This window comes from Pristiophorus japonicus, chromosome X (assembly GCF_044704955.1).
Source record: "Pristiophorus japonicus isolate sPriJap1 chromosome X, sPriJap1.hap1, whole genome shotgun sequence".
NCBI lineage: Eukaryota > Metazoa > Chordata > Chondrichthyes > Pristiophoridae > Pristiophorus > Pristiophorus japonicus.
The window spans coordinates 6,918,394-6,990,482 of NC_092010.1; positions in this window are offsets into that span (position 1 = coordinate 6,918,394).

Consider the following 72,089-nt stretch of genomic DNA (forward strand, 5'->3'; position numbering starts at 1 on the left):
CATGATACTTTATCCCCTGTATTTATATCTGTGTTACTGTATCCTCTGTATTTATATCTGTGTTACTGTATCCCCTGTATTTATATCCCAGATACTGTATCCACTGTATTTATATCTGTGATACTTTATCCCCTGTATTTATAGCCCTGATACTGTATCGCATGTATTTATATCTGTGATACTGTATCCCCTGAATTTACATCCCTGATACTGTATCCCCTGTATTTATATCTGTGATACTTTATCCCCTGCATTTATAGCCCTGATTCTGCATCCCTGTATTTATATCCCTGATACAGCATCCCCTGTATTTATATCTGTGATACTTTATCCCCTGTATTTGTAGCCCTGATACTGTATCCCATGTATTTATATCTGTGATACTGTAACCCCTGTATTTATGTCCTTGATACTGTATCCCATGTATTTATATCTGTGATACTGTATCCCCTGTATTTATATCCCTGATACTGTATCCCCTGCATTTTTATCCTTGGTACTGTATCCCATGTATTTATATCTGTGATACTATATCCCCTGTAATTATATCCCTGATACTGTATCCCATGTATTTATATCTGTGATACTGTAACCCCTGTATTTATATCCTTGATACTGTATCCCATGTATTTATATCTGTGATACTGTATCCTCTGTATTTATATCCTTGATAATGTATCCCATGTATTTATATCTGTGAAACAGTATCCCCTGTATATATATAACTGATACTCTATCCCCTGTATTGATATCTGTGATACTGTATCCCCTGTATTTATATCCCTGATACTGTGTTCCCTGTATTTATATCGCTGAGATTGTGTCCCCTGTATTTTTATCGCTGAGATTGTATCCCCTGTATTTCTATCTGTGTTACTGTATCCCCTGTATTAAAATCCCTCATTCTGTATCCCCGCATTTATATCCCTGACATTGTCACCCCTGTATTTATATCTGTGATACTGTATCCCCTGTATTTATATCCCTGATACTGTATCCCCTGTATTTATATCCCTGATACAGCATCGCCTGTATTTATATCTGTGATACTTTATCCCCTGTATTTATAGCCCTGATACTGTATCCCATGTATTTATATCTGTGATACTGTAACCCTTGTATTTATATCCATGATACTGTATCCCATGAATTTATATCTGTGATACTGTATCCCCTGTATTTTTATCCTTGATACTGTATCCCCTGTATTTATATCCTTGGTACTGTATCCCATGTATTTATATCTATGATACTGTATCCCCTGTATTTATAACCCTGATACTGTATGCCATGTATTTATATCTGTGATACTGTAACCCCTGTATCTATATCCTTGATACTGTATCCCATGTATTTATATCTGTGATACTGTATCCTCTGTATTTATATCCTTGATAATGTATCTCATGTATTTATATCTGTGATGCAGTATCCCCTGTATTTATATAACTGATACTCTATCCCCTGTATTTAGATCATTGATACTGTATCCCCTGTATTTATATCCCTGTTACTGTATCCACTGTATTTTATCTGTGATACTGTATCCCATGTATTTATATCCCTGATACTGTATCCCCTGTATTTATATCTGTGATACTGTATCCCATGTATTTATATCCCTGATACTGTATCCCCTATATTTATATCCCTGATACTGTATCCCCTGTATTTATATCTGTGATTCTGTATCCCCTTTATTTATATCCCTGATACAGTATCCCCTGTATTTATATCTGTGATACAGTATTCCCTGCATTTGTATCTGTGATACTGTATCCCATGTATTTATATCCCTGATACTGTATCCCCTGTATTTATATCTGTGATACTGTATCCACGGTATTTACATCCCTGATACTATATCCCCTGTATTTATATATGTGATACTGCATCCTCTGTATTTATATCTCTGATACTGTATCCCCTGTATTTATATCTGTGATAATGTATCCCCTGTATTTATATCCCTGGTACTGTATCCCCTGTATTTATATCCCTGATACTGTATCCCGTGTATTTATATCTGTGATACTGTATCCCGTGTATTTATATCCCTGATACTGTATCCCCTGTATTTATATCTGTGATACTGTATCCCCTGTATTTATATCCATGATACTGTATCCCCTGTATTTATATCCCTTATACTGTATCCCCTGTATTTATATCCCTGATACTGTATCCCCTGTATTTATATCTGTGATACTGTATTCCATGTATTTATATCTGTGATACTGTATTCCATGTATTTATATCCCTGATAATGTATCCCCTGTATTTATATCTGTGATACTATATCCCCTGTATTGATATCCCTGATACTGTATCCCCTGTATTTATATCTGTGATACTGTATTCCATGTATTTATATCTGTGATACTGTATCCCGTGTATTTATATCCCTTATACTGTATCTCCTGTATTTATATCCCTGATACTGTATCCCCTGTATTTATATCTGTGATAATGTATCCCCTGTATTATATCCCTGGTACTGTATCCCCTGTATTTATATCCCTGATACTGTATCCCGTGTATTTATATCTGTGATACTGTATCCCGTGTATTTATATCCCTGATACTGTATCCCCTGTATTTATATCTGTGATACTGTATCCCCTGTATTTATATCCATGATACTGTATCCCCTGTATTTATATCTGTGATACTGTATTCCATGTATTTATATCTGTGATACTGTATTCCATGTATTTATATCCCTGATAATGTATCCCCTGTAATTATATCTGTGATACTGTATCCCCTGTATTTATATCCCTGATACTGTATCCCCTGTATTTATATCTGTGATACTGTATTCCATGTATTTATATCTGTGATACTGTATCCTGTGTATTTATATCCCTGATAATGTATCCCCTGTATTTATATCCCTGATACTGTATCCCCTGGATTTTAATCCTTGATAATGTCTCGCCTGTATTTATATCTGTGATACTGTATCCCCTGGATTTATATCCCGGATACTGTATCCACTGTATTTATATACCTGAAAATGCACCCCTGTATTTATATCCGTGATACTGTATCCCCTGTATTTATATCTGTGATACTGTATCCCCTTATTTATATCCGTGATACTGTATCCCATGTATTTATATCTGTGATACTGTATCCCCTGTATTTATATCCCTGATACTGTAGCCCCTGTATTTATATCTGTGATAATGTATCCCCTGTATTTATATCCCTGGTACTGTATCCCCTGTTTTTATATCCCTGATACTGTATCCCGTGTATTTATATCTGTGATACTGTATCCCGTGTATTTATATCCCTGATACTGTATCCCCTGTATTTATATCCGTGATACTGTATCCCCTGTATTTATATCCCTTATACTGTATCCCCTGTATTTATATCCCTGATACTGTATCCCCTGTATTTATATCTGTGATACTGTATTCCATGTATTTATATCTGTGATACTGTATCCCGTGTATTTATATCCCTGATAATGTATCCCATGTATTTATATCCCTGATACTGTATCCCCTGGATTTTAATCCTTGATAATGTCTCCCCTGTATTTATATCTGTGATACTGTATCCCCTGGATTTATATCCCGGATACTGTATCCACTGTATTTATATCCCTGATAATGCACCCCTGAATTTATATCTGTGATACTGTATCCCCTGTATTTATATCTGTGATACTGTATCGCCTGGATTTATATCCCTGATACTGTATCCCCTGTATTTATATCTGTGATAATGTATCCCCGGTATTCATATTTGTGATACTGTATCCCCTGTATTTATATCTGTGATACTGTATCCTCTGTAGTTACATCCCTGATACTGTATCCCCTGTATTTATATCCCTGATACTGTATCCCCTGTATTTATATCTGTGATAATGTCTCACCGGTATTTACATCCCTGATACTGTATCCCCTGTATTTATATCCCTGATACTGTATCCCCTGTATTTATATATGTGATAATGTATCCCCGGTATTTACATCCCTGATACTGTATTCCCTGTATTTCTTTCTGTGATAATGTATCCCCTGTATTTATGTCTGCGATACTGTATCCGCGGTATTTACATCCCTGACACTGTATCCCGTGTATTTATATATGTGATACTGTATCCCCTGTATTTATATCCCTGATACTGTATCCCCTGTATTTATATCCCTGATACTATATCCCGTGTATTTATATCCCTGATACTGTATCCCCTGTATTTATATCTGTGATAATGTATCCCCTGTATTTATATCCCTGATACTGTATCCCGTGTATTTATATCTGTGATACTGTATCCCGTGTATTTATATCCCTGATACTGTATGCCCTGTACTTATATCTGTGATACTGTATCCCCTGTATTTATATCCCTGATACTGTATCCCCAGTATTTATACATGTGATACTGTATCCCCTGTATTTATATCCCTTATACTGTATCCCCTGTATTTATATCTGTGATAATGTATTCCCCTGTATTTATATCTGTGATACTGTATCCCCTGTATTTATATCTGTGATAATGTATTCCCCTGTATTTATATCCCTGATACTGTATCTCCGGTATTTATATCTGTGATACGGTATCTCCTGTATTTATATCTGTGATACTGTATCCCCTGTATTTATATCCGTGAAACTGTATTTCCTGTATTTATGTCTGTAATACTGTAACCCCTGTATTTATATCCGTGATACTGATTTCCCTGCATTTGTATCTGTGATACTGTATCCCCTGTATTTATATCTGTGATACAGTATCCCCGGTATTTATATCTGTGATACTGTATCCCCTGTATTTATACCCCTGATACTTTATCCACTGGATTAATACCTGTGATACTGTATTGCCTGTATTTATATCCCGGATACTGTGTCCCCTGTATTTATATCCATGATACTTTATCCCCTGTATTTATATCTGTGTTACTGTATCCTCTGTATTTATATCTGTGTTACTGTATCCCCTGTATTTATATCCCAGATACTGTATCCACTGTATTTATATCTGTGATACTTTATCCCCTGTATTTATAGCCCTGATACTGTATCGCATGTATTTATATCTGTGATACTGTATCCCCTGAATTTACATCCCTGATACTGTATCCCCTGTATTTATATCTGTGATACTTTATCCCCTGCATTTATAGCCCTGATTCTGCATCTCTGTATTTATATCCCTGATACAGCATCCCCTGTATTTATATCTGTGATACTTTATCCCCTGTATTTGTAGCCCTGATACTGTATCCCATGTATTTATATCTGTGATACTGTAACCCCTGTATTTATGTCCTTGATACTGTATCCCATGTATTTATATCTGTGATACTGTATCCCCTGTATTTATATCCCTGATACTGTATCCCCTGCATTTTTATCCTTGGTACTGTATCCCATGTATTTATATCTGTGATACTATATCCCCTGTAATTATATCCCTGATACTGTATCCCATGTATTTATATCTGTGATACTGTATCCCCTGTATTTATATCCCTGATACTGTGTTCCCTGTATTTATATCGCTGAGATTGTGTCCCCTGTATTTTTATCGCTGAGATTGTATCCCCTGTATTTCTATCTGTGTTACTGTATCCCCTGTATTAAAATCCCTCATTCTGTATCCCCGCATTTATATCCCTGACATTGTCACCCCTGTATTTATATCTGTGATACTGTATCCCCTGTATTTATATCCCTGATACTGTATCCCCTGTATTTATATCCCTGATACAGCATCGCCTGTATTTATATCTGTGATACTTTATCCCCTGTATTTATAGCCCTGATACTGTATCCCATGTATTTATATCTGTGATACTGTAACCCTTGTATTTATATCCATGATACTGTATCCCATGAATTTATATCTGTGATACTGTATCCCCTGTATTTTTATCCTTGATACTGTATCCCCTGTATTTATATCCTTGGTACTGTATCCCATGTATTTATATCTGTGATACTGTATCCCCTGTATTTATAACCCTGATACTGTATGCCATGTATTTATATCTGTGATACTGTAACCCCTGTATCTATATCCTTGATACTGTATCCCATGTATTTATATCTGTGATACTGTATCCTCTGTATTTATATCCTTGATAATGTATCTCATGTATTTATATCTGTGATGCAGTATCCCCTGTATTTATATAACTGATACTCTATCCCCTGTATTTAGATCATTGATACTGTATCCCCTGTATTTATATCCCTGTTACTGTATCCACTGTATTTTATCTGTGATACTGTATCCCATGTATTTATATCCCTGATACTGTATCCCCTGTATTTATATCTGTGATACTGTATCCCATGTATTTATATCCCTGATACTGTATCCCCTATATTTATATCCCCGATACTGTATCCCCTGTATTTATATCTGTGATTCTGTATCCCCTTTATTTATATCCCTGATACAGTATCCCCTGTATTTATATCTGTGATACAGTATTCCCTGCATTTGTATCTGTGATACTGTATCCCATGTATTTATATCCCTGATACTGTATCCCCTGTATTTATATCTGTGATACTGTATCCACGGTATTTACATCCCTGATACTATATCCCCTGTATTTATATATGTGATACTGTATCCTCTGTATTTATATCTCTGATACTGTATCCCCTGTATTTATATCTGTGATAATGTATCCCCTGTATTTATATCCCTGGTACTGTATCCCCTGTATTTATATCCCTGATACTGTATCCCGTGTATTTATATCTGTGATACTGTATCCCGTGTATTTATATCCCTGATACTGTATCCCCTGTATTTATATCTGTGATACTGTATCCCCTGTATTTATATCCATGATACTGTATCCCCTGTATTTATATCCATTATACTGTATCCCCTGTATTTATATCTGTGATACTGTATTCCATGTATTTATATCTGTGATACTGTATTCCATGTATTTATATCCCTGATAATGTATCCCCTGTATTTATATCTGTGATACTATATCCCCTGTATTGATATCCCTGATACTGTATCCCCTGTATTTATATCTGTGATACTGTATTCCATGTATTTATATCTGTGATACTGTATCCCGTGTATTTATATCCCTTATACTGTATCTCCTGCATTTATATCCCTGATACTGTATCCCCTGTATTTATATCTGTGATAATGTATCCCCTGTATTATATCCCTGGTACTGTATCCCCTGTATTTATATCCCTGATACTGTATCCCGTGTATTTATATCTGTGATACTGTATCCCGTGTATTTATATCCCTGATACTGTATCCCCTGTATTTATATCTGTGATACTGTATCCCCTGTATTTATATCCATGATACTGTATCCCCTGTATTTATATCTGTGATACTGTATTCCATGTATTTATATCTGTGATACTGTATTCCATGTATTTATATCCCTGATAATGTATCCCCTGTAATTATATCTGTGATACTGTATCCCCTGTATTTATATCCCTGATACTGTATCCCCTGTATTTATATCTGTGATACTGTATTCCATGTATTTATATCTGTGATACTGTATCCCGTGTATTTATATCCCTGATAATGTATCCCCTGTATTTATATCCCTGATACTGTATCCCCTGGATTTTAATCCTTGATAATGTCTCTCCTGTATTTATATCTGTGATACTGTATCCCCTGGATTTATATCCCGGATACTGTATCCACTGTATTTATATACCTGAAAATGCACCCCTGTATTTATATCCGTGATACTGTATCCCCTGTATTTATATCTGTGATACTGTATCCCCTTATTTATATCCGTGATACTGTATCCCATGTATTTATATCTGTGATACTGTATCCCCTGTATTTATATCCCTGATACTGTAGCCCCTGTATTTATATCTGTGATAATGTATCCCCTGTATTTATATCCCTGGTACTGTATCCCCTGTTTTTATATCCCTGATACTGTATCCCGTGTATTTATATCTGTGATACTGTATCCCGTGTATTTATATCCCTGATACTGTATCCCCTGTATTTATATCCGTGATACTGTATCCCCTGTATTTATATCCCTTATACTGTATCCCCTGTATTTATATCCCTGATACTGTATCCCCTGTATTTATATCTGTGATACTGTATTCCATGTATTTATATCTGTGATACTGTATCCCGTGTATTTATATCCCTGATAATGTATCCCATGTATTTATATCCCTGATACTGTATCCCCTGGATTTTAATCCTTGATAATGTCTCCCCTGTATTTATATCTGTGATACTGTATCCCCTGGATTTATATCCCGGATACTGTATCCACTGTATTTATATCCCTGATAATGCACCCCTGTATTTATATCTGTGATACTGTATCCCCTGTATTTATATCTGTGATACTGTATCGCCTGGATTTATATCCCTGATACTGTATCCCCTGTATTTATATCTGTGATAATGTATCCCCGGTATTCATATTTGTGATACTGTATCCCCTGTATTTATATCTGTGATACTGTATCCTCTGTAGTTACATCCCTGATACTGTATCCCCTGTATTTATATCTGTGATACTGTATCCTCTGTAGTTACATCCCTGATACTGTATCCCCTGTATTTATATCCCTGATACTGTATCCCCTGTATTTATATATGTTATAATGTATCCCCGGTATTTACATCCCTGATACTGTATTCCCTGTATTTCTTTCTGTGATAATGTATCCCCTGTATTTATGTCTGCGATACTGTATCCGCGGTATTTACATCCCTGACACTGTATCCCGTGTATTTATATATGTGATACTGTATCCCCTGTATTTATATCCCTGATACTGTATCCCCTGTATTTATATCCCTGATACTATATCCCGTGTATTTATATCCCTGATACTGTATCCCCTGTATTTATATCTGTGATAATGTATCCCCTGTATTTATATCCCTGATACTGTATCCCGTGTATTTATATCTGTGATACTGTATCCCGTGTATTTATATCCCTGATACTGTATGCCCTGTACTTATATCTGTGATACTGTATCCCCTGTATTTATATCCCTGATACTGTATCCCCAGTATTTATACATGTGATACTGTATCCCCTGTATTTATATCCCTTATACTGTATCCCCTGTATTTATATCTGTGATAATGTATTCCCCTGTATTTATATCTGTGATACTGTATCCCCTGTATTTATATCTGTGATAATGTATTCCCCTGTATTTATATCCCTGATACTGTATCTCCGGTATTTATATCTGTGATACGGTATCTCCTGTATTTATATCTGTGATACTGTATCCCCTGTATTTATATCCGTGATACTGTATTTCCTGTATTTATGTCTGTAATACTGTAACCCCTGTATTTATATCCGTGATACTGATTTCCCTGCATTTGTATCTGTGATACAGTATCCCCGGTATTTATATCTGTGATACTGTATCCCCTGTATTTATACCCCTGATACTTTATCCACTGTATTTATACCTGTGATACTGTATTGCCTGTATTTATATCCCGGATACTGTGTCCCCTGTATTTATATCCATGATACTTTATCCCCTGTATTTATATCTGTGTTACTGTATCCTCTGTATTTATATCTGTGTTACTGTATCCCCTGTATTTATATCCCAGATACTGTATCCACTGTATGTATATCTGTGATACTTTATCCCCTGTATTTATAGCCCTGATACTGTATCGCATGTATTTATATCTGTGATACTGTATCCCCTGAATTTACATCCCTGATACTGTATCCCCTGTATTTATATCTGTGATACTTTATCCCCTGCATTTATAGCCCTGATTCTGCATCCCTGTATTTATATCCCTGATACAGCATCCCCTGTATTTATATCTGTGATACTTTATCCCCTGTATTTGTAGCCCTGATACTGTATCCCATGTATTTATATCTGTGATACTGTAACCCCTGTATTTATGTCCTTGATACTGTATCCCATGTATTTATATCTGTGATACTGTATCCCCTGTATTTATATCCCTGATACTGTATCCCCTGCATTTTTATCCTTGGTACTGTATCCCATGTATTTATATCTGTGATACTATATCCCCTGTAATTATATCCCTGATACTGTATCCCATGTATTTATATCTGTGATACTGTAACCCCTGTATTTATATCCTTGATACTGTATCCCATGTATTTATATCTGTGATACTGTATCCTCTGTATTTATATCCTTGATAATGTATCCCATGTATTTATATCTGTGAAACAGTATCCCCTGTATATATATATAACTGATACTCTATCCCCTGTATTGATATCTGTGATACTGTATCCCCTGTATTTATATCCCTGATACTGTATTCCCTGTATTTATATCGCTGAGACTGTGTCCCATGTATTTTTATCGCTGAGATTGTATCCCCTGTATTTCTATCTGTGTTACTGTATCCCCTGTATTAAAATCCCTGATACTGTATCCCCGCATTTATATCCCTGACATTGTCACCCCTGTATTTATATCTGTGATACTGTATCCCCTGTATTTATATCCCTGATACTGTATCCCCTGTATTTATATCCCTGATACAGCATCGCCTGTATTTATATCTGTGATACTTAATCCCCTGTATTTATAGCCCTGATACTGTATCCCATGTATTTATATCTGTGATACTGTAACCCTTGTATTTATATCCATGATACTGTATCCCATGAATTTATATATGTGATACTGTATCCCCTGTATTTTTATCCTTGATACTGTATCCCCTGTATTTATATCCTTGGTACTGTATCCCATGTATTTATATCTATGATACTGTATCCCCTGTATTTATAACCCTGATACTGTATGCCATGTATTTATATCTGTGATACTGTAACCCCTGTATCTATATCCTTGATACTGTATCCCATGTATTTATATCTGTGATACTGTATCCTCTGTATTTATATCCTTGATAATGTATCCCATGTATTTATATCTGTGATGCAGTATCCCCTGTATTTATATAACTGATACTCTATCCCCTGTATTTAGATCTTTGATACTGTATCCCCTGTATTTATATCCCTGTTACTGTATCCACTGTATTTTATCTGTGATACTGTATCCCATGTATTTATATCCCTGATACTGTATCCCCTGTATTTATATCTGTGATACTGTATCCACGGTATTTACATCCCTGATACTATATCCCCTGTATTTATATATGTGATACTGTATCCTCTGTATTTATATCTCTGATACTGTATCCCGTGTATTTATATCCCTGATACTGTATCCCCTGTATTTATATCTGTGATACTGTATCCCCTGTATTTATATCCATGATACTGTATCCCCTGTATTTATATCCCTTATACTGTATCCCCTGTATTTATATCCCTGATACTGTATCCCTGTATTTATATCTGTGATACTGTATTCCATGTATTTATATCTGTGATACTGTATTCCATGTATTTATATCCCTGATAATGTATCCCCTGTATTTATATCTGTGATACTATATCCCCTGTATTGATATCCCTGATACTGTATCCCCTGTATTTATATCTGTGATACTGTATTCCATGTATTTATATCTGTGATACTGTATCCCGTGTATTTATATCCCTTATACTGTATCTCCTGTATTTATATCCCTGATACTGTATCCCCTGTATTTATAGCTGTGATAATGTATCCCCTGTATTTATATCCCTGGTACTGTATCCCCTGTATTTATAGCCCTGATACTGTATCCCGTGTATTTATATCTGTGATACTGTATCCCGTGTATTTATATCCCTGATACTGTATCCCCTGTATTTATATCTGTGATACTGTATCCCCTGTATTTATATCCATGATACTGTATCCCCTGTATTTATATCTGTGATACTGTATTCCATGTATTTATATCTGTGATACTGTATTCCATGTATTTATATCCCTGATAATGTATCCCCTGTAATTATATCTGTGATACTGTATCCCCTGTATTTATATCTGTGATAATGTATTCCCCTGTATTTATATCTGTGATACTGTATCCCCTGTATTTATATCTGTGATAATGTATTCCCCTGTATTTATATCCCTGATACTGTATCTCCGGTATTTATATCTGTGATACGGTATCTCCTGTATTTATATCTGTGATACTGTATCCCCTGTATTTATATCCGTGATACTGTATTTCCTGTATTTATGTCTGTAATACTGTAACCCCTGTATTTATATCCGTGATACTGATTTCCCTGCATTTGTATCTGTGATACTGTATCCCCTGTATTTATATCTGTGATACAGTATCCCCGGTATTTATATCTGTGATACTGTATCCCCTGTATTTATACCCCTGATACTTTATCCACTGTACTTATACCTGTGATACTGTATTGCCTGTATTTATATCCCGGATACTGTGTCCCCTGTATTTATATCCATGATACTTTATCCCCTGTATTTATATCTGTGTTACTGTATCCTCTGTATTTATATCTGTGTTACTGTATCCCCTGTATTTATATCCCAGATACTGTATCCACTGTATTTATATCTGTGATACTTTATCCCCTGTATTTATAGCCCTGATACTGTATCGCATGTATTTATATCTGTGATACTGTATCCCCTGAATTTACATCCCTGATACTGTATCCCCTGTATTTATATCTGTGATACTTTATCCCCTGTATTTGTAGCCCTGATACTGTATCCCATGTATTTATATCTGTGATACTGTAACCCCTGTATTTATGTCCTTGATACTGTATCCCATGTATTTATATCTGTGATACTGTATCCCCTGTATTTATATCCCTGATACTGTATCCCCTGCATTTTTATCCTTGGTACTGTATCCCATGTATTTATATCTGTGATACTATATCCCCTGTAATTATATCCCTGATACTGTATCCCATGTATTTATATCTGTGATACTGTAACCCCTGTATTTATATCCCTGATACTGTATCCCCTGCATTTTTATCCTTGGTACTGTATCCCATGTATTTATATCTGTGATACTATATCCCCTGTAATTATATCCCTGATACTGTATCCCATGTATTTATATCTGTGATACTGTAACCCCTGTATTTACATCCCTGATACTGTATCCCCTGTATTTATATCTGTGATACTTTATCCCCTGCATTTATAGCCCTGATTCTGCATCCCTGTATTTATATCCCTGATACAGCATCCCCTGTTTTTATATCTGTGATACTTTATCCCCTGTATTTGTAGCCCTGATACTGTATCCCATGTATTTATATCTGTGATACTGTAACCCCTGTATTTATGTCCTTGATACTGTATCCCATGTATTTATATCTGTGATACTGTATCCCCTGTATTTATATCCCTGATACTGTATCCCCTGCATTTTTATCCTTGGTACTGTATCCCATGTATTTATATCTGTGATACTATATCCCCTGTAATTATATCCCTGATACTGTATCCCATGTATTTATATCTGTGATACTGTAACCCCTGTATTTATATCCTTGATACTGTATCCCATGTATTTATATCTGTGATACTGTATCCTCTGTATTTATATCCTTGATAATGTATCCCATGTATTTATATCTGTGAAACAGTATCCCCTGTATATATATAACTGATACTCTATCCCCTGTATTGATATCTGTGATACTGTATCCCCTGTATTTATATCCCTGATACTGTATTCCCTGTATTTATATCGCTGAGACTGTGTCCCCTGTATTTTTATCGCTGAGATTGTATCCCCTGTATTTCTATCTGTGTTACTGTATCCCCTGTATTAAAATCCCTGATACTGTATCCCCGCATTTATATCCCTGACATTGTCACCCCTGTATTTATATCCCTGATACTGTATCCCCTGTATTTATATCCCTGATACAGCATCGCCTGTATTTATATCTGTGATACTTTATCCCCTGTATTTATAGCCCTGATACTGTATCCCATGTATTTATATCTGTGATACTGTAACCCTTGTATTTATATCCATGATACTGTATCCCATGAATTTATATCTGTGATACTGTATCCCCTGTATTTTTATCCTTGATACTGTATCCCCTGTATTTATATCCTTGGTACTGTATCCCATGTATTTATATCTATGATACTGTATCCCCTGTATTTATAACCCTGATACTGTATGCCATGTATTTATATCTGTGATACTGTAACCCCTGTATCTATATCCTTGATACTGTATCCCATGTATTTATATCTGTGATACTGTATCCTCTGTATTTATATCCTTGATAATGTATCCCATGTATTTATATCTGTGATGCAGTATCCCCTGTATTTATATAACTGATACTCTATCCCCTGTATTTAGATCTTTGATACTGTATCCCCTGTATTTATATCCCTGTTACTGTATCCACTGTATTTTATCTGTGATACTGTATCCCATGTATTTATATCCCTGATACTGTATCCCCTGTATTTATATCTGTGATACTGTATCCACGGTATTTACATCCCTGATACTATATCCCCTGTATTTATATATGTGATACTGTATCCTCTGTATTTATATCTCTGATACTGTATCCCCTGTATTTATATCTGTGATAATGTATCCCCTGTATTTATATCCCTGGTACTGTATCCCCTGTATTTATATCCCTGATACTGTATCCCGTGTATTTATATCTGTGATACTGTATCCCGTGTATTTATATCCCTGATACTGTATCCCCTGTATTTATATCTGTGATACTGTATCCCCTGTATTTATATCCATGATACTGTATCCCCTGTATTTATATCCCTTATACTGTATCCCCTGTATTTATATCCCTGATACTGTATCCCTGTATTTATATCTGTGATACTGTATTCCATGTATTTATATCTGTGATACTGTATTCCATGTATTTATATCCCTGATAATGTATCCCCTGTATTTATATCTGTGATACTATATCCCCTGTATTGATATCCCTGATACTGTATCCCCTGTATTTATATCTGTGATACTGTATTCCATGTATTTATATCTGTGATACTGTATCCCGTGTATTTATATCCCTTATACTGTATCTCCTGTATTTATATCCCTGATACTGTATCCCCTGTATTTATATCTGTGATAATGTATCCCCTGTATTTATATCCCTGGTACTGTATCCCCTGTATTTATATCCCTGATACTGTATCCCGTGTATTTATATCTGTGATACTGTATCCCGTGTATTTATATCCCTGATACTGTATCCCCTGTATTTATATCTGTGATACTGTATCCCCTGTATTTATATCCATGATACTGTATCCCCTGTATTTATATCTGTGATACTGTATTCCATGTATTTATATCTGTGATACTGTATTCCATGTATTTATATCCCTGATAATGTATCCCCTGTAATTATATCTGTGATACTGTATCCCCTGTATTTATATCCCTGATACTGTATCCCCTGTATTTATATCTGTGATACTGTATTCCATGTATTTATATCTGTGATACTGTATCCCGTGTATTTATATCCCTGATAATGTATCCCCTGTATTTATATCCCTGATACTGTATCCCCTGGATTTTAATCCTTGATAATGTCTCTCCTGTATTTATATCTGTGATACTGTATCCCCTGGATTTATATCCCGGATACTGTATCCACTGTATTTATATCCCTGAAAATGCACCCCTGTATTTATATCCGTGATACTGTATCCCCTGTATTTATATCTGTGATACTGTATCCCCTGGATTTATATCCCAGATACTCTATCGACTGTATTTATATCACTGACAGTGCACCCCTGTATTTATATCTGTGTTACTGTATCCCCTGTATTTATATCCCGGATACTGTATTCCCTGTATTTATATCCCGGATACTGTATCCCCTGTATTTATATCCCTGATACTGTTTCCCCTGTATTTACATCCCTGATACTGTATCCCCTGTATTTATATCTGTGATAATGTATCCCCGGTATTTATATTTGTGATACTGTATCCCCTGTATTTATTTCTGTGATACTGTATCCTCTGTATTTACATCCCTGATACTGAATCCCCTGTATTTATATCCCTGATACTGTATCCCCTGTAGTTATATCTGTGATAATGTATCCCCGGTATTTACATCCCTGATACTGTATCCCCTGTATTTATATATGTGATAATGTATCCCCGGTATTTACATCCCTGATACTGTATTCCCTGTATTTATATCTGTGATAATGTATCCCCTGTATTTATATCTGCGATACTGTATCCGCGGTATTTACATCCCTGATACTGTATCCCCTGTATTTATATCCCTGATACTGTATCCCCTGTATTTATATCGCTGATACTATATCCCGTGTACTGATATCTGTGATACTGTATCCCGTGCATTTATATCCCTGATACTGTATCCCCTGTATTTATATCTGTGATAATGTATCCCCTGTATTTATATCCCTGATACTGTATCCCCTGTATTTATATCCCTGATACTATATCCCATGTATTTATATCTGTGATAATGTATCCCCTGTATTTATATCCCTGATACTGTATCCCCTGTATTTATATCCCTGATACTATATCCCATGCATTTATATCTGTGATACTGTATCCCGTGTATTTATATCCCTGATACTGTATCCCCTGTATTTATATCTGTGATACTGTATCCCCTGTATTTATATCCATGATACAGTATCCCCAGTATTTATACATGTGATACTGTATCCCCTGTATTTATATCCCTTATACTGTATCCCCTGTATTTATATCTGTGATAATGTATTCCCCTGTATTTATATCTGTGATACTGTATCCCCGGTATTTATATCTGTGATACGGTATTTCCTGTATTTATATCTGTGATACTGTATCCCCTGTATTTATATCCGTGAAACTGTATTCCCTGTATTTATGTCTGTAATACTGTAACCCCTGTATTTATATCCTTGATACTGTATCCCCTGTATTTATAGCCCTGATACTGTACCCCTGTATTTATAGCCCTGATACTGTATCCCCTGTATTTATATCTGTGATACTGTATTCCCTGTATTTATATCTGTGTTACTGTACCCCATGTATTTATAGCCCTGATACTGTATTGCCTGTATTTATATCCCTGATATTGTATCCCATGTATTTATATCTGTGATACTGTATCCCCTGTATTTATATCCCTGATACTGTATCCTCTGTATTTATATCCTTGATACTGGATCCCATGTATTTATATCTGTGATACAGTATGCCCTGTATATATATAACTGATACTCTATCCCCTGTATTTATATCCCTGATACTTTATCCCCTGTATTTCTATCCATGATACTGTATTCCCTGTATTTACATCGCTGAGAATGTATCCCCTGTATTTATATCGCTGAGACTGTATCCCCTGTATTTCTATCTGTGTTACTGTATCCCTTGTATTAAAATCTCCGATAATGTATCCCCGTATTTATATCCCTGATACTATATCCCCTGTATTTATATCTGTGATACTGTAACCCCTGTAGTTATATCCCTGATACTGTATGCCCCGGTATTTATATCTGTGATACTGTATCCCCGGTATTTACATACCTGATACTGTATCACCTGTATTTATATCCCTCATACTGTATCCTCTGTATTTATATCTGTGATACTGTATCCCCTGTATTTATATCCCTGATACTGTATCCCCTGTTTTTATATCCCTGATACTGTATCCCCTGTATTTATATCTGTGATACTGTATCCCATGTATTTATATCTGTGATACTGTATCCCGTGTATTTATATCCCTGATACTGTATCCACTGTGTTTATATCCCTGATACTGTATCCCCTGGATTTTAATCCTTGATACTGTCTCCCCTGTATTTATATCTGTGAAACTGTATCCCCTGTATTTATATCCCGGATACTGTATCCACTGTATTTATATCTGTGATACTGTATCCGCTGGATTTATATCCCAGATACTGTATCCACTGTATTTATATCCTTAATAGTGCACCCCTGTATTTATATCTGTGACACTGTATCCCCTGTATTTATATCCCGGATACTGTATCCCCTGTATTTCTATCTTTTAAACTGTATCCCCTGTATTTAGATGCTGCATACTGTATCCCTTGTATTTATATCCCTGATACTGTTTCTCCTGTATCTACATCCCTGATACTGTATCCCCTGTATTTATATCTGCGATAATGTATCCCCGATATTTATATTTGTGATACTGTATCCCCTGTATTTATATCTGTGATACTGTATCCCCTGTATTTACATCCCTGATATTGTATCCCCTGTATTTATATCCCTGATAATGTATCCCCTGTATTTATATCTGTGGTAATGTATCCCCGGTATTTACATCCCTGATACTGTATCCCCTGTATTTATATCTGTGATACTCTAACCCCTGTATTTATATCCTTGATACTGTATCCCATGTATTTATATCTGTGATACTGTATCCCGTGTATTTATATCCCTGATACTGTATCCCCTGTGTTTATATCCCTGATACTGTATACCCTGGATTTAAATCCTTGAATCTGTCTCCCCTGTATTTATATCTGTGATACTGTATCCCCTGGATTTATATCCCGGATACTGTATCCACTGTATTTATATCCCTGATAATGCACGCCTGTATTTATATCTGTGAAACTGTATCCCCTGTATTTATATCCCAGATACTGTATCCCCTGTATTTATATCTGTGATACTGTATCCCCTGGATTTATATCCCTGATAGTGCTCCCCTGTATTTATATCTGTGATATTGTATCCCCTGTATTTATATCCCGGATACTGTATCCCCTGTATTTCTATCTGTGATAATGTATCCCCGGTATTTACATCCCTGATACTGTATCCCCTGTATTTATATCTGTGATAATTTATCCCCGGTATTTATATTTGTGATACTGTATCCCCTGTATTTATATCTGTGATACTGTATCTCCTGTATTTACGTCCCTGATATTGTATCCCCTGTATTTATATCCCTGATAATGTATCCCCTGTATTTATATCTGTGATAATGTATCCCCGGTATTTACATCCCTGATACTGTATCCACTGTATTTATATCTGTGATACTCTAACCCCTGTATTTATATCCTTGATGCTGTATCCCCTGTATTTATAGCCCTGATACTGTACCCCTGTATTTATATCTGTGATAATGTATCCCCTATATTTATAGCCCTGATACTGTATCCCCTGTATTTATAGCCCTGATACTGTATCCCCTTTATTTATAGCTGTGATACTGTATTCCCTGTATTTATATCTCTGTTACTGGACCCCATGTATTTATATCCCTGATACTGTATTCCCTGTATTTATATCCCTGATATTGTATCCCATGTATTTATATCTGTGATACTGTATCCCCTGTATTTATATCCCTGATACTGTATCCTCTGTATTTATATCCTTGATACTGGATCCCATGTATTTATATCTGTGATACAGTATTCCCTGTATATATATATAACTGATACTCTATCCCCTGTATTTATATCCCTGATATTGTATCCCCTGTATTTATATCCCTGATACTGTATTCCCTGTATTTATATCGCTGTGAATGTATCCCCTGTATTTATATCGCTGAGACTGTATCCCCTGTATTTCTATCTGTGTTACTGTATCCCTTGTATTAAAATCTCCGATACTGTATCCCCGTATTTATATCCCTGATACTGTATCCCCTGTATTTATATCTGTGATACTGCAACCCCTGTAGTTATATCCCTGATATTGTATCCCCTGTATTTATATCCCTGATACTGTATCCCCTGTATTTATATCTGTGATACTGTATCCCCTGTATTTATATCCCTGATACTGTATCCCCTGTATTTATATCTGTGATACTGTAAACCCCTGTATTTATATCCCTGATACTGTATCCCCTGTATTTATATCTGTGATACTGTATCCCCTGTATGTATATCCCTGATACTGAATCCCCTGTATTTATATCTGTGATACTGTATCCTCTGTATTTATATCATTGATACTGTATCCCCTGTATTTATATCTGTAGTTCTGTATCCCCTTTATTTATATCCCTCATACTGTATCTCCTGTATTTATATCTGTGATACTGTACCCCTGTATTTATATCACTGATACTGTATCCCCTGTATGTATATCTGTGATACTGTAGCCCCTGTATTTATAACCCTGGTACTGTATCTCCTGTATTTATATCCTTGATACTGTATCCCCTGTATTTATATCTGTGATACAGTATCCCCTGTATTTATATCCCTAATAATGTATCCCCTGTATTTATATCTGTGATACTGTATCCCTTGTATTTATATCCCTGATACTGTATCCCCGTATTTATATCTGTGATGCTGTGTCCCCGGTATTTATATCCCTGATACTGTATCATCTGTATTTATATCTGTGATACTGTATCCCCTGTATTTATATCCCTTATACTGTATCCCATGTATTTAGATCCCGGATACTGTATCCCCTGTATTTATGTCCCTGATACTGTTTCCCCTGTATTTACATCCCTGATACTGTATCCCCTGTATTTATATCTGTGATAATGTATCCCCGGTATTTATATTTGTGATACTGTATCCCCTGTATTTATATCTGTGATACTGTATCCCCTGTATTTACGTCCCTGATATTGTATCCCCTGTATTTATATCCCTGATAATGTATCCCCTGTATTTATATCTGTGATAATGTATCCCCGGTATTTACATCCCTGATACTGTATCTACTGTATATATATCTGTGATACTCTAACCCCTGTATTGATATCCTTGATACTGTATCCCCTGTATTTATAGCCCTGATAATGTACCCCTGTATTTGTATCTGTGATAATGTATCCCCTATATTTACAGCCCTGATACTGTATCCCCTGTATTTATAGACATGATACTGTATCCCCTGTATTTATATCTGTGATACTGTATTCCCTGTATTTATATCTGTGTTACTGGACCCCATGTATTTATATCCCTGATACTGTATCCACTGTGTTTATATCCCTGATACTGTATCCCCTGGATTTTAATCCTTGATACTGTCTCCCCTGTATTTATATCTGTGAAACTGTATCCCCTGTATTTATATCCCGGATACTGTATCCACTGTATTTATATCTGTGATACTGTATCCGCTGGATTTATATCCCAGATACTGTATCCACTGTATTTATATCCTTAATAGTGCACCCCTGTATTTATATCTGTGACACTGTATCCCCTGTATTTATATCCCGGATACTGTATCCCCTGTATTTCTATCTTTTAAACTGTATCCCCTGTATTTAGATGCTGCATACTGTATCCCTTGTATTTATATCCCTGATACTGTTTCTCCTGTATCTACATCCCTGATACTGTATCCCCTGTATTTATATCTGCGATAATGTATCCCCGATATTTATATTTGTGATACTGTATCCCCTGTATTTATATCTGTGATACTGTATCCCCTGTATTTACATCCCTGATATTGTATCCCCTGTATTTATATCCCTGATAATGTATCCCCTGTATTTATATCTGTGGTAATGTATCCCCGGTATTTACATCCCTGATACTGTATCCCCTGTATTTATATCTGTGATACTCTAACCCCTGTATTTATATCCTTGATACTGTATCCCATGTATTTATATCTGTGATACTGTATCCCGTGTATTTATATCCCTGATACTGTATCCCCTGTGTTTATATCCCTGATACTGTATACCCTGGATTTAAATCCTTGAATCTGTCTCCCCTGTATTTATATCTGTGATACTGTATCCCCTGGATTTATATCCCGGATACTGTATCCACTGTATTTATATCCCTGATAATGCACGCCTGTATTTATATCTGTGAAACTGTATCCCCTGTATTTATATCCCAGATACTGTATCCCCTGTATTTATATCTGTGATACTGTATCCCCTGGATTTATATCCCTGATAGTGCTCCCCTGTATTTATATCTGTGATATTGTATCCCCTGTATTTATATCCCGGATACTGTATCCCCTGTATTTCTATCTGTGATAATGTATCCCCGGTATTTACATCCCTGATACTGTATCCCCTGTATTTATATCTGTGATAATTTATCCCCGGTATTTATATTTGTGATACTGTATCCCCTGTATTTATATCTGTGATACTGTATCTCCTGTATTTACGTCCCTGATATTGTATCCCCTGTATTTATATCCCTGATAATGTATCCCCTGTATTTATATCTGTGATAATGTATCCCCGGTATTTACATCCCTGATACTGTATCCACTGTATTTATATCTGTGATACTCTAACCCCTGTATTTATATCCTTGATGCTGTATCCCCTGTATTTATAGCCCTGATACTGTACCCCTGTATTTATATCTGTGATAATGTATCCCCTATATTTATAGCCCTGATACTGTATCCCCTGTATTTATAGCCCTGATACTGTATCCCCTTTATTTATAGCTGTGATACTGTATTCCCTGTATTTATATCTCTGTTACTGGACCCCATGTATTTATATCCCTGATACTGTATTCCCTGTATTTATATCCCTGATATTGTATCCCATGTATTTATATCTGTGATACTGTATCCCCTGTATTTATATCCCTGATACTGTATCCTCTGTATTTATATCCTTGATACTGGATCCCATGTATTTATATCTGTGATACAGTATTCCCTGTATATATATATAACTGATACTCTATCCCCTGTATTTATATCCCTGATATTGTATCCCCTGTATTTATATCCCTGATACTGTATTCCCTGTATTTATATCGCTGTGAATGTATCCCCTGTATTTATATCGCTGAGACTGTATCCCCTGTATTTCTATCTGTGTTACTGTATCCCTTGTATTAAAATCTCCGATACTGTATCCCCGTATTTATATCCCTGATACTGTATCCCCTGTATTTATATCTGTGATACTGCAACCCCTGTAGTTATATCCCTGATATTGTATCCCCTGTATTTATATCCCTGATACTGTATCCCCTGTATTTATATCTGTGATACTGTATCCCCTGTATTTATATCCCTGATACTGTATCCCCTGTATTTATATCTGTGATACTGTAAACCCCTGTATTTATATCCCTGATACTGTATCCCCTGTATTTATATCTGTGATACTGTATCCCCTGTATGTATATCCCTGATACTGAATCCCCTGTATTTATATCTGTGATACTGTATCCTCTGTATTTATATCATTGATACTGTATCCCCTGTATTTATATCTGTAGTTCTGTATCCCCTTTATTTATATCCCTCATACTGTATCTCCTGTATTTATATCTGTGATACTGTACCCCTGTATTTATATCACTGATACTGTATCCCCTGTATGTATATCTGTGATACTGTAGCCCCTGTATTTATAACCCTGGTACTGTATCTCCTGTATTTATATCCTTGATACTGTATCCCCTGTATTTATATCTGTGATACAGTATCCCCTGTATTTATATCCCTAATAATGTATCCCCTGTATTTATATCTGTGATACTGTATCCCTTGTATTTATATCCCTGATACTGTATCCCCGTATTTATATCTGTGATGCTGTGTCCCCGGTATTTATATCCCTGATACTGTATCATCTGTATTTATATCTGTGATACTGTATCCCCTGTATTTATATCCCTTATACTGTATCCCATGTATTTAGATCCCGGATACTGTATCCCCTGTATTTATGTCCCTGATACTGTTTCCCCTGTATTTACATCCCTGATACTGTATCCCCTGTATTTATATCTGTGATAATGTATCCCCGGTATTTATATTTGTGATACTGTATCCCCTGTATTTATATCTGTGATACTGTATCCCCTGTATTTACGTCCCTGATATTGTATCCCCTGTATTTATATCCCTGATAATGTATCCCCTGTATTTATATCTGTGATAATGTATCCCCGGTATTTACATCCCTGATACTGTATCTACTGTATATATATCTGTGATACTCTAACCCCTGTATTGATATCCTTGATACTGTATCCCCTGTATTTATAGCCCTGATAATGTACCCCTGTATTTGTATCTGTGATAATGTATCCCCTATATTTACAGCCCTGATACTGTATCCCCTGTATTTATAGACATGATACTGTATCCCCTGTATTTATATCTGTGATACTGTATTCCCTGTATTTATATCTGTGTTACTGGACCCCATGTATTTATATCCCTGATACTGTATTCCCTGTATTTATATCCCTGATATTGTATCCCATGTATTTATATCTGTGATACTGTATCCCCTGTATTTATATCCCTGATACTGTATCCTCTGTATTTATATCCTTGATACTGGATCCCATGTATTTATATCTGTGATACAGTATCCCCTGTATATATATATAACTGATACTCTATCCCCTGTATTTATATCCCTGATACTGTATCCCCTGTATTTATATCTCTGATACTGTATTCCCTGTATTTATATCGCTGAGAATGTATCCCCTGTATTTATATCGCTGAGACTGTATCCCCTGTATTTCTATCTGTGTTACTGTATCCCTTGTATTAAAATCTCCGATACTGTATCCCCGTATTTATATCCCTGATACTGTATCCCCTGTATTTATATCCCTGATACTGTATCCCCTGTATTTATATCTGTGATACTGTATCCCCTGTATTTATATCCCTGATACTGAATCCCCTGTATTTATATCTGTGATACTGTATCCCCTGTCTATATATCTGTGATACTGTAGCCCCTGTATTTATAACCCTGGTACTGTATCTCCTATATTTATATCGTTGATACTGTATCCCCTGTATTTATATCTGTGATACAGTATCCCCTGTATTTATATCGCTGATAATGTATCCCCTGTATTTATATCTGTGATACTGTATCCCCTGTATTTATATCCCTGATACTGTATCCCCGTATTTATATCTGTGATACTGTATCCCCTGTATTTATATCCCTGATACTGTATCCCCGTATTTATATCTGTGATGCTGTGTCCCCGGTATTTATATCCCTGATACTGTATCATCTGTATTTATATCTGTGATACTGTATCCCCTGTATTTATATCCCTTATACTGTATCCCATGTATTTAGATCCCGGATACTGTATCCCCTGTATTTATGTCCCTGATACTGTTTCCCCTGTATTTACATCCCTGATACTGTATCCCCTGTATTTATATCTGTGATAATGTATCCCCGGTATTTATATTTGTGATACTGTATCCCCTGTATTTATATCTGTGATACTGTATCCCCTGTAGTTACGTCCCTGATATTGTATCCCCTGTATTTATATCCCTGATAATGTATCCCCTGTATTTATATCTGTGATAATGTATCCCCGGTATTTACATCCCTGATACTGTATCTACTGTATATAAATCTGTGATACTCTAACCCCTGTATTGATATCCTTGATACTGTATCCCCTGTATTTACAGCCCTGATAATGTACCCCTGTATTTGTATCTGTGATAATGTATCCCCTATATTTACAGCCCTGATACTGTATCCCCTGTATTTATAGCCCTGATACTGTATCCCCTGTATTTATATCTGTGATACTGTATTCCCTGTATTTATATCTGTGTTACTGGACCCCATGTATTTATATCCCTGATACTGTATTCCCTGTATTTATATCCCTCATACTGTATCATCTGTATTTATATCTGTGATACTGTATCCCCTGTATTTATATCCCTGATACTGTATCCTCTGTATTTATATCCTTGATACTGGATCCCATGTATTTATATCTGTGATACAGTATCCCCTGTATATATATATAACTGATACTCTATCCCCTGTATTTATATCCCTGATACTGTATCCCCTGTATTTATATCTCTGATACTGTATTCCCTGTATTTATATCGCTGAGAATGTATCCCCTGTATTTATATCGCTGAGACTGTATCCCCTGTATTTCTATCTGTGTTACTGTATCCCTTGTATTAAAATCTCCGATACTGTATCCCCGTATTTATATCCCTGATACTGTATCCCCTGTATTTATATCCCTGATACTGTATCCCCTGTATTTATATCTGTGATACTGTATCCCCTGTATTTATATCCCTGATACTGAATCCCCTGTATTTATATCTGTGATACTGTATCCCCTGTATATATATCTGTGATACTGTAGCCCCTGTATTTATCACCCTGGTACTGTATCTCCTATATTTATATCGTTGATACTGTATCCCCTGTATTTATATCTGTGATACAGTATCCCCTGTATTTATATCTGTAATACTGTAGCCCCTGTATTTATATCCCTGATACTGTATCCACTGTATTTATATCCCTGATACTATATCAACTGTAGTTATATCTGTGATGCTGTGTCCCCGGTATTTATATCCCTGATACTGTATCATCTGTATTTATATCTGTGATACTGTATCCCCTGTATTTATATCCCTGGTACTGTATCTCCTGTATTTATATCCCTGATACTGTATCCCCTGTATTTCTATCTGTGATGCTGTATCCCCTGTATTTATATCCCTCATACTGTATCATCTGTATTTATATCTGTGATACTGTATCCCCTGTATTTATATCTGTGATACTGTAGCCCCTGTATTTATACCCCTGATACTGTATCCACTGTATTTATATCCCTGATACTGTATCCCTGTATTTATATCTGTGATACGGTATCCCATGTATTTATATCTGTAATACTGTAGCCCCTGTATTTATATCCCTGATACTGTATCCACTGTATTTATATCCCTGATACTATATCATCTGTAGTTATATCTGTGATGCTGTGTCCCCTGTATTTATATACCTGATACTGTATCATCTGTATTTATATCTGTGATACTGTATCCCCTGTATTTATTTCCCTTATACTGTATCCCCTGTGTTTATATCCCTGATACTGTATCCCCTGTATTTATATCACTGATACTGTATCCCCTGTATTTATATCTGTGATACTGTAGCCCCTGTATTTATATCCCTGGTACTGTATCTCCTGTATTTATATCCCTGATACTGTATCCCCTGTATTTCTATCTGTGATGCTGTATCCCCTGTATTTATATCCCTCATACTGTATCATCTGTATTTATATCTGTGATACTGTATCCCCTGTATTTATATCTGTGATACTGTAGCCCCTGTATTTATACCCCTGATACTGTATCCACTGTATTTATATCCCTGATACTGTATCCCTGTATTTATATCTGTGATACGGTATCCCATGTATTTATATCTGTAATACTGTAGCCCCTGTATTTAAATCCCTAATACTGTATCCACTGTATTTATATCCCTGATACTATATCATCTGTAGTTATATCTGTGATGCTGTGTCCCCTGTATTTATATACCTGATACTGTATCATCTGTATTTATATCTGTGATATTGTATCCCCTGTATTTATTTCCCTTATACTGTATCCCCTGTTTTTATATCCCTGATACTGTATCCCCTGTATTTATATCACTGATACTGTATCCCCTGTATTTATATCTGTGATACTGTAGCCCCTGTATTTATATCTCTGGTACTGTATCTCCTGTATTTATATCCCTGATATTGTATCCCATGTATTTATATCTGTGATACTGTATCCACTGTATTTATATCCCTGATACTGTATCCTCTGTATTTATATCCTTGATACTGGATCCCATGTATTTATATCTGTGATACAGTATCCCCTGTATATATATATATAACTGATACTCTATCCCCTGTATTTATATCCCTGATACTGTATCCCCTGTATTTATATCCATGATACTGTATTCCCTGTATTTATATCCCTTATACTTTATCCTCTGTATTTATATATGTGATACTGTATCCAGGGTATTTACATCCCTGATACTGTATCCCCTGTATTTATATATGTGATACTGTATCCCCTGCATTTATATCCCTGATTCTGTATCCCCTGTTTTTATATCCCTGATACTGTATCCCGTGTATTTATATCTGTGATACTGTATCCCGTGTATTTAAATCCCTGATACTGTATCCCCTGTATTTATATCTGTGATACTGTATCCCATGTATTTATATCTGTGATACTGTATCCCGTGTATTTATATCCCTGATACTGTATCCACTGTGTTTATATCCCTGATACTGTATCCCCTGGATTTAAATCCTTGATACTGTCTCCCCTGTATTTATATCTGTGATACTGTATCCACTGTATTTATATCCCTGATAATGCACCCCTGTATTTATATCTGTGAAACTGTATCCCCTGTATTTATATCCCAGATAATGTATCCCCTGTATTTATAGCACTGATACTGTATCCCCTGTATTTATATCTGTGATACTCTAACCCCTGTATTTATATCCTTGATACTGTATCCCCTGTATTTATAGCACTGATACTGTACCCCTGTATTTATATCTGTGATAATGTATCCCCTATATTTATAGCCCTGATACTGAATCCCCTGTATTTATAGCCCTGATACTGTATCCCCTGTATTTATATCTGTGATACTGTATTCCCTGTATTTATATCTGTGTTACTGTACCCCATGTACTTATAGCCCTGATACTGTATTGCCTGTATTTATATCCCTGATATTGTATCCCATGTATTTATATCTGTGATACAGTATGCCCTGTATATATATAACTGATACTCTATCCCCTGTATTTATATCCCTGATACTGTATCCCCTGTATTTATATCCCTGATACTGTATTCCCTGTATTTATATCCCTTATACTGTATCCTCTGTATTTATATCTGTGATACTGTATCCACGGTATTTACAGCCCTGATACTGTATCCCCTGTATTTATATATGTGGTGCTGTATCCCCTGTATTTATATCCCTGATACTGTATCCCCTGTATTTATATCTGTGATAATGTATCCCCTGTATTTATATCCCTGATACTGTATCTCCTGTTTTTATATCCCTGATACTGTATCCCGTGTATTTATATCTGTGATACTGTATCCCGTGTATTTAAATCCCTGATACTGTATCCCCTGTATTTATATCTGTGATACTGTATCCCATGTATTTATATCTGTGATACTGTATCCCCTGGATTTAAATCCTTGAATCTGTCTCCCCTGTATTTATATCTGTGATACTGTATCCCCTGGATTTATATCCTGGATACTGTATCCACTGTATTTATATCCCTGATAATGCACCCCTGTATTTATATCTGTGAAACTGTATCCCCTGTATTTATATCCCGGATACTGTATCCCCTGTATTTATATCTGTGATACTGTATCCCGTGTATTTAGATCCCGGATACTGTATCCCCTGTATTTATATCCCTGATACCGTTTCCCCTGTATTTACATCCCTGATACTGTATCCCCTGTATTTATATCTGTGATACTGTATCCCCTGTATTTACATCTCTGATACTGTATTCCCTGTATTTATATCTGTGTTACTGTACCCCATGTATTTATATTCCTGATACTGTATCCTCTGTATTTATATCCTTGATACTGGATCTCATGTATTTATATATGTGATACAGTATGCCCTGTATATATATAACTGATACTCTATCCCCTGTATTTATATCCCTGATACTGTATCCCCTGTATTTATATCCCTGATACTGTATTCCCTGTATTTATATCCCTTATACTGTATCCTCTGTATTTATATCTGTGATAATGTATCCCCTGTATTTATATCCCTGATACTGTATCCCCTGTATTTATATATGTGGTACTGTATCCCCTGTATTTATATCCCTGATACTGTATCCCCTGTATTTATATCTGTGATACTGTATCCCCTGGATTTATATCCTGGATACTGTATCCACTGTATTTATATCCCTGATAATGCACCCCTGTATTTATATCTGTGAAACTGTATCCCCTGTATTTATATCCCGGATACTGTATCCCCTGTATTTATATCTGTGATACTGTATCCCGTGTATTTAGATCCCGGATACTGTATCCCCTGTATTTATATCCCTGATACTGTTTCCCCTGTATTTACATCCCTGATACTGTATCCCCTGTATTTATATCTGTGATACTGTATCCCCTGTATTTACATCTCTGATATTGTATCCCCTGTATTTATATCCCTGATAATGTATCCCCTGTATTTATATCTGTGATAATGTATCCCCGGTATTTACATCACTGATACTGTATCCCCTGTATTTATATCTGTGATACTCTCACCCCTGTATTTATATCCTTGATACTGTATCCCCTGTATTTATAGCCCTGATACTGTACCCCTGTATTTATATCTGTGATAATGTATCCCCTATATTTATATCCCTGATACTGTATCCCCTGGATTTAAATCCTTGAATCTGTCTCCCCTGTATTTATATCTGTGATACTGTATCCCCTGGATTTATATCCCAGATACTGTATCCACTGTATTTATATCCCTGATATTGTATCCCATGTATTTATAACCCGGATACTGTATCCCCTGTATTTATATCTGTGATATTGTATCCCCTGTATTTATAACCCGGATACTGTATCCCCTGTATTTCTATCTGTTATACTGTATCCCCTGTATTTAGATCCCGGATACTGTATCCCCTGTATTTATATCCCTGATACTGTTTCCCCTGTATTTACATCCCTGATACTGTATCCCCTGTATTTATATCTGTGATACTGTATCCCCTGTATTTACATCTCTGATATTGTATCCCCTGTATTTATATCCCTGATACTGTATCCCCGGTATTTACATCCCTGATACTGTATCCCCTGTATTTATATCCCTGATACTGTATCCCCTATATTTATAGCCCTGATACTGTATCCCCTGTATTTATATCCCTGATATTGTATCCCATGTATTTATATCTGTGATACTGTATCCACTGTATTTATATCCCTGATACTGTATCCTCTGTATTTATATCCTTGATACTGGATCCCATGTATTTATATCTGTGATACAGTATCCCCTGTATATATATATAACTGATACTCTATCCCCTGTATTTATATCCCTGATACTGTATCCCCTGTATTTATATCCCTGATACTGTATTCCCTGTATTTATATCCCTTATACTGTATCCTCTGTATTTATATATGTGATACTGTATCCAGGGTATTTACATCCCTGATACTGTATCCCCTGTATTTATATATGTGATACTGTATCCCCTGTATTTATATCCCTGATTCTGTGTCCCCTGTTTTTATATCCCTGATACTGTATCCCGTGTATTTATATCTGTGATACTGTATCCCGTGTATTTAAATCCCTGATACTGTATCCCCTGGATTTAAATCCTTGATACTGTCTCCCCTGTATTTATATCTGTGATACTGTATCCCCTGGATTTATATCGCGGATACTGTATCCACTGTATTTATATAACCTGATAATGCACCCCTGTATTTATATCTGTGAATCTGTATCCCCGGTATTTAGATCCCGGATACTGTATCCCCTGTATTTATATCCCTGATACTGTTTCCCCTGTATTTACATCCCTGATACTGTATCCCCTGTATTTATATCTGTGATAATGTATCCCCGGTATTTATATTTGTGATACTGTATCCCCAGTATTTATATCTGTGATACTGTATCCCCTGTATTTACATCTCTGATAATGTATCCCCAGTATTTATATCTGTGATACTGTATCCCCTGTATTTATATCCCTGATAATGTATCCCCTGTATTTATATCTGTGATACTGTATCCCCTGTATTTATATCCCTGATACTGTATCCCCTGTATTTATATCTGTGATACTCTAACCCCTGTATTTATATCTGTGATAATGTATCCCCGGTATTTAGATCACTGATACTGTATCCCCTGTATTTATATCTGTGATACTCTCACCCCTGTATTTATATCCTTGATACTGTATCCCCTGTATTTATAGCCCTGATACTGTACCCCTGTATTTATATCTGTGATAATGTATTCCCTGTATTTATATCTGTGTTACTGTACCCCATGTATTTATAGCCCTGATACTGTATTGCCTGTATTTATATCCCTGATATTGTATCCCATGTATTTATATCTGTGATACTGTATCCCCTGTATTTATATCCCTGATACTGTATCCTCTGTATTTATATCCTTGATACTGGATCCCATGTATTTATATCTGTGATACAGTATGCCCTGTATATATATAACTGATACTCTATCCCCTGTGTTTATATCCCTGATACTGTATCCCCTGGATTTAAATCCTTGATACTGTCTCCCCTGTATTTATATCTGTGATACTGTATCCCCTGGATTTATATAGCGGATACTGTATCCACTGTATTTATATCCCTGATAATGCACCCCTGTATTTATATCTGTGAAACTGTATCCCCTGTATTTATATCCCGGATACTGTATCCCCTGTATTTCTATCTGTTATACTGTCACCGCTGTATTTAGATCCCTGATACTGTATCCCCTGTATCTATATCTGTGATAATGTATCCCCGGTATTTATATTTGTGATACTGTATCCCCAGTATTTATATCTGTGATACTGTATCCCCTGTATTTACATCTCTGATATTGTATCCCCTGTATTTATATCCCTGATAATGTATCCCCTGTATTTATATCTGTGATAATGTATCCCCGGTATTTACATCACTGATACTGTATCCCCTGTATTTATATCTGTGATACTCTAACCCCTGTATTTATATCTGTGATAATGTATCCCCGGTATTTACATCACTGATACTGTATCCCCTGTATTTATATCTGTGATACTCTCACCCCTGTATTTATATCCTTGATACTGTATCCCCTGTATTTATAGCCCTGATACTGTACCCCTGTATTTATATCTGTGATAATGTATCCCCATGTATTTATAGCCCTGATACTGTATTCCCTGTATTTATATCCCTGATATTGTATCCCATGTATTTATATCTGTGATACTGTATCCACTGTATTTATATCCCTGATACTGTATCCTCTGTATTTATATCCTTGATACTGGATCCCATGTATTTATATCTGTGATACAGTATCCCCTGTATATATATATAACTGATACGCTATCCCCTATATTTATATCCCTGATACTGTATCCCGTGTATTTATATCCCTGATACTGTATTCCCTGTATTTATATCCCTTATACTGTATCCTCTGTATTTATATATGTGATACTGTATCCAGGGTATTTACATCCCTGATACTGTATCCCCTGTATTTATACATGTGATACTGTATCCCCTGTATTTATATCCCTGATTCTGTATCCCCTGTTTTTATATCCCTGATACTGTATCCCGTGTATTTATATCTGTGATACTGTATCCCGTGTATTTAAATCCCTGATACTGTATCCCCTGTATTTATATCTGTGATACTGTATCCCATGTATTTATATCTGTGATACTGTATCCCGTGTATTTATATCCCTGATACTGTATCCCCTGTGTTTATATCCCTGATACTGTATCCCCTGGATTTAAATCCTTGATACTGTCTCCCCTGTATTTATATCTGTGATACTGTATCCCCTGGATTTATATCGCGGATACTGTATCCACTGTATTTATATCCCTGATAATGCACCCCTGTATTTATATCTGTGAAACTGTATCCCCTGTATTTATATCCCGGATACTGTATCCCCTGTATTTCTATCCGTTATACTGTCACCCCTGTATTTAGATCCCTGATACTGTTTCCCCTGTATTTACATCCCTGATACTGTATCCCCTGTATTTATATCCCTGATACTGTTTCCCCTGTATTTACATCCCTGATACTGTATCCCCTGTATTTATATTGTGATAATGTATCCCCGGTATTTATATTTGTGATACTGTATCCCCAGTATTTATATCTGTGATACTGTATCCCCTGTATTTACATCTCTGATATTGTATCCCCTGTATTTATATCCCTGATAATGTATCCCCTGTATTTATATTTGTGATAATGTATCCCCGGTATTTACATCACTGATACTGTATCCCCTGTATTTATATCTGTGATACTCTAACCCCTGTATTTATATCCTTGATACTGTATCCCCTGTATTTATAGCACTGATACTGTATCCCCTGTATTTATATCTGTGATACTGTATTCCCTGTATTTATATCTGTGTTACTGTACCCCATGTATTTATAGCCCTGATACTGTATTGCCTGTATTTATATCCCTGATATTGTATCCCATGTATTTATATCTGTGATACTGTATCCCCTGTATTTATATCCCTGATACTGTATCCTCTGTATTTATATCCTTGATACTGGATCCCATATATTTATATCTGTGATACAGTATGCCCTGTGTATATATAACTGATACTCTATCCCCTGTATTTATATCCCTGATACTGTATCCCCTGTATTTATATCCCTGATACTGTATTCCCTGTATTTATATCCCTTATACTGTATCCTCTGTATTTATATCTGTGATACTGTATCCACGGTATTTACATCCCTGATACTGTATCCCCTGTATTTATATATGTGGTACTGTATCCCCTGTATTTATATCCCTGATACTGTATCCCCTGTATTTATATCTGTGATAATGTATCCCCTGTATTTATATCCCTGATACTGTATCTCCTGTTTTTATATCCCTGATATTGTATCCCGTGTATTTATATCTGTGATACTGTATCCCGTGTATTTAAATCCCTGATACTGTATCCCCTGTATTTATATCTGTGATACTGTATCCCATGTATTTATATCTGTGATACTGTATCCCGTGTATTTATATCCCTGATACTGTATCCCCTGTGTTTATATCCCTGATACTGTATCCCCTGGATTTAAATCCTTGAATCTGTCTCCCCTGTATTTATATCTGTGATACTGTATCCCCTGGATTTATATCCCGGATACTGTATCCACTGTATTTATATCCCTGATAATGCACCCCTGTATTTATATCTGTGAAACTGTATCCCCTGTATTTATATCCCGGATACTGTATCCCCTGTATTTATATCTGTGATACTGTATCCCCTGGATTTATATCCCAGATACTGTATCCACTGTATTTATATCCCTGATAGTGCACCCCTGTATTTATATCTGTGATATTGTATCCCCTGTATTTATAACCCGGATACTGTAATCCCTGTAATTATATCCCTGATACTGTATCCCCTGTATTTATATCTGTGATACTGTATCCCCTGTACTTACATCTCTGATATTTTATCCCCTGTATTTATATCCCTGATAATGTATCCCCTGTATTTATATCTGTGATAATGTATCCCCGGTATTTACATCACTGATACTGCATCCCCTGTATTTATATCTGTGATACTCTCACCCCTGTATTTATATCCTTGATATTGTATCCCCTGTATTTATAGCCCTGATACTGTACCCCTGTATTTATATCTATGATAATGTATCCCCTATATTTATAGCCCTGATATTGTATCCCCTGTACTTATCGCCCTGATACTGTATCCCCTGTATTTATATCTGTGATACTGTATTCCCTGTATTTATACCTGTGTTACTGGACCCCATGTATTTATATCCCTGATACTGTATTCCCTGTATTTATATCCCTGATATTGTATCCCATGTATTTATATCTGTGATACTGTATCCCCTGTATTTATATCCCTGATACTGTATCCCCTGTATTTATAACCCTGGTACTGTGTCTCCTGTATTTATATCCCTGATACTGTATCCCCTGTATTTATATCTGTGATAGAGTATCCCCTGTATTTATATCCCTGATAATGTATCCCCTGTATTTATATCTGTGATACTGTATCCCCTGTATTTATATCCCTGATACTGTATCCCCTGTATTTATATCTGTGATACTGTATCCCCTGTATTTATATCCCTGATACTGTATCCCCTGTACATATAGCCTTGATACTGTATCCCCTGTATTTATATCCCTGATACTGTATCCCCTGTATTTATATCAGTGATACTGTATTCCCTTTATTTATATCTGTGTTACTGTATCCCCTGTATTTATAGCCCTAATACTGTATCCCCTGTATTTGTATCCGTGATACTGTATCCCCTGTATTTCTATCTGTGATGCTGTATCCCCTGTATTTATATCCCTCATACTGTATCATCTGTATTTATATCTGTGATACTGTATCCCCTGTATTTATATCTGTGATACTGTAGCCCCTGTATTTATATCCCTGATACTGTATCTACTGTATTTATATCCCTGATACTGTATCTCTGTATTTATATCTGTGATACGGTATCCCATGTATTTATATCTGTAATACTGTAGCCCCTGTATTTATATCCCTGATACTGTATCCCCGTATTTATATCTGTGATACTGCAGCCCCTATATTTATATCCCTGATACTGTATCCTCTGTATTTATATTACTGATACTGTATCCCCTGTATTTATATCTGTGATACTGTAGCCCCTGTATTTATATCCCTGATACTGTATCCTCAGTATTTATATAACTGATACTGTATCCCCTGTATTTATATCTGTAATACTGTAGCCCCTGTATTTATATCCCTGATACTGTATCCACTATATTTATATCCCTGATACTGTATCCCCGTATTTATATCTGTGATACTGTAGCCCCTGTATTTATATCCCTGATACTGTGTCCCCTGTATTTATATCTGTGATGCTGTATCCCCTGTATTTATGTCCCTCATACTGTATCATCTGTATTTATATCTGTGATACTGTATCCCCTGTATTTAAATCTGTGATACTGTATCCCCTGTATTTATATCACTGATACTGTATCCGCTGTATTTATATCTGTGATACTGTATCCCCTGTATTTATATCCCTGATAGTGTATCCTCGTATTTATATCTGTGATACTGTAGCCCCTGAATTTATATCCCTGGTACTGTATCTCCTGTATTTATATCCCTGATACTGTATCCCCTGTCTTTATATCTGTGATGCTGTATCCCCTTTAATTGTATCCCTCATACTGTATCATCTATACTTATATCTGTGATACTGTATCCCGTGTATTTATATCCGTGATACTGTATCCCCTGTATTTATATCTGTGGTACTGTATTCCCTGTATTTATATCCCTGATACTGTATCCCCTGTATTTATATCTGTGATACTGTATCCCCTGTATTTATACCGCTTATACTGTATCCCCTGTATTTATATCCCTGATACTGTATCCCCTGTATTTATATCTGTGATACTGTATCCCATGTATTTAGATCTGTGTTACTGTAACCTCTGTATTTATATCCTTGATACTGTATCCCCTGTATATATATCTGTGATACTGTATCCCATCTATTTATATCTGTGATACTGTATCCCCTGTAATTATATCCCTGATACTGTATCCCCTGTATTTATATCAGTGATACTGAATCCCCTGTATTTATATCCCTGATACTGTATCCCCTGTATTTATATCAGTGATACTGTATTCCCTGTATTTATATCCCTGATACTGTATCCCCTGTATTTATATCAGTGATACTGTATCCCCTTTATTTATATCCCTGATACTGTATCCCCTGTATTTATATCTGTGATACTGTATCCCCGGTATTTATATCCCTGATACTGTATCCCCTGTATTTATATATGTGAAACAGCATCCCCTGTATTTATATCTGTGATACTGTATCCCCTGTATTTATATCCCTGATACTGAATGACCTGTATTTATATCCCTGATACTGTATCCCCTGTATTTATATCTGTGATACTGTATCCCCTGTATTTATATCCCTGATACTGTATCCCCTGTACTAATATCTGTGATACTGTATCCCCGTATTTATATCTGTGATACTGTATCCCCGGTATTTATATCCCTGATACTGTATCCTCTGTAGTTATACAACTGATACTGAACCCCTGTATTTATATCTGTGATACTGTAGCCCCTGTATTTATATCCCTGATACTGTATCCTCTGTATTTATATCCCTGATACTGTATCCTCTGTATTTATATAACTGATACTGTATCCCCTGTATTTATATCTGTGATACTGTAGCCCCTGTATTTATATCCCTGATACTGTATCCTCTGTATTTATATAACTGATACTGTATCCCCTGTATTTATATCTGTGATACTGTAGCCCCTGTATTTATATCCCTGATACTGTGTCCCCTGTATTTATATCTGTGATGCTGTATCCCCTGTATTTATATCCCTTATACTGTATCCCCTGTATTTATATCCATGATACTGTATCCCCTGTATTTATATCTGTGATACTGTATCCCCTGTATTTATATCACTGATACTGTATCCCCTGTATTTATATCTGTGATACTGTAGCCCCTGTATTTATATCCCTGATACTGTATCCACTGTATTTATATCCTTTATACTGTATCCTCGTATTTATATCTGTGATACTGTAGCCCCTGAATTTATATCCCTGGTACTGTATCTCCTGTATTTATATCCCTGATACTGTATCCCCTGTATTTATATCTGTGATGCTGTATCCCCTTTAATTATATCCCTCATACTGTATCATCTGTATTTATATCTGTGATACTGTATCCCGTGTATTTATATCCGTGATACTGTATCCCCTGTATTTATATCTGTGGTACTGTATCCCCTGTATTTATATCCCTGATACTGTATCCCCTGTATTTATATCTGTGATAATGTATCCCCTGTATTTATATCGCTTATACTATATCCCCTGTATTTATATCCCTGATACTGTATCCCCTGTATTTATATCTGTGATACTGTATCCCATGTATTTATATCTGTGATACTGTAACCCCTGTATTTATATCCTTGATACTGTATCCCCTGTATATATATATCTGTGATACTGTATCCCATCTATTTATATCTGTGATACTGTATCCCCTGTAATTATATCCCTGATACTGTATCCCCTTTATTTATATCAGTGATACTGTATCCCCTGTATTTATATCCCTGATACTGTATCCCCTGTATTTATATCAGTGATACTGTATCCCCTGTATTTATATCCCTGATACTGTATCCCCTGTATTTATATCAGTGATACTGTATCCCCTTTATTTATATCCCTGATACTGTATCCCCTGTATTTATATCTGTGATACTGTATCCCCGGTATTTATATCCCTGATACTGTATCCCCTGTATTTATATCTGTGATACAGTATCCCCTGTATTGATATCCCTGATACTGTATCCCCTGTATTTATATCTGTGATACAGTATCCCCTGTATTTATATCTGTGATACTGTATCCCCTGTATTTATATCCCTGATACTGAATGACCTGTATTTATATCCCTGATATTGTATCCCCTGTATTTATATCCCTGATACTGTATCCCCTGTACTAATATCTGTGATACTGTATCCCCTGTATGTATATCCCTGATACTGTATGCCCTGTATTTATATCCCTGATACTGTATCCCCTGTATTTATATCTGTGATACTGTATCCCCCGTATTTATATCGCTGATACTGTATCCCCTGTATTTATATCTGTGATACTGCATCCCCTGTATTTATATCCCTGATACTGTATCACCTGTATTTATATCTATGATAATGTATCCCCTGTATTTGTATCTGTGATTCTGTATCCCCTGTATTTATATCCCTGATAGTGTATACCCGGTAGTTATATCTGTGATACTGTATCCCCTTTATTTATATCTGTGATTCTGTATCCCCTGTATTTATATCCCTGATATTTTATCCTCTGTATTTATATCCCTGATACTGTATCCCCTGTATTTATATCCCTGATACTGTATAACCTGTATTTATATCTGTGATACTGTATCCCCTGGATTTATATCCCTGATACTGTATCCCCTGTATTTATATCTGTGATACTGTATCCCCTATATTTATATCCCTGATACTGTATCCCCTGTACTTATAGCCTTGATACTGCATCCCCTGTATTTATATCCCTGATACTGTATCATCTGTATTTATATCTGTGATACTTTATCCCCTGTATTTGTAGCCTTGATACTGTATCCCCAGTATTTATATCCCTGATAGCGCATCCCCTGTATTTATATCCCTGATACTGTATCCCATGTATTTATATCTGTGATACTGTATCCACTGTATTTATATCCCTGATACTGTATCCTCTGTATTTATATCCTTGATACTGTATCCCATGTATTTATATCTGTGATACTGTATCCTCTGTATTTATATCCCTGATACTGTAACGCCTGTATTTATATCCTTGATACTGTATCCCATGTATTTATATCTGTGATACTGTATCCCCTGTATTTATATCCCTCATACTGTATCATCTGTATTTATAACTGTGATACTGTATCCCCTGTATTTATATCCGTGATACTGTATCCCCTGTATTTATATCTGTGATACTGTATCCCCTGTATTTATATCTGTGATACTGTAGCCACTGTATTTATATCCCTGATACTGTATCCACTGTATTTATATCCCTGATACTGTATCCCCGTATTTATATCTGTGATACTGTAGCCCCTGTATTTTTCTCCCTGGTACTGCATCTCCTGTATTTATATCCCTGATACTGTATCCCCTGTATTTCTATCTGTGATGCTGTATCCCCTGTATTTATATCCCTCATACTGTATCATCTGTATTTATATCTGTGATACTGTATCCCCTGTATTTATACCCCTGATACTTTATCCCCTGTATTTACATCTGTGATACTGTATTCCCTGCATTTATATCCCTGATACTGTATCTCCTTTATTTATATCAGTGACGCTGCACCCCTGTATTTATATCCCTGATAGTGTATCATCTGTATTTATATCTGTGATACTTTATCCCCTGTATTTGTAGCCTTGATACTGTATCCCCAGTATTTATATCCCTGATAGCGCATCCCCTGTATTTATATCCCTGATACTGTATCCCATGTATTTATATCTGTGATACTGTATCCACTGTATTTATATCCCTGATACTGTATCCTCTGTATTTATATCCTTGATACTGTATCCCATGTATTTATATCTGTGATACTGTATCCTCTGTATTTATATCCCTGATACTGTAACGCCTGTATTTATATCCTTGATACTGTATCCCATGTATTTATATCTGTGATACTGTATCCCCTGTATTTATATCCCTCATACTGTATCATCTGTATTTATAACTGTGATACTGTATCCCCTGTATTTATATCCGTGATACTGTATCCCCTGTATTTATATCTGTGATACTGTAGCCCCTGTATTTATATCCCTGATACTGTATCCACTGTATTTATATCCCTGATACTGTATCCCCGTATTTATATCTGTGATACTGTAGCCCCTGTATTTTTCTCCCTGGTACTGCATCTCCTGTATTTATATCCCTGATACTGTATCCCCTGTATTTCTATCTGTGATGCTGTATCCCCTGTATTTATATCCCTCATACTGTATCATCTGTATTTATATCTGTGATACTGTATCCCCTGTATTTATATCTGTGATACTGTAGCCCCTGTATTTATATCCCTGATACTGTATCCACTGTATTTATATCCCTGATACTGTATCCCTGTATTTATATCTGTGATACGGTATCCCATGTATTTATATCTGTAACATTGTAGCCCCTGTATTTATATCCCTGATACTGTATCCACTGTATTTATATCCCTGATACTATATCATCTGTAGTTATATCTTTGATGCTGTGTCCCCTGTATTTATATCCCTGATACTGTATCATCTGTATTTATATCTGTGATACTGTATCCCCTGTATTTATCTACCTTATACTGTATCCCCTGTGTTTATATCCCTGATACTGTATCCCCTGTATTTATATCTGTGATACTGTAGCCCCTGTATTTATATCCCTGGTACTGTATCTCCTGTATTTATATCCCTGATACTGTATCATCTGTATTTATATAACTGATACTGTATCCCCTGTATTTATATCTGTGATACAGTAGCCCCTGTATTTATATCCCTGATACTGTATCCCCTGTATTTATATCCCTGATACTGTATCCCCGTATTTATATCTGTGATACTGTAGCCCCTGTATTTATATCCCTGATACTGTATCCTCTGTATTTATATAACTGATACTGTATCCCCTGTATTTATATCTGTGATACTGTAGCCCCTGTATTTATATCCCTGATACTGTATCCACTATATTTATATCCCTGATACTGTATCCCCGTAATTATATCTGTGATACTGTAGCCCCTGTATTTATATCCCTGATACTGTGTCCCCTGTATTTATATCTGTGATGCTGTATCCCTTGTATTTATATCCCTTATACTGTATCCCCTGTATTTATATCCATGATACTGTATCCCCTGTATTTATATCTGTGATACTGTATCCCCTGTATTTATATCACTGATACTGTATCCCCTGTATTTATATCTGTGATACTGTAGCCCCTGTATTTATATCCCTGATACTGTATCCACTGTATTTATATCCTTTATACTGTATCCTCGTATTTATATCTGTGATACTGTAGCCCCTGAATTTATATCCCTGGTACTGTATCTCCTGTATTTATATCCCTGATACTGTATCCCCTGTATTTATATCTGTGATGCTGTATCCCCTTTAATTATATCCCTCATACTGTATCATCTGTATTTATATCTGTGATACTGTATCCCGTGTATTTATATCTGTGATACTGTATCCCCTGTATTTATATCTGTGGTACTGTATCCCCTGTATTTATATCCCTGATACTGTATCCCCTGTATTTATATCTGTGATAATGTATCCCCTGTATTTATATCGCTTATACTGTATCCCCTGTATTTATATCCCTGATACTGTATCCCCTGTATTTATATCTGTGATACTGTATCCCATGTATTTATATCTGTGATACTGTAACCCCTGTATTTATATCCTTGATACTGTATCCCCTGTATATATATATCTGTGATACTGTATCCCATCTATTTATATCTGTGATACTGTATCCCCTGTAATTATATCCCTGATACTGTATCCCCTTTATTTATATCAGTGATACTGTATCCCCTGTATTTATATCCCTGATACTGTATCGCCTGTATTTATATCAGTGATACTGTATCCCCTTTATTTATATCCCTGATACTGTATCCCCTGTATTTATATCTGTGATACTGTATCCCCGGTATTTATATCCCTGATACTGTATCCCCTGTATTTATATCTGTGATACAGTATCCCCTGTATTGATATCCCTGATACTGTATCCCCTGTATTTATATCTGTGATACAGTATCCCCTGTATTTATATCTGTGATACTGTATCCCTTGTATTTATATCCCTGATACTGAATGACCTGTATTTATATCCCTGATATTGTATCCCCTGTATTTATATCCCTGATACTGTATCCCCTGTACTAATATATGTGATACTGTATCCCCTGTATGTATATCCCTGATACTGTATGCCCTGTATTTATATCCCTGATACTGTATCCCCTGTATTTATATCTGTGGTACCGTATCCCCTGTATTTATATCCCTGACACTGTGTGCCCTGTATTTATATCCCTGATACTGTATCCCCTGTATTTATATCTGTGATACTGTATCCCCCGTATTTATATCGCTGATACTGTATCCCCTGTATTTATATCTGTGATACTGCATCCCCTGTATTTATATCCCTGATACTGTATCACCTGTATTTATATCTATGATAATGTATCCCCTGTATTTGTATCTGTGATTCTGTATCCCCTGTATTTATATCCCTGATAGTGTATACCCGGTAGTTATATCTGTGATACTGTATCCCCTTTATTTATATCTGTGATTCTGTATCCCCTGTATTTATATCCCTGATATTGTATCCTCTGTATTTATATCCCTGATACTGTATCCCCTGTATTTATATCCCTGATACTGTATAACCTGTATTTATATCTGTGATACTGTATCCCCTGGATTTATATCCCTGATACTGTATCCCCTGTATTTATATCTGTGATACTGTATCCCCTATATTTATATCCCTGATACTGTATCCCCTGTACTTATAGCCTTGATACTGTATCCCCTGTATTTATATCCCTGATACTGTATCCCCTGTATTTATATCAGTGATACTGTATTCCCTTTATTTAAATCTGTGTTACTGTATCCCCTGTATTTACAGCCCAAATACTGTATCCCCTGTATTTATATCCGTGATACTGTATCCCCTGTATTTATATCTTGGATACTGTATCCCCTGTATTTATATCCCTGATACTGTGTGCCCTGTATTTATATCTGTGATACTGTATCGCCTGTATTTATATCCCTGATACTGCACCCCCTGTATTTATATCTGTGATACTGTGTCCCCTGTATTTATATCCCTGATACTGTATCCCCAGTATTTATATCCCTGATACGGTATCGCCTGTATTTATATCTGTGATACTGTATCCCATGTATTTATATCTGTGATACTGTAACCTCTGTATTTATATCCTTGATACTGTATCCCCTGTATATATATCTGTGATACTGTATCCCATCTATTTATATCTGTGATACTGTATCCCCTGTAATTATATCCCTGATACTGTATCCCCTGTATTTATATCAGTGATACTATATCCCCTGTATTTATATCCCTGATACTGTATCCCCTGTATTTATATCAGTGATACTGTATCCCCTGTATTTATATCCATGTTACTGTATCCCCTGTATTTATATCAGTGATACTGTATCCCCTTTATTTATATCCCTGATACTGTATCCCCTGTATTTATATCTGTGATACTGTATCACCGGTATTTATATCCCTGATACTGTATCCGCTGTATTTATATCTGTGATACAGTATCCCCTGTATTGATATCCCTGATACTGTATCCCCTGTATTTATATCTGTGATACTGTATCCCCGGTATTTATATCCCTGATACTGTATCCCCTGTATTTATATCTGTGATACAGTATCCCCTGTATTGATATCCCTGATACTGTATCCACTGTATTTATATCTGTGATACAGTATCCCCTGTATTTATATCTGTGATACTGTATCCCCTGTATTTATATCTGTGTTTCTGTATCCCCTGTATTTATATCCCTGATACTGTATTCCCTGTATTTGTAACCGTGATACTGTATCCCCTGTATTTATATCACTGATACTGTATCACCGGTATTTATATCTGTGATACTGTATCCCCTGTATTTGTATCTGTGATTCTGTATCCCCTGTATTTATATCCCTGATAGTGTATACCCGGTAGTTATATCTGTGATACTGTATCCCCTTTATTTATATCTGTGATTCTGTATCCCCTGTATTTATATCCCTGATATTTTATCCTCTGTATTTATATCCCTGATACTGTATCCCCTGTATTTATATCCCTGATACTGTATAACCTGTATTTATATCTGTGATACTGTATCCCCTGGATTTATATCCCTGATACTGTATCCCCTGTATTTATATCTGTGATACTGTATCCCCTATATTTATATCCCTGATACTGTATCCCCTGTACTTATAGCCTTGATACTGTATCCCCTGTATTTATATCCCTGATACTGTATCCCCTGTATTTATATCAGTGATACTGTATTCCCTTTATTTATATCTGTGTTACTGTATCCCCTGTATTTACAGCCCTAATACTGTACCCCCTGTATTTATATCCGTGATACTGTATCCCCTGTATTTATATCTGTGATACTGTATCCCCTGTATTTATATCCCTGATACTGTGTGCCCTGTATTTATATCTGTGATACTGTATCGCCTGTATTTATATCCCTGATACTGCACCCCCTGTATTTATATCTGTGATACTGTGTCCCCTGTATTTATATCCCTGATACTGTATCCCCAGTATTTATATCCCTGATACTGTATCCACTGTATTTACATCTGTGATACGGTATCTCCTGTATTAATATCTGTGTTACTGTATCCCCTGTATTTATACCCCTGATACTTTATCCCCTGTATTTATATCTGTGATACTGTATTCCCTGCATTTATATCCCTGATACTGTATCTCCTTTATTTATATCTGTGATACTGTATCCCCTGTATTTATATCTGTGATACTGTATCCCATGTATTTATATCTGTGATACTGTAACCCCTGTATTTATATCCTTGATACTGTATCCCCTGTATATATATCTGTGATACTGTATCCCATCTATTTATATCTGTGATACTGTATCCCCTGTAATTATATCCCTGATACTGTATCCCCTGTATTTATATCAGTGATACTGTATCCCCTGTATTTATATCCCTGATACTGTATCCCCTGTATTTATATCAGTGATACTGTATCCCCTGTATTTATATCCATGTTACTGTATCCCCTGTATTTATATCAGTGATACTGTATCCCCTTTATTTATATCCCTGATACTGTATCCCCTGTATTTATATCTGTGATACTGTATCCCCGGTATTTATATCCCTGATACTGTCTCCGCTGTATTTATATCTGTGATACAGTATCCCCTGTATTGATATCCCTGATAATGTATCCCCTGTATTTATATCCCTGATACTGTATCCCCTGTATTTATATCTGTGATACTGTATCCCCGGTATTTATATCCCTGATACTGTATCCCCTGTATTTATATCTGTGATACAGTATCCCCTGTATTGATATCCCTGATACTGTATCCACTGTATTTATATCTGTGATACAGTATCCCCTGTATTTATATCTGTGATACTGTATCCCCTGTATTTATATCTGTGTTTCTGTATCCCCTGTATTTATATCCCTGATACTGTATTCCCTGTATTTGCAACCGTGATACTGTATCCCCTGTATTTATATCACTGATACTGTATCACCGGTATTTATATGTGTGATACTTTATCCCCTGTATTTATATCCCTGATACTGTATCCCTTTTATTTATATCTGTGATACTGTATCCCCTGTATTTATATCCCTGATACTGTATCCCCTGTATTTATATCTGTGATACTGTATCCACTGTATTTATATCCCTGATAGTGTATCCCCTGTATATATATCTATGATACTGTATCCCCTGTATTTATATCTGTGTTTCTGTATCCCCTTTATTTATATCCCTGATACTGTATGCCCTGTATATTTGTCTGTGATACTGTATCCCCTGTATTTATATCCTTGATACTGTATTCCCTGTATTTATATCTGTGATACTGCATCCCCTGTATTTATATCCCTGATACTGTATCACCGGTATTTATATCTGTGATACCTTATCCCCTGTATTTATATCCCTGATACTGTATAAACCAGTATTTATATCCCTGATACTGTAACGCTGTATTTACAGATGTGATACTGTATCCCCTGTATTTGTATCTGTGATACTGTATCCCCTGTATTTATATCCCTCATACTGTTTCATCTGTATTTATATCTGTGATACTGTACCCCCTGTATTTATATCCCTTATACTGTATCCCCTGTATTTATATCCCTGATACTGTATCCCCTGTATTTATATCTGTGATACTCTAGCCCCTGTATTTATATCCCTGGTACGTTATCTCCTGTATTTATATCCCTGATACTGTATCCCCTGTATTTATATCTGTGATACTGTATCCCCTGTATTTATATCCCTGATACTGTATCCCCTGTATTTATATCTGTGATACTGTAGCCCTTGTATTTATATCCCTGGGACTGTATCTCCTGTATTTAGATCCCTGATACTGTGTCCCCTGTATTTATATCTGTGACACTGTAGCCCCTCTATTTATATCCCTGCTACTGTATCTCCTGTATTTATATCCCTGATACTGTATCCACTTTATTTATATCCCTGATACTGAATCCCCGTATTTATATCTGTGATACTGTAGCCCCTGTATTTATATCCCTGGTACTGTATCTCCTGTATTTATATCCCTGATACTGTATCCCCTGTATTTATATCCCTGATACTGTATCCCTTGTATTTATATCAGTGATACTGTATCCCCTGTATTTATATCCCTGATACTGTATCCCCTGTATTTATATCTGTGATTCTGTATCCCCTGTATTTATATCCCTTATACTGTATCCCCTGTATTTATATCCCTGATACTGTATCCCCTGTATTTATATCTGTGATACTGTATCCCATGTATTTATATCTGTGATACTGTAACCCCTGTATTTATATCCTTGATACTGTATCCCCTGTATATATATCTGTGATACTGTATCCCTTGTATTTATATCCGTGATACTGTATCCCCTGTATTTATATCTGTGATTCTGTATCCCCTTTATTTATATCCCTGATACTGTATCCCCTGTATATATATCTGTGATACTGTATCCCTTGTATTTATATCCGTGATACTGTATCCCCTGTATTTATATCTGTGATTCTGTATCCCCTTTATTTATATCCCTGATACTGTATCCACTGTATATATATCTGTGATACTTTATCCCCTGTATTTATAGCCCTGATACTGTATCCCCTGTATTTATATCTGTGATACTGTATCCACTGTATTTATATCAGTGATACTTTATTCCCTGTATTTATATCTGTGTTACTGTATCCCCTGTATTTATAGTCCTGATACTGTATCCCCTGTATTTATGTCCGCGATACTGTATCCCCTGTATTTATATCTGTGATTCTGTATCCCCTGTATTTATATCCCTGATGCTGTATCCCCTGTATTTATATCTGTGATACTGTATCCCCTGTATTTATATCAGTGATACTGTATTCCCTGTATTTTTATCTGTGTTACTGTATCCCCTGTATTTATAGCCCTTATGCTGTATCCCCTGTATTTATATCCGTGATACTGTAACCCCTGTATTTATACCTGTGATACTGGATCCCCTGTATTTATATCCCTGATACTGTGTGCCCTGTATTTATATCTGTGATACTGTATCCCCTGTATTAATATCCCTGATACTGTATCCCCAGTATTTGTATCCCTGATACTGTATCCCATGTATTACATCTGTGTTACGGTATCTCCTGTATTAATATCTCTGATACTGTATCCCCTGTATTTATACCCCTGATACTTTATCCCCTGTATTTATATCTGTGATACTGTATTCGCTGAATTTATGTCCCTGATACTGTATCTCCTGTATTTATATCTATGATGCTGCATCCCCTGTATTTATATCTGTGATACTGCAGCCCCTGTATTTATATCCCTGATACTGTATCCTCTGCATTTATATAACTGTTACTGTATCCCCTGTATTTATATCTGTGATACTGTATCCCCTGTATTTATATCCCTGATACTGTATCCTCTGTATTTATATAACTGATACTGTATCCCCTGTATTTATATCTGTGATACTGTAGCCCCTGTATTTATAAGGCTGATACTGTATCCTCTGTATTTATATAACTGATACTGTATCCCCTGTATTTATATCTGTGATACTGTAGCCCCTGTATTTATATCCCTGATACTGTATCCACTATATTTATATCCCTGATACTGTATCCCCGTATTTATATCTGTGATACTGTAGCCCCTGTAATTATATCCCTGATACTGTGTCCTCTGTATTTATATCTGTGATGCTGTATCCCTGTATTTATATCCCTCATAATGTATCCCCTGTATTTATATCTGTGATATTGTATCCCCTGTATTTATATCACTGATACTGTATCCCCTGTATTTATATCTGTGATACTGTAGCCCCTGTATTTATATCCCTGATACAGTATCCACTGTATTTATATCCCTGATACTGTATCCTCGTATTTATATCTGTGATACTGTAGCCGCTGAATTTATATCCCTGGTACTGTATCTCCTGTATTTATATCCCTGATACTGTATCCCCTGTATTTATATCTGTGATGCTGTATCCCCTTTAATTATATCCCTCATACTGTATCATCTGTATTTATATCTGTGATACTGTATCCCCTGTATTTATATCCGTGATACTGTATCCCCTGTATTTATATCTGTGGTACTGTATCCCCTGTATTTATATCCCTGATACTGTATCCACTGTATTTATATCTGTGATACTGTATCCCCTGTATTTATATCCCTGATACTGTATCCCCTATATTTATATCTGTGATACTGTATCCCATCTATTTATATCTGTGATACTGTATCCCCTGTATTTATATCCCTGATACTGTATCCCATGTATTTATATCTGTGATACTGTAACCCCTGTATTTATATCCTTGATACTGTATCCCCTGTATATATATCTGTGATACTGTATCCCATCTATTTATATCTGTGATACTGTATCCCCTGTAATTATAAACTGATACTGTATCCCCTGTATTTGTATCCCTGATACTGCATCCCCTGTATTTATATCTGTGATACAGTATCTCCTGTATACATAACTGATACTCTATCCCCTGTATTTATATCTGTGATACTGTATCCCCTGTATATATAACTGATACTCTATCCCCTGTATTTATATCTGTGATACTGTATCCCCTGTATTTATATCCCTGATACTGTATCCCCGGTATAAAAATCTCTGATACTGCATCCCCTGTATTTATATCTGTGATACAGTATCTCCTGTATACATAACTGATACTCTATCCCCTGTATTTATATCTGTGATACTGTATCCCCTGTATATATAACTGATACTCTATCCCCTGTATTTATATCTGTGATACTGTATCCCCTGTATTTATATCCCTGATACTCTATCCCCTGTATTTATATCTGTGATTCTGTATCCCCTGTATTTATATCCCTGATACTGTATACCCGGTAGTTATGTCTGTGATATTGTATCCGCTGTATTTATATCTGTGATTCTGTATCCCCTGTATTTATATCCCTGATACTGTATCACCTGTATTTATATCCCTGATACTGTATAACCTGTATTTATATCTGTGCTACTGTATCCCCTGTATTTATATCCTTGATACTGTATCCCCTGTATTTATATCTGTGATACTGCATTCCCTGTATTTATATCTGTGCTACTGTATCCCCTGTATTTATATCCCTGATACTGTGTGCCCTGTATTATAACGGTGATACTTTATCCCCTGTATTTATAGCCCTGATACTGTATCCCCTGTATTTATATCCCTGATACTGTATCCCCTGTATTTATATCTGTGATACTGTATCCCCTGTATTAATATCCCTGATACTGTATCCCCAGTATTTGTATCCCTGATACTGTATCCCATGTATTACATCTGTGTTACGGTATCTCCTGTATTAATATCTCTGATACTGTATCCCCTGTATTTATACCCCTGATACTTTATCCCCTGTTTTTATATCTGTGATACTGTATTCGCTGAATTTATGTCCCTGATACTGTATCTCCTGTATTTATATCTATGATGCTGCATCCCCTGTATTTATATCTGTGATACTGCAGCCCCTGTATTTATATCCCTGATACTGTATCCTCTGCATGTATATAACTGTTACTGTATCCCCTGTATTTATATCTGTGATACTGTATCCCCTGTATTTATATCCCTGATACTGTATCCTCTGTATTTATATAACTGATACTGTATCCCCTGTATTTATATCTGTGATACTGTAGCCCCTGTATTTATAAGGCTGATACTGTATCCTCTGTATTTATATAACTGATACTGTATCCCCTGTATTTATATCTGTGATACTGTAGCCCCTGTATTTATATCCCTGATACTGTATCCACTATATTTATATCCCTGATACTGTATCCCCGTATTTATATCTGTGATACTGTAGCCCCTGTAATTATATCCCTGATACTGTGTCCTCTGTATTTATATCTGTGATGCTGTATCCCTGTATTTATATCCCTCATAATGTATCCCCTGTAATTATATCTGTGATATTGTATCCCCTGTATTTATATCACTGATACTGTATCCCCTGTATTTATATCTGTGATACTGTAGCCCCTGTATTTATATCCCTGATACAGTATCCACTGTATTTATATCCCTGATACTGTATCCTCGTATTTATATCTGTGATACTGTAGCCGCTGAATTTATATCCCTGGTACTGTATCTCCTGTATTTATATCCCTGATACTGTATCCCCTGTACTTATATCTGTGATGCTGTATCCCTTGTAATTATATCCCTGATACTGTATCCCCTGTATTTGTATCCCTGATACTGCATCCCCTGTATTTATATCTGTGATACAGTATCTCCTGTATACATAACTGATACTCTATCCCCTGTATTTATATCTGTGATACTGTATCCCCTGTATATATAACTGATACTCTATCCCCTGTATTTATATCGCTGAGACTGTATCCCCTGTATTTATATCCCTGATACTGAATGACCTGTATTTATATCCCTGATACTGTATCCCCTCTATTTATATCTGTGATTCTGTATCCCCTTTATTTATATCCCTGATACTGTTTCCCCTGTATTTATATCCCTGATACTGTATCCCCTGTATTTATATCCCTGATACTGAATGACCTGTATTTATATCCCTGATACTGTATCCCCTGTATTGATATCCCTGATACTGTATCCCCTGTACTAATATCTGTGATACTGTATCCCCTGTATGTATATCACTAATACTGTATGCCCTGTATTTATATCCCTGATACTGTATCCCCTGTATTTATATCTGTTATACTGTATCCCCTGTATTTATATCCCTGATACTGTGTGCCCTGTATTTATATCCCTGATACTGTATCCCCTGTATTTATATCTGTGATACTGTATCCCCTGTATTTATATCCCTGATACTGTATCCCCTGTATTTATATCTGTGATACTGCATCCCCTGTATTTATATCCCTGATACTGTATCACCTGTATTTTTTCTATGATACTGTATCCCCTGTATTTATATCTGTGATTCTGTATCCCCTGTATTTATATCCCTGATACTGTATCACCTGTATTTATATCCCTGATACTGTATAACCTGTATTTATATCTGTGCTACTGTATCCCCTGTATTTATATCCTTGATACTGTATCCCCTGTATTTATATCTGTGATACTGTATTCCCTGTATTTATATCTGTGCTACTGTATCCCCTGTATTTATATCCCTGATACTGTGTGCCCTGTATTATAACGGTGATACTTTATCCCCTGTATTTATAGCCCTGATACTGTATCCCCTGTATTTATATCCCTGATACAGTATCCCCTGTATTTATATCTGTGATACTGTATCCCCTGTATTTATATCCCTGATACTGTATCCCCTGTATTTATATCAGTGATACTGTATTCCCTTTATTTATATCTGTGTTACTGTATCCCCTGTATTTATAGCCCTGAGACTGTATCCCCTGTATTTATATCCGTGATACTGTATCCCCTGTATTTATATCTGTGATACTGTATCCCCTGTATTTATATCCCTGATACTGTGTGCCCTGTATTAATATCTGTGATACTGTATCGCCTGTATTTATATCCCTGATACTGCATTCCCCTGTATTTATATTCCTGATACTGTATCCACTCTATTTACATCTGTGATACGGTATCTCCTGTATTAATATCTGTGTTACTGTATCCCCTGTATTTATACCCCTGATACTTTATCCCCTGTATTTATATCTGTGATACTGTATTCCCTGCATTTATATCCCTGATACTGTGTCTCCTTTATTTATATCTGTGATGCTGCACCCCTGTATTTATATCCCTGATAGTGTATCATCTGCATTTATATCTGTGATACGTTATCCTCTGTATTTATAGCCCTGATACTGTAGCCCCAGTATTTATATCCCTGATAGAGCATCCCCTGTATTTATATCCCTGATACTGTATCCCATGTATTTATATCTGTGATACTGTATCCCCTGTATTTATATCCCTGATACTGTATCCTCTTTGTCTATAACCTTGATACTGTATCCCATGTATTTATATCTGTGATACTGTATCCTCTGTATTTATATCCCTGCTACTGTAACCCCTGTATTTATATCCTTGATACTGTATCCCATGTATTTATATCTGTGATACTGTATCCCCTGTATTTATATGCCTGATACTGTACCTTTGTATTTATATCCTTGATACTGTATCCCTGTATTTATATCTGTGATACTGTATCCCCTGTATTTATATCCCTGATACTGTATCCCATGTATTTACATCTGTGATACTGTATCCACTGTATTTATATCCCTGATACTGTATCCCCTGTATTTATATCTGTGATACTGTATCCACTGTATTTATATCCCTGATACTGTATCCCCTGTATTTATATCTGTGATACTGTATCCCCTGTATTTATATCCTTGATACTGTATCCCCTGTATATATATCTATGATACTGTATCCCCTGTATTTATATCTGTGTTTCTGTACCCCTTTATTTATATCCCTGATACTGTATGCCCTGTATTTTTGTCTGTGATACTGTATCCTCTGTATTTATATCCCTGATACTGTATTCCCTGTATTTATATCTGTGATACTGTATCCCCTGTATTTATATCCTTGATACTGTATCACCGGTATTTATATATGTGATTCTTTATCCCCTGTATTTATATCTGTGATACTGTAGCCCCTGTATTTATATCCCTGGTACTTTATCTCCTGTATTTATATCCCTGATACTGTATCCCCTGTATTTATATCTGTGATACTGTAGCCCTTGTATTTATATCCCTGGGACTGTATCTCCTGTATTTATATCCCTGATACGGTATCCCCTGTATTTATATCTGTGATACTGTAGCCCCTGTATTTATATCCCTGCTATTGTATCTCCTGTATTTATATCCCTGATACTGTATCCACTTTATATATATCACTGATACTGAATCCCCGTATTTATATCTGTGATACTGTAGCCCCTGTATTTATATCCCTGGTACTGTATCTCCTGTATTTATATCCCTGATACTGTAACCCCTGTATTTATATCTGTGATGCTGTACCCCCTGTATTTATATCCCTCATACTGTATCATCTGTATTTATATCTGTGATACTGTATCCCCTGTATTTAAATCCCTGATACTGTATCCCCTGTATTTATATCTGTGATACTGTATCCCCTGTATTTATATCCCTGATACTGTATCCCCTGTATTTATATCTGTGATACTGTATCCCCTGTATTTATATGCCTGATACTGTATCCTCTGTATTTATATCCCTGATACTGTATCACATATATATATATCTGTGATACTGTAACCCCTGTATTTATATCCTTGATACTGTATCCGATGTATTTATATCTGTGATATTGTATCCCCTGCATATATATAACTGATACTCTATCCCCTATATTTATATCTGTGACAATGTATCCCATGAATTTATATCTGTGATACAGCATCCCCTGTATTTATATCCCTGATACTGTATCCCACGTATTTATATCTGTGATACTGTATCTCCTGTATTTATATCCCTGATACTGTATTCCCTGTATTTATATCGCTGAGACTGTATCCCCTGCATTTTTATCCCTGATACTGTATCCCCTGTATTTATATCTGTGGTACTGTATCCCCTGTATTTATATCTCTGATACTGTATCCCCTGTATTTATATCTGTGATTCTGTATCCCCTTTATTTATATCCCTGATACTGTATCCCCTGTATTTATATCTGTGATAGTGTATCCCCGGTATTTATATCCCTGATACAGTATCCCCTGTATTTATATCTGTGATACAGTATCCCCTGTATTGATATCCCTGATACTGTATCCTCTGTATTTTTATCTGTGATACAGTATCCCCTGTATTTATATCTGTGATACTGTATCCCCTGTATTTATATCTGTGTTTCTGTATCCTTTGTATTTATATCCCTGATACTGTATTCCCTGTATTTGTAACCGTGATACTGTATCCCCTGTATTTATATCCCTGATACTGTATCACCAGTATTTATATCTGTGATACTTTATCCCCTGTATTTATATCCCTGATACTGTATCCCCTGTATTTATAGCTGTGATACTGTATCCCCTGTATTTATATCCCTGATACAGTATCCCTGTATTTATATCTGTGATACTGTATCCCCTGTATTTATATCCCTGATACTGTATCCCATGTATTTATATCTGTGATACTGTATCCACTGTATTTATATCCCTGATACTGTATCCCCTGTATTTATATCTATGATACTGTATCCCCTGTATTTATATCCTTGATACTGTATCCCCTGCATATATATCTATGATACTGTATCCTCTGTATTTATATCTGTGTTTTTGTACCCCTTTATTTATATCCCTGATACTGTATGCCCTGTATTTTTGTCTGTGATACTGTATCCCCTGTATTTATATGCCTGATACTGTATTCCCTGTATTTATATCTGTGATACTGTAGCCCCTGTATTTATATCCCTGGTACTGTATCTCCTGTATTTATATCCTTGGTACTGTATTCCCTGTATTTATATCTGTGATACTGTATCCCCTGTATTTATATCCCTGATACTGAATCCCCGTATTGATATCTGTGATACTGTAGCCCCTGTATTTATATCCCTGGTACTGTATCTCCTGTATTTATATCCCTGATACTGTATGCCCTGTATTACTACCTGTGTTACTGTATCAGCTGTATTAAAATCCCTGCTACTGTATACCGGCATTTATATCCCTCATACTGTATCCTCTGTATTTATATCCTTGATACTGTATCCCCTGTATTTATATCCCTGATACTGTATCCCCTGTATTTATATCTGTGATACTGTATCCCCTGTATTTATATCTCTGATACTGTATCCCCTTTATTTATATCCCTGATACTGTATCCCCTGTATTTATATCTGTGATACTGTATCCCCGGTATTTATATCCCTGATACTGTATCCCCTTTATTTATATCTGTGATACAGTATCCCCTGTATTGATATCCCTGATACTGTATCCCCTGTATTTATATCTGTGATACTGTATCCCCTGTATTTATATCTGTGATACAGTATCCCCTGTATTTATATCTGTGATACTGTATCCCCTGTATTTATATCTGTGTTTCTGTATCCCCTGTATTTATATCCCTGATACTGTATTCCCTGTATTTATATCCCTGGTACTGTATCTCCTGTATTTATATCCCTGATACTGTATCCCCTGTATTTATATCTGTGATGCTGCATCCCCTGTATTTATATCCCTCATACTGTATCATCTGTATTTAGATCTGTGATACTGTATCCCCTGTATTTATATCCCTGATACTGTATCCCCTGTATTTATATCTGTGATACTGTATCCCCTGTATTTATATCCTGATACTTTATCCCCTGTATTTATATCTGTGATACTGTATCCCCTGCATTTATATCTGTGATTCTGTATCCCCTTTATTTACATCCCTGATACTGTATCCCCTGTACTTATATCTGTGATGCTGTATCCCCTGTATTTATATCTGTGATTCTGTATCCCCTGTATTTATAGCTGTGATACTGTATCCCCTGTATTTATATCCCTTGTACTGTATCCCCTGTATTTATATCCCTGATACTGTATCTCCTGTATTTATATCTGTGATACTGTATCCCATGTATTTATATCTGTGATACTGTAACCCCTGTATTTATATCCTTGATACTGTATCCCCTGTATATATATCTGTGATACTGTATCCCATGTATTTATATCCGTGATACTGTATCCCCTGTATTTATATCTGTGATTCTGTATCCCCTTTATTTATATCCCTGATACTGTATCCCCTGTATATCTATCTGTGATACTTTATTCCCTGTATTTATATCTGTGTTACTGTATCCCCTGTATTTATAGCCCTGAGACTGTATCCCCTGTATTTATATCCGTGATACTGTATCCCCTGTATTTATATCTGTGATACTTTATCCCCTGTATTTGTATCCCTGATGCTGTATCCCCTGTATTTATATCTGTGATACTGTATCCCCTGTGTTTATATCAGTGATACTGTATTCCCTGTAATTATATATGTGTTACTGTATCCCCTGTATTTATAGCCCTGATGCTGTATCCCCTGTATTTATATCCCTGATACTGTATTCCCTGTATTTGTAACCGTGATGCTGTATCCCCTGTATTTATATCCCTGATACTGTATCACCGGTATTTATATCTGTGATACTTTATCCCCTGTATTTATATCCCTGATACTGTATCCCCTGCATTTATATCTGTGACACTGTATCCCCTGTATTTATATCCCTGATACAGTATCCCTGTATTTATATCTGTGATACTGTACCCCTGTATTTATATCCCTGATACTGTATCCACTGTATTTATATCCCTGATACTGTATCCCCTGTATTTATATCTGTGATACTGTATCCCCTGTATTTATATCCTTGATACTGTATCCCCTGTATATATATCTATGATACTGTATCCCCTGTATTTATATCTGTGTTTCTGTATCCCCTTTATTTATATCCCTGATACTGTATGCCCTGTATTTTTGTCTGTGATACTGTATCCCCTGTATTTATATCCATGATACTGTATTCCCTGTATTTATATCTGTGATACTGTATCCCCTGTATTTATATCCCTGATACTGTATCACCGGTATTTATATCTGTGATACTTTATCCCCTGTATTTATATCCCTGATACTGTATAAACCAGTATTTTTATCCCTGATACTGTAACCCTGTATTTACAGATTTGATACTGTATCACCTGTATTTGTATCTGTGATACTGTATCCCCTGTATTTATATTCCTCATACTGTTTCATCTGTATTTATATCTGTGATACTGTTCCCCCTGTATTTATGTCCCTTGTACTGTATCCCCTGTATTTATATCCCTGATATTGTATCCCCTGTATTTATATCTGTGATACTGTAGCCCCTGTATTTATATCCCTGGTACTTTATCTCCTGTATTTATATCCCTGATACTGTATCCCCTGTATTTATATCTGTGATACTGAATCCCCTGTATTTATATCACTGACACTGTATCTACTGTATTTATATCTGTGATACTGTAGCCCCTGCATTTATATCCCTGGTACTGTATCTCCTGTATTTATATCCCTGATATTGTATCCCCTGCATTTATATCTGTGATGCTGTATCCCCTGAATTTATATCCCTCATACTGTATCATCTGTATTTATATCTGTGATAATATAGCCCTTGTATTTATATCCCTGGGACTGTATCTCCTGTATTTATATCCCTGATACTGTATCCCCTGTATTTATATCTGTGATACTGTCGCCCCTGTATTTATATCCCTGCTACTGTATCTCCTGTATTTATATCCCTGATACTGTATCCACTTTATTTATATCCCTGATACTGAATCCCCGTATTTATATCTGTGATACTGTAGCCCCTGTATTTATATCCCTGGCACTGTATCTCCTGTATTTATATCCCTGATACTGTATCCCCTGCATTTATATCTGTGATGCTGTATCCCCTGTATTTATATCCCTCATACTGTATCATCTGTATTTATATCTGTGATACTGTATCCCCTGTATTTATATCCCTGATACTGTATCCCCTGTATTTATATCTGTGATACTGTATCCCCTGTATTTATATCCTGATACTGTATCCCCTGTATTTATATCTGTGATACTGTATCCCCTGTATTTATATCTGTGATTCTGTATCCCCTTTATTTACATCCCTGATACTGTATCCCCTGTACTTATATCTGTGATGCTGTATCCCCTGTATTTATATCTGTGATTCTGTATCCCATGTATTTATATCTGTTACACTGTATCCCCTGTATTTATATCCCTTATACTGTATCCCCTGTATTTATATCTGTGATACTTTATTCCCTGTATTTATATCTGTGTTACTGTATCCCCTGTATTTATATCCGTGATACTGTATCCCCTGTATTTGTATCTGTGATACTGTATCCCCTGTATTTATATCAGTGATACTGTATTCCCTGTATTTATATATGTGTTACTGTATCCCCTGTATTTATAGCCCTGATGCTGTATCCCCTGTATTTATATCAGTGATACTTTATTCCCTGTATTTATATCTGTGTTACTGTATCCCCTGTATTTATAGCCCTGATACTGTATCCCCTGTATTTATATCCATGATACTGTATCCTCTGTATTTATATCTGTGATACTTTATCCCCTGTATTTATATCCCTGATGCTGTATCCCCTGTATTTATATCTGTGATACTGTATCCCCTGGATTTATATCAGTAATACTGTATTCCCTGTATTTATATATGTGTTACTGTATCCCCTGTATTTATAGCCCTGATGCTGTATCCCCTGTATTTATATCCGTGATACTGTAACCCCTGTATTTATATCTGTGATAATGGATCCCCTGTATTTATATCCCTGATACTGTGTGCCCTGTATTTATATCTGTGATACTGTATCCCCTGTATTAATATCCCTGATACTGTATCCCCAGTATTTATATCCCTGATACTGTATCCCCTGTATTACATCTGTGATACGGTATCTCCTGTATTAATATCTCTGATACTGTATCCCCTGTATTTATACCCCTGATACTTTATCCCCTGTATTTATTTCTGTGATACGGTATTCCCTGAATTTATATCCGTGATACTGTATCTCCTGTATTTATATCTATGATGCTGCACCCCTGTATTAATATCTGTGATACTGTATCCCCTGTAATAATATCGCTGATACTGCATCCCCTGTATTTATATAACTGATACTGTATCCCCTGTATTTCTCTCTGTGATACTGTCGCCCCTGTATTTATATCCCTGATAGTGTATCCTCTGTATTTATATAACTGATACTGTATCCCCTGTATTTATATCTGTGATGCTGTAGCCCCTGTATTTATATCCCTGATACTGTATCCTATGTATTTATATAACTGATACTGTATCCCCTGTATTTATATCTGTGATACTGTAGCCCCCGTATTTATATCGCTGATACTGTATCCTCTGTATTTATATAACTGATACGGTATCCCCTGTATTTATATCTGTGATACTGTAGCCCCTGTATTTATATCCCTGATACTGTATCCACTATATTTATATCCCTGATACTGTATCCCCTGTATTTATATCTGTGATACTGTATCCCCTGTATTTATATCCCTTATACTGTATCCGCTGTATTTATATCTGTGATAATGTATCCCCTGTATTTATATCACTGATACTGTATCCCCTGTATTTATATCTGTGATACTGAAGCCCCTGTATTTATATCCCTGATACTGTATCCACTGTATTTATATCCCTGATACTGTATCCTCGTATTTGTATCTGTGATACTGTAGCCCCTGAATTTATATCCCTGGTATTGTATCTCCTGTATTTACATCCCTGATACTGTATCCCCGGTATTTATATCTGTGATACTGTATCCCCTGTATTCATATCCCTGATACTGTATCCCCTGTATTTATATCTGTGATACTGTATCCCCTGTATTTATATCAGTGATACTGTATTCCCTGTATTTATATATGTGTTACTGTATCCCCTGTATTTATAGCCCTGATGCTGTATCCCCTGTATTTATATCCCTGATACTGTATTCCCTGTATTTGTAACCGTGATGCTGTATCCCCTGTATTTATATCCCTGATACTGTATCACCGGTATTTATATCTGTGATACTTTATCCCCTGTATTTATATCCCTGATACTGTATCCCCTGCATTTATATCTGTGACACTGTATCCCCTGTATTTATATCTGTGATTCTGTATCCCCTTTATTTACATCCCTGATACTGTATCCCCTGTACTTATATCTGTGATGCTGTATCCCCTGTATTTATATCTGTGATTCTGTATCCCCTTTATTTACATCCCTGATACTGTATCCCCTGTACTTATATCTGTGATGCTGTATCCCCTGTATTTATATCTGTGATTCTGTATCCCATGTATTTATATCTGTTACACTGTATCCCCTGTATTTATATCCCTTATACTGTATCCCCTGTATTTATATCTGTGATACTTTATTCCCTGTATTTATATCTGTGTTACTGTATCCCCTGTATTTATAGCCCTGATACTGTATCCCCTGTATTTATATCCGTGATACTGTATCCCCTGTATTTGTATCTGTGATACTGTATCCCCTGTATTTATATCAGTGATACTGCATTCCCTGTATTTATATATGTGTTACTGTATCCCCTGTATTTATAGCCCTGATGCTGTATCCCCTGTATTTATATCAGTGATACTTTATTCCCTGTATTTATATCTGTGTTACTGTATCCCCTGTATTTATAGCCCTGATACTGTATCCCCTGTATTTATATCCATGATACTGTATCCTCTGTATTTATATCTGTGATACTTTATCCCCTGTATTTATATCCCTGATGCTGTATCCCCTGTATTTATATCTGTGATACTGTATCCCCTGGATTTATATCAGTAATACTGTATTCCCTGTATTTATATATGTGTTACTGTATCCCCTGTATTTATAGCCCTGATGCTGTATCCCCTGTATTTATATCCGTGATACTGTAACCCCTGTATTTATATCTGTGATAATGGATCCCCTGTATTTATATCCCTGATACTGTGTGCTCTGTATTTATATCTGTGATACTGTATCCCCTGTATTAATATCCCTGATACTGTATCCCCAGTATTTATATCCCTGATACTGTATCCCCTGTATTACATCTGTGATACGGTATCTCCTGTATTAATATCTCTGATACTGTATCCCCTGTATTTATACCCCTGATACTTTATCCCCTGTATTTATTTCTGTGATACGGTATTCCCTGAATTTATATCCGTGATACTGTATCTCCTGTATTTATATCTATGATGCTGCACCCCTGTATTAATATCTGTGATACTGTATCCCCTGTAATAATATCGCTGATACTGCATCCCCTGTATTTATATAACTGATACTGTATCCCCTGTATTTCTCTCTGTGATACTGTCGCCCCTGTATTTATATCCCTGATAGTGTATCCTCTGTATTTATATAACTGATACTGTATCCCCTGTATTTATATCTGTGATGCTGTAGCCCCTGTATTTATATCCCTGATACTGTATCCTATGTATTTATATAACTGATACTGTATCCCCTGTATTTATATCTGTGATACTGTATCCCCTGTATTTATATCCCTGATACTGTATCCCCGTATTTATATCTCTCATAATGTATCATCTGTATTTATATCTGTGATACTGTATGCCCTGTATTTATATCTGTGATACTGTATCCCCTGTATTTATATCCCTGATACTGTATCCCCTGTATTTATATCTGTGATACTGTATCCCCTGTATTTATATCCCTTATACTGTATCCGCTGTATTTATATCTGTGATAATGTATCCCCTGTATTTATATCCCTGATACTGTATCCCCGGTATTAAAATCCCTGATACTGTTTCCCCTGTATTTATATCCCTGATACTGTATCCCCTCTATTTATATCTGTGATACTGTATCCCCTGTATTCATATCCCTGATACTGTATCCCCTGTATTTATATCTGTGATACTGTATCCCCTGTATTTATATCAGTGATACTGTATTCCCTGTATTTATATATGTGTTACTGTATCCCCTGTATTTATAGCCCTGATGCTGTATCCCCTGTATTTATATCCCTGATACTGTATTCCCTGTATTTGTAACTGTGATGCTGTATCCCCTGTATTTATATCCCTGATACTGTATCACCGGTATTTATATCTGTGATACTTTATCCTCTGTATTTATATCCCTGATACTGTATCCCCTGCATTTATATCTGTGACACTGTATCCCCTGTATTTATATCCCTGATACAGTATCCCTGTATTTATATCTGTGATACTGTACCCCTGTATTTATATCCCTGATACTGTATCCACTGTATTTATATCCCTGATACTGTATCCCCTGTATTTATATCTGTGATACTGTATCCCCTGTATTTATATCCTTGATACTGTATACCCTGTATATATATCTATGATACTGTATCCCCTGTATTTATATCTGTGTTTCTGTATCCCCTTTATTTATATCCCTGATACTGTATGCCCTGTATTTTTGTCTGTGATACTGTATCCCCTGTATTTATATCCCTGATACTGTATTCCCTGTATTTATATCTGTGATACTGTATCCCCTGTATTTATATCCCTGATACTGTATCACCGGTATTTATATCTGTGATACTTTATCCCCTGTATTTATATCCCTGATACTGTATAAACCAGTATTTTTATCCCTGATACTGTAACCCTGTATTTACAGATTTGATACTGTATCCCCTGTATTTGTATCTGTGATACTGTATCCCCTGTATTTATATTCCTCATACTGTTTCATCTGTATTTATATCTGTGATACTGTTCCCCCTGTATTTATGTCCCTTGTACTGTATCCCCTGTATTTATATCCCTGATATTGTATCCCCTGTATTTATATCTGTGATACTGTAGCCCCTGTATTTATATCCCTGGTACTTTATCTCCTGTATTTATATCCCTGATACTGTATCCCCTGTATTTATATCTGTGATACTGAATCCCCTGTATTTATATCACTGACACTGTATCTACTGTATTTATATCTGTGATACTGTAGCCCCTGTATTTATATCCCTGCTACTGTATCTCCTGTATTTATATCCCTGATGCTGTATCCACTTTATTTATATCCCTGATACTGAATCCCCGTATTTATATCTGTGATACTGTAGCCCCTGTATTTATATCCCTGGTACTGTATCTCCTGTATTTATATCCCTGATACTGTATCCCCTGCATTTATATCTGTGATGCTGTATCCCCTGTATTTATATCCCTCATACTGTATCATCTGTATTTATATCTGTGATACTGTATCCCCTGTATTTATATCCCTGATACTGTATCCCCTGTATTTATATTGTGATACTGTATCCCCTGTATTTATATCCTGATACTGTATCCCCTGTATTTATATCTGTGATACTGTATCCCCTGTATTTATATCTGTGATTCTGTATCCCCTTTATTTACATCCCTGATACTGTATCCCCTGTACTTATATCTGTGATGCTGTATCCCCTGTATTTATATCTGTGATTCTGTATCCCATGTATTTATATCTGTTACACTGTATCCCCTGTATTTATATCCCTTATACTGTATCCCCTGTATTTATATCTGTGATACTTTATTCCCTGTATTTATATCTGTGTTACTGTATCCCCTGTATTTATAGCCCTGATACTGTATCCCCTGTATTTATATCCGTGATACTGTATCCCCTGTATTTGTATCTGTGATACTGTATCCCCTGTATTTATATCAGTGATACTGTATTCCCTGTATTTATATATGTGTTACTGTATCCCCTGTATTTATAGCCCTGATGCTGTATCCCCTGTATTTATATCAGTGATACTTTATTCCCTGTATTTATATCTGTGTTACTGTATCCCCTGTATTTATAGCCCTGATACTGTATCCCCTGTATTTATATCCATGATACTGTATCCTCTGTATTCATATCTGTGATACTTTATCCCCTGTATTTATATCTGTGTTACTGTATCCCCTGTATTTATAGCCCTGATACTGTATCCCCTGTATTTATAGCCCTGATACTGTATCCCCTGTATTTATATCCGTGATACTGTATCCCCTGTATTTGTATCTGTGATACTGTATCCCCTGTATTTATATCAGTGATACTGTATTCCCTGTATTTATATATGTGTTACTGTATCCCCTGTATTTATAGCCCTGATGCTGTATCCCCTGTATTTATATCCGTGATACTGTAACCCCTGTATTTATATCTGTGATAATGGATCCCCTGTATTTATATCCCTGATACTGTGTGCCCTGTATTTATATCTGTGATACTGTATCCCCTGTATTAATATCCCTGATACTGTATCCCCAGTATTTATATCCCTGATACTGTATCCCCTGTATTACATCTGTGATACGGTATCTCCTGTATTAATATCTCTGATACTGTATCCCCTGTATTTATACCCCTGATACTTTATCCCCTGTATTTATTTCTGTGATACGGTATTCCCTGAATTTATATCCGTGATACTGTATCTCCTGTATTTATATCTATGATGCTGCACCCCTGTATTAATATCTGTGATACTGTATCCCCTGTAATAATATCGCTGATACTGCATCCCCTGTATTTATATAACTGATACTGTATCCCCTGTATTTCTCTCTGTGATACTGTCGCCCCTGTATTTATATCCCTGATAGTGTATCCTCTGTATTTATATAACTGATACTGTATCCCCTGTATTTATATCTGTGATGCTGTAGCCCCTGTATTTATATCCCTGATACTGTATCCTATGTATTTATATAACTGATACTGTATCCCCTGTATTTATATCTGTGATACTGTAGCCCCCGTATTTATATCGCTGATACTGTATCCTCTGTATTTATATAACTGATACGGTATCCCCTGTATTTATATCTGTGATACTGTAGCCCCTGTATTTATATCCCTGATACTGTATCCACTATATTTATATCCCTGATACTGTATCCCCGTATTTATATCTCTCATAATGTATCATCTGTATTTATATCTGTGATACTGTATGCCCTGTATTTATATCTGTGATACTGTATCCCCTGTATTTATATCCCTGATACTGTATCCCCTGTATTTATATCTGTGATACTGTATCCCCTGTATTTATATCCCTTATACTGTATCCGCTGTCTTTATATCTGTGATAATGTATCCCCTGTATTTATATCACTGATACTGTATCCCCTGTATTTATATCTGTGATACTGAAGCCCCTGTATTTATATCCCTGATACTGTATCCACTGTATTTATATCCCTGATACTGTATCCTCGTATTTGTATCTGTGATACTGTAGCCCCTGAATTTATATCCCTGGTATTGTATCTCCTGTATTTACATCCCTGATACTGTATCCCCTGTATTTATATCCCTGATACTGTATCCCCTCTATTTATATCTGTGATACTGTATCCCCTGTATTCATATCCCTGATACTGTATCCCCTGTATTTATATCAGTGATACTGTAACCCCTTTATTTATATCCCTGATACTGTATCCCCTGTATTTATATCTGTGATACTGTATTCCTGGTATTTATATCCCTGATACTGTATCCCCTATATTTATATCTGTGATACAGTATCCCCTGTATTGATATCCCTGATACTGTATCCCCTGTATTTATATCTGTGATACTGTAACCCCTGTATTTATATCCTTGATACTGTATCCCCTGTATATATATCTGTGATACTGTATCCCATCTATTTATATCTGTGATACTGTATCCCCTGTAATTATATCCCTGATACTGTATCCCCTGTATTTATATCTGTGATACTGTATCCCCTGTAATTATATCCCTGATACTGTATCCCCTGTATTTGTATCCCTGATACTGCATCCCCTGCATTTATATCTGTGATACTGTATCCCCTGTGTATAGAACTGATACTCTATCCCCTGTATTTATATCCCTGATACTGTATCCCCGGTATTAAAATCCCTGATACTGTTTCCCCTGTATTTATATCCCTGATACTGTATCCCCTGTATTTATACCCCTGATACTTTATCCCCTGTATTTATATCTGTGATACGGTATTCCCTGAATTGATATCCGTGATACTGTATCTCCTGTATTTATATCTATGATGCTGCACCCCTGTATTAATATCTGTGATACTGTATCCCCTGTAATAATATCGCTGATACTGCATCTCCTGTATTTATATAACTGATACTGTATCCCCTGTATTTATATCTGTGATACTGTATTCCCTGTATTTATATCTGTGTTACTGTATCCCCTGTATTTATAGCCCTGATACTGTATCCCCTGTATTTATATCGCTGATACTGCATCCCCTGTATTTATATAACTGATACTGTATCCCCTGTATTTATATCTGTGATACTTTATCCCCTGTATTTATATCCCTGATGCTGTATCCCCTGTATTTATATCTGTGATACTGTATCCCCTGGATTTATATCAGTGATACTGTATGCCCTGTATTTATATATGTGTTACTGTATCGCCTGTATTTATAGCCCTGATGCTGTATCCCCTGTATTTATATCCGTGATACTGTAACCCCTGTATTTATATCTGTGATACTGGATCCCCTGTATTTATATCCTTGATACTGTGTGCCCTGTATTTATATCTGTGATACTGTATCCCCTGTATTAATATCCCTGATACTGTATCCCCTGTATTTATACCCCTGATACTTTATCCCCTGTATTTATATCTGTGATACGGTATTCCCTGAATTGATATCCGTGATACTGTATCTCCTGTATTTATATCTATGATGCTGCACCCCTGTATTAATATCTGTGATACTGTATCCCCTGTAATAATATCGCTGATACTGCATCTCCTGTATTTATATAACTGATACTGTATCCCCTGTATTTATATCTGTGATACTGTATCCCCTGTATTTATATCCCTGATAGTGTATCCTCTGTATTTATATAACTGATACTGTATCCCCTGTATTTATATCTGTGATAATGTAGCCCCTGTATTTATATCCCTGATACTGTATCCCCTGTATTTATATCCCTGATACTGTATCCCCTGTATTTATATCTGTGATACTGTAGCCCCTGCATTTATATCGCTGATACTGTATCCTCTGTATTTATATAACTGATACGGTATCCCCTGTATTTATATCTGTGATACTGTAGCCCCTGTATTTATATCCCTTATACTGTATCCCTGTATTTATATCTCTCACAATATATCATCTGTATTTATATCTGTGATACTGTATGCCCTGTATTTATATCTGTGATTCTGTATCCCCTGTATTTATATCCCTGATACTGTATCCCCTGTATTTATATCTGTGATACTGTATCCCCTGTATTTATATCCCTTATACTGTATCCGCTGTATTTATATCTGTGATACTGTATCCCCTGTATTTATATCACTGATACTGTATCCCCTGTATTTATATCTGTGATACTGTAGCCCCTGTACTTATATCCCTGATACTGTATCCACTGTATTTATATCCCTGATACTGTATCCTCGTATTTATATCTGTGATACTGTAGCCCCTGAATTTATATCCCTGGTATTGTATCTCCTGTATTTACATCCCTGATACTGTATCCCCTGTATTTATATCTGTGATGCTGTATCCCCTTTAATTATATCCCTCATACTGTATCATCTGTATTTATATCTGTGATACTGTATCCCCTGTATTTATATCCGTGATACTGTATCCCCTGTATTTATATCTGTGGTACTGTATCCCCTGTATTTATATCCCTGATACTGTATCCCCTGTATTTATATCTGTGATACTGTATCCCCTGTATTTATATCGCTTATACTGTATCCCCTGTATTTATATCTGTGATACTGTATCCCATGTATTTATATCTGTGATACTGTAACCCCTGTATTTATATCCTTGATACTGTATCCCCTGTATATATATCTGTGATACTGTATCCCATCTATTTATATCTGTGATACTGTATCCCCTGTAATTATATCCCTGATACTGTATCCCCTGTATTTATATCTGTGATACTGTATCCCCTGTAATTATATCCCTGATACTGTATCCCCTGTATTTGTATCCCTGATACTGCATCCCGTGTATTTATATCTGTGATACAGTATCCCCTGTATATATAACTGATACTCTATCCCCTGCATTTATATCTGTGATACTGTATCCCCTGTATATATAACTGATACTCTATCCCCTGTATTTATATCGCTGAGACTGTATCCCCTGTATTTATATCCCTGATACTGTATCCCCGGTATTAAAATCCCTGATACTGTATCCCCTCTATTGATATCTGTGATACTGTATACCCTGTATTCATATCCCTGATACTGTATCCCCTGTATTTATATCAGTGATACTGTAACCCCTTTATTTATATCCCTGATACTGTATCCCCTGTATTTATATCTGTGATACAGTATCCCCTGTATTGATATCGCTGATACTGTATCCCCTGTATTTATATCTGTGATACAGTATCCCCTGTATTTATATCTGTGATACTGTATCCCCTGTATTTATATCCCTGATACTGAATGACCTGTATTTATATCCCTGATACTGTATCCCCTGTATTTATATCTGTGATACTGTATCCCCTGTATTTATATCCCTGATACTGTATCCCCTGTACTAATATCTGTGATACTGTATCCCCTGTATGTATATCCCTGATACTGTATGCCCTGTATTTATATCCCTGATACTGTATCCCCTGTATTTATATCTGTGATACTGTATCCCCTGTATTTATATCCCTGATACTGTGTGCCCTGTATTTATATCCCTGATACTGTATCCCCTGTATTTATATCTGTGATACTGCATCCCCATTATTTATATCCCTGATACTGTATCACCTGTATTTATATCTATTATACTGTATCCCCTGTATTTATATCTGTGATTCTGTATCCCCTGTATTTATATCCCTGATACTGTATACCCGGTAGTTATATCTGTGATACTGTATCCCCTGTATTTATATCTGTGATTCTGTATCCCCTGTATTTATATCCCTGATACTTTATCCTCTGTACTTATATCCCTGATACTGTATCACCTGTATTTATATCCCTGATACTGTATAACCTGTATTTATATCTGTGCTACTGTATCCCGTGTATTTATATCCCTGATACTGTATCCCCTGTATTTATATCTGTGCTACTGTATCCCCTGTATTTATATCTGTGATACTGTATCCCATGTATTTATATCCCTGATACTGTGTGCCCTGTATTATAACGGTGATACTTTATCCCCTGTATTTATAGCCCTGATACTGTATCCCCTGTATTTATATCCCTGATACTGTATCCCCTGTATTTATATCTGTGATACTGTATCTCCTGTATTTATATCCCTGATACTGTATCCCCTGTATTTATATCTGTGATACTGTATCCCCTGTATTTATATCCCTGATACTGTATCCCCTGTACTTATCGCCCTGATACTGTATCCCCTGTATTTATATCCCTGATACTGTATCCCCTGTATTTATATCAGTGATACTGTATTCCCTTTATTTATATCTGTGTTACTGTATCCCCTGTATTTATAGCCCTGATACTGTATCCCCTGTATTTTTATCCGTGATACTGTATCCCCTGTATTTATATCTGTGATACTGTATCCCCTGTATTTATATCCCTGATACTGTGTGCCCTGTATTTATATCTGTGATACTGTATCGCCTGTATTTATATCCCTGATACTGCATCGCCTGTATTTATATCTGTGATACTGTGTCCCCTGTATTTATATCCCTGATAATGTATCCCCAGTATTTATATCCCTGATACTGTATCCACTGTATTTACATCTGTGATACGGTATTTCCTGTATTAATATCTGTGTTACTGTATCCCCTGTATTTATATCCCTGATACTTTATCCCCTGTATTTATATCTGTGATACTGTATTCCCTGCATTTATATCCCTGATACTGTATCTCCTTTATTTATATCTGTGATGCTGCACCCCTGTATTTATATCCCTGATACTGTATCCCATGTATTTATACCTGTGATACTGTATACCCTGTATTTATATCCCTGATACTGTATCCTCTGTATTTATATCCTTGATACAATATGCCATGTATTTATATCTGTGATACTGTATCCTCTGTATTTATATCCCTGATACTGTAACCACTGTATTTATATCCTTGATACTGTATCCCATGTATTTATATCTGTGATACTGTAACCCCCGTATTTATATCCTTGATACTGTATCCCATGTATTTATATCTGTGATATTGTATCCCCTGCATATATATAACTGATACTCTATCCCCTATATTTATATCTGTGATAATGTATCCCATGAATTTATATCTGTGATACAGCATCCCCTGTATTTATATCCCTGATACTGTATCCCACGTATTTATATCTGTGATACTGTATCCCCTGTATTTATATTCGTGATACTATATTCCCTGTATTTATATCGCTGAGACTATCCCCTGTATTTTTATCGCTGAGACTGTATTCCCTGTATTACTATCTGTGTCACTGTATCACCTGTATTAAAATCCCTGCTACTGTATCCCTGTATTTATATCCCTGACACTGTATCCTCTGTATTTATATCCTTGATACAGTATCCCCTGTATTTATATCCCTGATACTGTATCCCCTGTATTTATAGCTGTGATACTGTATCCCCTG